Genomic DNA, 59,377 nt, shown 5'->3' with positions numbered 1-59,377 from the left:
TAATGCGTAAGCGCGGATACCTCCGCAAACTTGCACAAAATTAATTTGCTCTTAGTAAATAAATAAAGAGCACGCAGTGGAGATTGTAACATAGCAAGTGCAGAGTGCTCTGCTGCACCACAGCTGGTCCCCGAGGCAATGTGCCAGGACCCCCCCCTTAAGATGGGAAATTTTGACTCCATAGTATGTGAGCTGCCATTTATCTGCTGCCACATATGTGACCGCTATTATGAAGTAAAATCTGGCCATAACCGTTATTAGATTAGATTTAGATTGTAGACATCTAAATGGAAAATTTCATTCATGGGAACTAACAAGTAAAATATGGCAAAGGCTTTGATTAAATAGTATAAATGAGTGTCACAAGAAGGATTGGTTGGTAGTTATTTTAATGTAACAGCTGCATTAAACCACACAGAAATCCCGTTAATGGCTTAGTGAAGAGTCTGGCTGACAGTAAAATACAGAAAAAAATGTTAATGACTTTTTTCCAGTTGAAGTGGAGGCAAAGTGCCTGCTTCCTGCAAAACCTCCAAAAATACGAGCAGTTAGACAAACTGTAAACTAAACACAAATGAGTTTATGTGAATCCGGTGCTCAGTTGATGAGAAAGCTCTTTGTGAGGTTAATATGAGCTCATGGGGAGAAGCAATCATTCAAATGAATCCACCATCAGTGTGATGGGCCTTTTGTCTTTTCAGTTATAGTGATATTTCTCTTAGAAGGATTATAAAAACTTCTATTTATAGCAATTTTCAGACCCTTAAAAAGAAGTGAGCAACAGAGTCATTTTCTTATTGATATAACACAAATGTGTACGAGCGTGCAACCCGAGGAGTCACCCCCTGGTGGCCATTGGAAACAATGTTGTTTGAAGGCAATTGTACTTTGGGTTCCTTTTTAGACGTGGGTGCCAGTCCAAGGCTGCTGCCTGCAGAGGCTATGAAAGGCCCCAGTCGCCCACGAAAGCAGTCAGTGACCATCTGGCAACCACCGGTCGCGAGGGAAAAAATGTATTCCTCGACTGGCTGGCAAGTGACTGATGGAAGTTGATGCCAGTCGCTGTGAAATTGATTGCTAAGGCCTCTGTCACACTGTGCTAGAGACCAGTCTGTGACCCCCTGGAAACAACAGGTTGCTAAGGAAAAATGTACAAGTGGTTGGTGAAAAGTTCCTGAAGGTTTCACAAGGTGAAACTGGTAGAGAGTTATATGGTGCTTTGTTTGCTAGCAGACTGGAAGATGGCACTTTTGCCTCACAGCAAGAAGGTCTTGGGTTTGAATCCACCCTCTGGTCGGGGCCTTTCTCTGTGGGTGGAGTTTGCATGTTCTCTCTTCCTCTCACAGTCCAATGACATGCAGTTAGTGGGGTTAGTAGGTTAAGTGTTTGGTGTAAGGTGTAGGGGTTAGGTGACTTGTCCAGCGTGTGCCCTGCCTCTTGCCTCATGGTAGCTGGGATAGGCTCCAGCCCCCTCACAACCCTGAACTGGATAAGTAGAAGTGGATGGATGGACTGCTAGCATCTGCCAGCAAACACTTGCCAATGGTTTGGGAAATGCACATTTTTCCCTAGCAACTAGAGGTCACTGACTGGTCTCTAGGCCTGCATGACCAAGGTTGATGGGTGTAATGGGTTAGACTGCAGCATTTTAGATTTCAGCATCAAAATCCAAACTGAACGAACTCTGTTATTTCTGATCAAGGGTGAACAGTTTAAACGCCACAAAGACGAAATTTATTTCAGTTAAATTATGATACATTCTTTAATATTTCTACTTTACTGATACCAAATTAAAACTGTGATTAACACATCCGAGCTCATTTAACACTTTATCTCCCCTTTTCTGTCTTTTTAGGCACACACAATCATATACACAATAATTTATCATTTCAAATTTATTTCAAATTTTTATCTTTTTTATGTTCATGACATATTTATTTTGTTTCTGTGTCTGGGTTTCTTGGTGAATTGTGAATGAAGAAAATGCTGTGTTTCAATAATTTAAAAAAGTTCTGTTTAAAGTTACCCACGCAACAATATCATTTATATTGTCGACAGAAGGTTGCGTCACATTCACGCAGCAACTATAGGAGCGCATGGACCATTATCACTGAGCTTTACATGGAATCATTGCAATGCAGGACCATGACCTAATCAACATTAGCAACTACATGGAAACATATGATGCTTATTTACGTTCCCTACACTCTTCTGTTTTGTCGATGATACTTTGGGCGCGCATTTGTTTTGGTGGTGGGAAAGTGGTGAAAAGGTTGCACGAATGTGTCGTTCTGAGGATGGGAAGTGGGGTGTAGCGATGCGGAGGAAGTACCTCACATGGATCGCGATGGGCCGCTCGTCAAGAGCCCCTTTGTTTTAGGAGGTTAATGCCTAATTGATACAAGCTTAATGAGAGTGGGCTGTGTGTGAGCCTGGGGTGGAGGGGGTTGGTGGTGGTGGTGGTGGGGGTGCTGCACGGCCCTGCCGTAATTGGAACGGACAAGCCTTGTGTGGTCGAGGGGTGTACGGGGAATGGATTTCTGGGAACGCAAGGAAAGTTGAGGAAGAGTGGGAATGAGGAAGAAAAAGTGACAATGAGTGCGAGGAATGTGGGAGAAAAATCTGGTGTGATAGTGAGAGCATCGCGAGATCATGAGAAAGAAATGTAGTGACGATGGGGGGGGGGGACGACTCGCTGTTCTCATGGATGTTTAGTTCTAATGGAACTTTATTGTTTTACGAGCTTCCCATAAATCGCTCGTGCAGTGTACGATACAACAACTGCAGACCTACCAACATCAACTGTAACCGTTCTCTGAGACACCTGTCGTTTCTGATGAGCTGTCTTTTCACCCCCTCTTTCAGTCTGACAGTCTGAGACTATTCATGCAAGAGTCCTCAGCTTCCCTCCAGACAAGCTTTCAGTATGAAGGCTGGAGAGGCATTAAGAGGGAGGAGGGAAGGGGGCAGGAGAGGGGTGCACAGAAGAGACGAGCCGTGCACTTTAGAAACCTTGAAGAATTAGGACTGAAGGCTTTGGAGAGTCTGGGTGGCTGCAAGAAAAGGGGGTTAAAAAAAATTGTAAACGGGTCCTGGTTGCATAACTATAAAGATGAGAGGGAAAGCAAGATTTCATAAATTGAGCTTAAGCTGGGTGTGCTTCAAACAGCCGTGCTAAATGATGATAGAGTGAGTGTGGAAGACTGGAGAGGAGGAACGGTTACAGTACTGGTGAGAAAGACGGGAGGGAGGCGGCTCAATGAACAGGAGTGAGTGAGAATGAGGCTGAGTGTCGGTGAGGGAAGGAGAGAAGGGCAGACCCTCTGCGTTCCCACACTCAGCAGGTTCCCACAGTAGACCCAGCTAATCCCTGTCTTAATTGGGGGAGAATTCCAGCGCACATGTTCCCCTGGAATGAGCAGGGAAACTCAGGGAGCATCTGACATATCAGACAAGCTGCAGCGGCTGAGCTGATGCACAGTGTGCCAGTGCACTCTGTTGGAATATAAACACACCGCCCGACTGTCAGCACATCTGATGCATAAATGCTTTCACAAGTTACACTTTTTTTCCCCCTCCCCACCCTTTTCACTCCGTCCAGCGCGAGAAGTGTTCTCGGCAGCCACTTAGCATCGCTTTAACCACATTCCAAGAGTTAAAATTGTGATTTTATGAATGTTAAAAGCAGGCGTTGGTACTTCAAGACTTTCACGCTTTCAAATGTTTGGGTTTCACTGAATTCCAGGAGCAATTTTTAGTCACGACAAGTTTCTGTGTTACGTCTCTGAGTTTAAGGATGTTTGGCTGCTGGTGATATTGTTGAAAGGAATACACTGAAGCTCCAGTTTGGACTCGGGAGCTAGACAATGCAATAGGTCTAGGCTGCTTCCCATGATACAGTGATGAATGTTTCTTTTTCATTCAACCGTTTTTTCTCAGCATGTGTTTATACACCACTCTGCATTTAATCGTTAGTTATTACTCATCTCTGGTTCTTCTCCACAGTGTGTCTCACCCCCAACTGGTCTCTCTGAGCCTTGTTTCTGCTGGAGGTTTCTTCCTGTTAAAATTGAGTTTTTCCTTCCTACTGTCCCCTAAAGCGCTTGCTCATAGGGGGTCTTCCCAATGTTGGGCTTTTCTCTGTATTATTGTAGGGTCTTTACCATACAGTATAAAGCACCTTGAGCCAAATAAATAAAATAGTTAAAACTGAATTGAATTATTGCTATAGCAGCAGAGGTATGAGGAAGTGATTATGTCTCAATATCAGATTTCAAATACATTTATTTGCAAATTAGTCTTCATTTTGTTACAATAAGAGAAACAGTGGTTGGAGACCGTGGAGTGACCAAAATAATGGGTGACTGACTGTATTAAGGCTAATGATTATACAGGTGGAGGCCAATACAGGCAGCTGTAAGCGATGTCTGTCTGCGATGCCTCACCTCAGCTAAACTGATAACCAGACCTCCCGACTGGGTTTGTGATGTTGGTACCTGTGGTTGGAGCATTCTTAAAGCAACTAACTGACAGGTGGTCTGACTAAATAACAATCTAAATAAATCGAAATATTTGTTCTAGTTTTGCTGAATAGTATTTTTTTGTACATTAGATTAATTACAGTAAATAAATGAGGTCTCTGCTTCTTTTTTAAAATATCACAGTAATTAACTTCTTTAAAAATCTATTGTTAGAAAGTATCATGGGTTTTTCAGCTAGCTTTCAACTAGCGAAATGCTAGAAGTGCTCATAGTAAGACTAGTATAAGATGGTAAGACTAGATTTTAGTGAAGGATTGTACGTATGAAAAAATGATCACTTGGTACTAGACTCAGTGTTTTATAATGAACCCCCACCACACACGCACACACACACGCCTTTCTGCTGAAGAACCTGTGCTTTCTGCAGGTTTAGTTTTTAAAGCATGACGTTTACATTCACACCTACCTTGCATCGTGTCTGGCTGATGGTGCAAAGGTATTAGTGTAAGGAGGCTTTGAACTTCTCTGTCAAGCTTTGATTTAATTTTTTTCCCTCATTTTAATCAATACTCAGCTGTTTCTGCTTGTGGAACACAATCGACCCCTAACATGAAAGCGTCTGAGGGTGTGCACCACTATTCTCATTTTTTGGATTATTTTGTCTACTGCCTCTCACGTGATGGCCGGCTTCACCCTTCCCTCGAGGAAGGCTGTTCTGAACAACTATAAACACCATTCAACTTAAAGAGACGACCTTCTGACTTTTAACTTTCCAAATACTAAAACATAGAAGATGTAACATTATGTATTAATATGCCCTTATGTTAAAAGCTGGCTATTTTCTGTGACATGCAGGACAGAGGTTGGAAATCAAAACCTTACACCAAAGCTAGAGAACCTCGAGAAGCAAGACAAAACGACAATTTTTCATTATTTTTTGACTGATATCGACTAAATTTCTGTGTCAAGCTACTTGTTTTTCCTCAGTGAAAATAGACAGGTTTTACAGCCCTGTGCACCAAATGTATCTGCTGACAAATCCTGCCTCGAAGCTGTGTTGGGCAAGAGAACATTGCAAGGAGATACTAGTAACACAACAAAACTGCAGTTTCGCTCCTGCCTACCTCTTTCCTTAATAAACAGTTCGAACAATAGGTATAGTGCAATACGTCTCTGAGGAGGTAACCCAAGACAGCTACTCCACAGAGCAAGATAACAGGCGAAAAAAGCCCAAAACAAAATAAAGAGCAAAAGGAGAGGCAGGCAGTGCTGCGCTGCAAGATTAGATGGGAGAAAGATAGAGTGGGTGGGCACTTTGTGAGAGAAGAATTCAGCTAATCTTCTGGGGAAGTTTCTCCCTTTTGTGTTGACAATCAGAGAGGTTTTTGTCAGAAAACCATAATCCTGTTGGTTAATTGGGAGCGTTTAAAGGCCCGGCTGAAAACAGGTGTATTTGTCTTTGGTGGGTCGACCCTCTGTCTGGAGTTTGTTATGAAGAAGGCTGACGTCAGCTGCACGAGGAGGAGAGACAAAGACATCAGTCGTCCTCGCCTAACACCGAATTCTGCTGCTATGTGAGGTTATTCCAGGAAACAACTGTGCAGAAATGCAAGTCACACCTCAAGCATGATCGCATCATAGTGAGAATATTTCAAAAAAGGACACTGTGATGTCATCTGCTGCTTGGCGCGCTCTTGGTTTGAAGCTGTAAGGCTGTCTTCCTGTATAGACTTCGTGCCATAGGACACCAGTCTCAGAATAAGCCTCAAGTGGCCATTTGAGGAACTGCAGCTATTAGCTCCGGCGCTATAGTGATTTGAATTCAGATGTGAATTTTGTTCAAGTGCAGCAGAGGATAAATCCTAATCAGTCCATCTGCCATGTTTCTCGTCTTCCTTGAGCACTGAGTGACCCTAAGTGGCATTATTAAGGTGTGATGTCAGTGTGTGGAGGTTTTTGTGGTTGTACCCCCTGCCGGCGATGTCAGCCCCAGCTGTGTTCAGCTCGACGCGGTGCTAGCGAGCCTTCGCTGGAGGGGGTTGCAATTCATTCCCTCTGTCTTTTCTTACAATACTTTCTTTTTTGGCGGGAAAGCACCAAAGACGCTTCTTTGACCCAACTTGTGTTTCTTTGCGGCAGGGCCCGCCTCCAACCTCATACACCATGTCCACCCTGTCTTGATTGATTTTCAGTGCACATTTTGGAAGGGATTAAAGCCATCTGCAGCCTCTCGAGGAACAAAGGGTGCTACTCGCTCTCCACCCTTTAGCACTTCAGAGGGATAACATGGGCAGAAAAACATGCTCTTGCACTGCTATACACTTGTTCTCTATTTTGCTTTGACCTCTCAACCCACCCAAACTGCCTACTCTACGTTTTGTCTCCCAAATGTCGCTCCGCTCTGTGGACTTACCAGTTTTTCCAAAGTGCTCAGTGCAGAAAGATCGTGATTTAAAAAACACTGTTGCATGTTGCTGTAGAGGTTTTTCCATGCGTATATCAGCATGGCATGAAGTGAAGTTTCCTTTTGGAAATCACCTCTTCCAGCTGTTACGGGGTGTTATGGGAACAAGAAATTGTCAGCTGGGAATCTGGGAAGCCAAAATGTGGTCATAGAAGTCTACAAGGACTCATCCTCAGCTGGTGCCGAGCTGATGGAGAGGCAGCAGGAATCACAACCACCGAGTCAAACAAAGAGGTGGATGGACCAAGTTTTGTACGAGCTAATGTTCAGTTACCGTGAACTATGGAACAACCATTTGCATCTGTGGGAAAATAAAGCACATTGAAATCCCTGGCTGTGTCTTCATCACTTCTTTGACCACCTAACGTGTGCAACAGTGTAACTCATCACCTCAGCTTATACACCAGATAAAAAATGTAACAGCCTTTGGGATAGAGGCCGAAGAGCTTCAGAGGTCATTTAAGAGCCTTCAGCGCCGTTTGGCACAAAGAGACTGAGGTTTGAGATCGCTGTCAAGTGTGTGTCAGAGCATCGCAACCACTGTTTTAGATCTACGACAGCACAACAACCAGCAGCTGTGGACCCAAGTTATGGAAAAGATTAGATGACGAACCCGTGAAAAGACAGCTCCAGCGAGGGAAAAAGGATCCAGATGAAGGATTAGTGTGAGAAGCCGCACTTAGAGATCTGGCAGCGAGCGTACCGAAAGTTTGTGTAAGAAACGCAGCTGATGATCTGGCAGTTACACAACCACAGAGAGAGAAGCAAAGCTGGTTTCAGCTCTAATAAATAGCCAAAAACAAAACAAAGAAACAAGAAAAAACTACGTTATAACGCCGAAAGCAGTGCTGTTGCATATATTTAGGCCTTATGTTGCGATTGTGTCAAAAATCCCCAGAATCATTTCACATTAGGAAAACTGCAAAACTACCTCCGGGTTTATTATTAAGTTTGATTCATCCTCAGATTTTTTTTTTAAAGCTGGATAACAGGAAGAGCTTGTGCTGAGCCTCAGCAGTGGGTGGGGTGTTCTGCTGTGCCGTGTTTGGGCGCACCTTTCCCCCCGTCTGCACTCTCATCTCTGGAGCTTTGTCTCCGGCCACTTCCCTCTAAAGTCCGCACCCTGGAACACTCTCCCACTGCTTTGGATTCTCCTTTCTTGAGTGCTTCCTGCTTTGCTAAGCTGAGCATTGAAGGAGTCGCTGCCATCAAAAGAGGATATTTGACGACAATCCCCAAAGTCTTATTGGGATTTTTTTTCTGTTTGTGTGCATTTAAACTGAGCAGTGTAACTGTGTTGTGTAACTGTGTCCTTTTAAGGGGTTCAACCTGGGGTCACAGACAAGTGACAACAATGCAGGAAATTGAGCTTTGTCAAAATGTCACATGATGTATAGGTAGGGAATATAATTTGAGTGCTCTTTGTTTTGGCTTATCAGCTCTGCAGCAGTAAGCTCAGATGGACTGAAGGGGAGGGGGCTGAGTATTTTTATGTGTGTGTGTGTGAAGAGCCTGGCAGCTCGAGGCCACCCAGCCAAAGGATGTTATAAAGGGGCACTGAGGCAGTAAATGGTCGGGGAGGCTGGAGGTTCACCCACATCAGCTCCTGAGACAGTGGCGCCAAACCTGTGCCTTTCTACGGGAGTGCAGCCAGACGTGGGAAGCATTCTTTTCAATTAAACTTAAGCACCAGGTTAATTCCCCCAGCTGCTCTTTTCCACATGGCTTTACAGTTCACAGTAAATCTGAGAGTTTTCTGGAGGTGTTTATGCAGCAGTGATCACAGTGATTCCTCATCTATCCATGTTCCAAGCAACTCGACCTCTGAGCAGAGTGGAAAACACATTGATTCGACTGTCTCCTCGTGCACACGCGGTCAGGATAAAGCAGGCGACTGTGTGGCACCTCAGCTCAGCCGGGCCTGCCGTGCCACTCCCTTAATGGCAATTTATTGCTTCCTGTCCTAAAAACGGGAGGCCGAAGACAACAGAATTCTTCTCGCTGTTTTTCGACCTTCCCTTCCCTTCCCTGTCCAAATACCCTCAGGGTCCCAAACAGTCCCTAAATCTCTCCACCCTTTCAGGCCCTCTCGCTCTCTTCGGCCACGCCATTTGTTCTGCGCTTTCAGGAATCTGATTCATGAGCACTTGGAGTGACTTATGTTCTGAGAAAAGGTAGCCACGGAAGAAGCCTTACATGCTCTAATGGAGGCTGACCAGTTTTAATGATTTGGTTCTAAGAGGATTAGGGAGCACGAAAAGCTCAGTAGAGTAAGAAAACCTTAAAAAGTTAAAGAAAAACACTCAAACACACACATCTGAAATCTGTTTTTTTAACAGAATATTTTAATAACACAGACAAACATAAAAATAATCCACAATACTGAGACAATACTTTTTTCATGCTTTTGTTTCTAGACTTTCTTATGAACATATTTACAATCACATTATATTCACATTTACACACAAAAATGGCAGTGTACGCATTAAAGGCATACCGTGTCAGCAGATTATGGTCATTTGGTACTAACCCCTCCTCCTTGGTGATATAGTGCACATCAGATCATTCTTTACAGAACTCATTTCACACATTAAATGCATATTTTATTGTTTTCTTGAGCTAACCTCGTCCAACCAGAGTAATGTCCTTCCAATGAGAGGTTTTTTACTTTTATCATCAGTGTATGAAGTTTGCTGATTATAAAGAGTCGAGTAGCATTTACTTTCCATCAGTATGTGAGAGCAGAAAGCAGAACGCGATAGGACAACAGTCAGATTTACATCTGCTTTGGCAAGACTCAAGCAGCTTTGCTCTTTACGTTTAAATACTCTTCAAAATCAAAGGCAGTCCAGTCAGCTGTAGTTTTGCAGAAATATTGCATGCAAATTAAACACGTCTTATCTTACATGACTTATAAAGTTTGCGTCTCCTCACGGAAGCAGAAACGAATCTCAGACAGGCTACAATAGGAAGGTGCTCTCAGCACTATATCGAGCTGTGAAACCTGCTTGGGTAGCCATAGCTTTGTTACTGTTGTACGTGCTCGCATTTATCTGAACATATATTAAATTCTCAGTTGTTTCACTATGCTACATATAGTTGCTTTTTTTTTAAACATTTATTTGGTTTTCAGTGCTTGCAGCATCACACTTTCTAGATCATTCCCTTTCATTCAGTGCAAGTTGTTTTTAATGTTTCTCTTAGCGTGGACTTATATAATCTCCTTCATAAAACTAACACTGAAGACAAGTATCACATTGTCCTGTTATTATCTGATAAAAGACATTATGAATAGACCGCAGCAACACCTGTGTGGCGTACGCTCCACAGGATGTCAGCTGATAGCCTTGAGCTTTTTATAGAGCTTTTCTTTTTTTCCCTAAGTTTCAATGCGATGACTCTCAGTAGGCCTGAATTAATGGAAAGCTTTTTCATCATTACATCATTTTACTTTGACCATCTTTATGGCATCACTGCTTAAGCTTCGTTTCAGCCGTGTCCCCCCTCAGTGTCACGAAAACCACTGGGCTCTTTGCAACAAGTGACCGCGTATTGCACTGAAATGGTGTCTGAAAAGTCCATTTCACTCCTCAGGCCTTTGGGAAGGCTACGCGAGCCGACAGTCGCCCGTCTCGGCTTCTTCCCGAACGTGGAACAGGGCTGAGTTTGGCCTGGCGCTCAGCACAGCTTCCAATTTTGCGTAGCAGACGAGCTGAGTTTTTGTCTCAGTCTACGGGCAGCTCGCATGGTATCTGCTGGGCTGCTTTGGCTATGGTGTAAGCCCTCTGGAAGTCCTTGTAGCGCGGAGCGCAGCCCAGCCAGGCCTCGCCGAAGTGGACTCGGCCGGTGAAAAGGAAGCTCCCGGGTCCGGGTTTGACGCCACACTGGAGCAGAGTCCTGATCTCGCCCCGGCTGCTCAGGCGGCTGTTCCCGGTGAACAGTGTGTACTTCTGGCGAAACACGCGGGTGGCGCTGACCTTGATCACGGCCGCTCTTAAGTTCTCGTCCTCCTCCACTGACTTGATGTTGCCTCGCACCACTGCAAATTAGGAGGATATTCAGGTTAACATTAAAGCTCATTTCCAGAATAATTATCCAATGCATGTTTTAAGCCTTGGTTCAGAGTCTGCGAGCTACCAACAGATAAAAATCCTTAAGAAGTCCCTGACCTGCGTACTAATCAATGAACTTTTGTTCAGTCAGCTCTACTTCTCCTCATCCCTTTACAGCTCAATCAGAGGCCTGCAGATTAGTCCACTACTCCTTCTCTAGGGGGGTGATGCTGGGGTTAGTCCACTATGGTGCCTGTGGGGGGGGGGGGATTTGCTATTTCACCTTTAACCTTTCCTTTTTTTAAGGGAACATTTGGAGGCAACGTCTTTGAGCCAATCTCACGTCATTAAGATGCAGAGGTCTGGTTTGATGTATATGTAGTGACTTACCAAAATCACTGGTGCAAACAGCCATCAGAATCTCAGTGTTGTTGCAGGGTCTGCAGGCGTCTGGAGGGACAAAATAAAGAAAAGAAAGCTGGAGTCATTTGGTGACCTTAGACAAGACTCTCAACTCCTGAAAGAAACCTGTAGGCTAATGTGCTTGAAATCAGGCAGTGCATTTGCAGATCACATGCAGAGGAATGTGATCCAAACCATTAACTGTGCAAAAAAAAAAACCAAAAAAACCCCCAGCAACAAAGGGGAGAAAAACCTGTAACAAACAGCTGCTACTTTTCCAGTTGGCAGCGGAGGTCCAGAGGAGCTGTAAGGTGTGAGGCTCTCCTACCCCAGGCCAAATGAAACTTCCCCCCGTAAAGCCTTTCAGGGTGTCTGCAGTCACATCTCATCAAAGCCTAGACAGAGGCCAGGGAGAGGGGGGAGGACTTCAAAGAAGCCCGATCCAACTTCTTAGAAAATCCTGTACTTTTCTGTGGAGGCTTGACAGCTTTTATTGAGAACTAAAAAATACTTTAAAAAATAGTTTGGCGCCTTACTAAGACACTAAGATTCATAGCGGGATTTACTGATCAGGCCCAGAAAAGCTTCAGACCAAAACTGTTTGCACTGATTCAACTGTGGAAAAAAAAAAAGTTCTGGCATTTTTTTAAAAGTTCTCCTTGTGGTTCTTTGGAAAACCTCTTGATAAATGAGATTCCTTCCTCTCCAGTCCACAGCACCCCCCACTTCCAAACCTAATCAGTGTGTGCCCGTGTGAGTGTGTGTGTGGAGGAGGGGGGGGGGGGGGGTAAACTCCTACAGACAAGAGGCAACTCAACAAAAGAGGGGAGCATCTCAGCTGGGCAGAGGCCTCCCTGTTGCCTAGACAATGGCAGTAATCCCAGAATACTCATGCGCCAGCCATTCAAAGGGCTCTGGACTCTGGAGAAAGCCCCACATACTGGGCTTTTGTACCCCTCCTCCCCACTTCACCGCTCCCCTTCTCCTACTTCAAACCCTTTGGGGGAAAAGTTTGGCCACTTCCTTCTCTCTGCACGGCCGTGGAAAGTCCATGCAGACCGCAGAGGCCTGTTCCCAGTTATGAATCATCCTCAAAGAGGATTTTATGGGGTAATAATATCGTCAGTGGTGAATCACAAACTCGCATCTGCCAATTTTACAGAAAGGAAACAAAAGACCTTTTACAGATTTAAGAACTGCATGCAGCTAAAGTACTATTTTGGACAAACCTGTGAACTTTAAGGTGTTACGCAGCCACTCATGGAGGAAATGTTGATTCATAAACACAAATAATATGAAGAAAGGTTCAAGCTTAAGCAAGACCCTCTTCAGCACCAACACGGCAGACCTCGTGCAACCTGCTCTCACCTACTCACCTTCAGTGCTAATAGGGTGGGAGTCCAGGGACAGGCGAGCTGTCCAGTCCCCTCTCAGCTCGTAGCGAAATGAGGCGATCCTCCTGCTGATGTCCTGATGCGGTGTAGCCTGCAGGAAGAGGGCCACCCTCTCCCCAGGCAGGCGGCTGAAGCAGCGCACCCTCGGCGGGGGGGAGGATTCCAGGCGGTCTCCTACCAGGAGCTCGAGGACCCCATCTCTCTCCAGGTAGAGCTGGGCTCCGTGGAACTCCTCAGAGGGCTTGACGCAGGCAGTGATGAGCCCAGAGCTGCTGCCGCTGGGGCCCACCACCATGGAGGGCAGGCGCGGAGACAGGGTGAGGCGCAGGGCTCCTTTGGGATAAAGCCAGTCCAGTGTGCCCTCGGAGCAGTGGAGAGAGATCTGCTCCACGCTGCCCTGCTGCTGGGACAAACCGCTGTGAGCAGGAGGAAAAGGGAGAGGAGACAAGGTTAAATAAAGTTTTTTTATGAAGTTTGTTCAGGCCAAACTTTCCTGAAACATCTGCACACAGCTGCAGGATGGAGGGAGAGGGGATTAAATGTGATCACTGCACATCAGCAATAAAAGTTTGATGTCTGGTGAATAAATGTCATTAAAAGTCAACTTTAGTTTCAGACAAGGCGCTGCCTACTGGCAGATCTGCAGAGATGATGACCCTGAGTGGCATCTACACTCAACTGTAGTGTTTAGAATTTATAAATATATGTAAAAAAATTATATATATATATTGAATACTGAAAACATGTCTGTAGTAAAGAGCAGCCTCCAACAGCTGCACATGTGTATATTTTCTCCATGCATGTGATTTAATCTTTCAGTCTCCTGCCCGTCTGACCCTGCGTGCCTCCCGCAGACACCCCAGAGGCGCAATCGCAGCAGAGCCCCGCAAACATTTAAACTGCACCGCAGTGACAAGTCTCGACTTGTCGCATTCACTCAAACACCGACCACACGAACAGGAGGCACCTGTAAGCGTCTCTGAGCGGTCATTTTTAAATCCTCTTTTCCATCATGCCCAGTGAACACACACTCACACACACCACAGATCAAATGTGAAATACTTGCCTGCCTCTCCAGCTGCATTGGTCTTCGGAATAGTTTGAAAGGCTCACGTGGAAAAGGCAAAAAAGTAAAATCCACACTGCGTAAATCCAAACCCCAAAGCCGGGCATGTTGGATGGATGATGCAAAGTAAGGTGGAGGGGGAAAAAAGGATTATTCCAAACTGCCGATGTCCTAAATCTCAGTGAGTAAAAAAAAAAGTCTATAAAACAAATAATAATCTACCTCTGATAACCTCCATAACTTTGTACCCTCTTATCCTGATGCGTATGATAAGAGAATACAGCTTCTGCACTCTCCGGGGCCGATGTGAGCGTGGAGGTGCGGAGCTCTGAACTTATCCCCCCTCAGGAAAACTTCACGGACCAATCAGAATGCAGCGACAGAAACTTTAAACCACTCGCCCAGCAGAGGGGGCAGGGAGGGAGGTCTGACCCTGAGAGTGAGTAACTGTATGCAAGGATGGAACCGAGTAACAATTCACTATTGTGTCTGCATACAAGATACAAACGAACTGGCCTGAGTGAGGAGTGAGTGTACAGAAAGTACTGCAGTTTAAAAACACCCCACCCCTCCTCCTCCACACACGACTGAGAAGTTTTATGACCTCCATTAGTTTCACTTCATCCTACATCGTCACTTCTGCTTGTACTTCATTTAATATTTAATATTCTAAATATATATATATACATATGAATAAAGTAAGTTTTTAGTGTATGTGTAGCTCAGAACAATGCTCTTACTTTTAAAGAAAGCTCTGCAGTTTTATTTCTCGGCCGAAGAACAGACACAACTCATGCGAAGTAAAAGTCGGCGGATGGATACAAATATCGATCATACCAAAGCTGGTTTTGTGTTAAATTTTCTTTTTTGGAAAAGAAAAACTATACCTCAAACATGCACCATTAACCTTTTGTGTTGACTGCAGTGCCTATTTTATTTATAGCTTATAGCACATTTAAACAGCAGAAGAAGAAGTGACCCCAAATCTTTAGCGACATGCGTATTTACACAAAACCCAGTTTCAAACTGCACGGAAAGCTGAAAGGTGTGTTTTGTTGTGTTAACTAATTATTGTAAATTTAAAAAAATCACAGGGGTCATTAAAATGTGTTTGAATTTGAAAATTAATGATGATTTATAGATTAGAAGTATCGGTATACTGGCCCTGTTTTTACTTGGCACAGCACTGACTTTAAGGTCAAATATTTAAACGAGGCGGGATAAAAACTTGGCTAAAAGAAACATAGAAATAACGACTACTTTGTGAACGAGTTGAAAAGCTTGGTTTTGTGCAAAAAAAAAGAAAGAAAAATCCCACTTTGTGGTGAAGCCATGGTTGTAAGATTTAAGCAAACACAGAACATGTTTATTCAAAGTTATAATTAAGTATATTTGTCTACTAAAAGCTTTTCAGTGCTCTGATTTATATTGTAGTTCAACCCTGCCCTGGCCCACTTCAAAGACCTCTAAATGTGCAGCCAATATGTAACACCTACTATTATAGAAGTAAATATCAGTTCAAACAGGGCAAAAGGGCAGACGTGCAGAGTAGTTCAATAACGCTGCCCCCATTTTCACACATATATGATGGTGATGAAGATCTAGCCACCTCTGCTGGTTGTGCCCTCTGCCCTCACCGCCCCCCCGCCGTGCTTCTCTTTCATGTCGCGGTACTTATAACCAAATCAAATATTCTTTTGTGCCAGTGCTGCCATCCATCTCCCTGAGCGAGTAGCTTTCTGTGGAAGTGCATGCATTCTTGCGCCCCTGTGTGTGTCTGTGTGCGTGTGTGCGCGTGTGATAAATGTCTAGACCCCTCCGATGGAGTTATGACAAGGCCTCAGAGCAACACAAAGGCACATGTGCAGAAATCCAGCTGCTTTATTGTCTGTGGCAGGACGGAGCTTTGCTGTCTGTCGGGCATTTCAAAGGAGCAGAGTTTAAAGCACAAAGCGATGGTGGTGGTGGTGAGCTGGTGAAAGACACATGAATATATTTAGTACCTAAACTTCAAACTTCAAAGACGTGCCACTGCATCCACGTGTGCACAGTCAGGTTTGCACACTTCCACATGTACATGTCTGTTAAAACAAAAGCTACACACACGCCTCGTGACCTTGTTATGACCTCAGCTGGAGTTACATCCAGCCTGGATCACATTCAGCGCTTTTATGTGATGTGGCTATATGTGGTTTTCTTTTTTTCTTTTTTGATGTGCAGCACTAAAATAAAACCAACAGCGTGAAATAACTCGAGCTGTGTCCAAAGCTAAGATTTTGGCCTTTTGATTTTCATTCTGTCTCCATCACATATTTTTAAAGTAAGCACTTAACCTGTGTGGCAAAGATGTGGCATTACTCGGCACGCCGATTTCACAGGACCCTTGTGTTTGACGCACACAGCGAAAGAACAACAAATTACATAAGCTGCAATCAAACCGTGTGAGCGAGTTACGATTAAAGGTCACGTTGTGTACGTGAACCGACCGACCTGGTTGCTTCCGTCCTGCATCCAGAACAATGCCATCTTTGACTGTAATGAAACACTGCCTGTTTGTCCTCATACTTTAACCACTGAACCAGATTCCCGCAATGGTTCCTCTCCCTTCTCTCCCTCTCTCTGTGCTTCTGCTGCTGCGTTCTCACCAGCATGCCAATGTGAATGTCTTCAAACAGTGCTGTTGTATAGATACGAGACTTTGCGTGCATGTGTTAGTCCTGTGTCTGTTTGCTTGGTAATCCTGTACTCCTCTGTAAGGGGGGACTTCCCAAACACAGAGAGGATGTAGTGGCAGTGTGGTGTTAGTGGTATTTACGGGGCCTTGACATTCTGTAACTTTCTCTCACTGTCTCTTCTCGCTGCTACGGACATAATGACAGGGGTTTAAAAAAGAAGAAGTGAGCAAGAACCACGTAGATGATGTCATATTGGGATTCTAGTGTGAAAAAAGGGGCCTACAGATTTACAATAGGAGGAAAGTGAGTGTAAAGTATGGATAAAGCCTGTATAAAAGCAGAAAGACACACAGCTTAATCGACATCTTACAAATTTATACAGCTTTATCACCACTTTCAACTCGTTTTGATGACTTTGATCATATTGGAGCACCACAAGAACCCTGAGCTTTGGACGTTGGTGGTAAAAGAGAGTGATCACAATAACGTTGTTCAAGTTTGGCGTAGCGGCAGTAGTCTCTGAAAAAGACTTGATATGAGTCGAAAAGTTAAAGCGTCCTTGTTCCCAGACTATTCTGCAGCTTCCCATGGCACCTTGGTTCTAATCTGGTTGATCTGAAATCATTGCTGTTTGTTTTCCTGCACAGCGCCTGCTGGTAATGAGATCTAAGACCTTGTCAGGATGCTCTGATAATAAGCCTACGCTAAGGGAGGCAGTACAAATATGCCCCTCTCTCCACAGGATTGTGCTGTGTGCTGTGTTTTGCCTGGAAAATTTGTTAGGTTAGTCATGGGAAACGGTTTTAACATAACTTATAGTCTGGGACACACGCTGAGAAAAACCTTGAGACGCCAAATGTCCAAATGGATGGTGGATGGAAACGTCAAGGTTACATTGTAATGAGGGAAAAGGAGAAGGAAGAGGTGAAGAGCAGCTAAAAAAAAAAGTGGGGTCATGGTAGCCAAAGAGTACAAGAATCAATTTATAATAAAGCGAGCTTGTCCCGAGCTAGTCCCACTGATATATTATAAGCACAGTATTGAAATAGATGCTCTAGCACCAACCATCACAGAAATCACTCTTTTCACTGGTTGTGTCTCGCTGAGGAACTCCTCCACCATATTTGACACCAGTCCCACGGACAAGTCCAGGTCCAATCTCTTTGGTATCTGTCTATCTTCTCCATCCTGGTGCTTGCAACACTTGTGTACATGTTCTGTGACTCCTCTTCCATGACTGCCCACACCTCCCGTCTTTATGCAGTGTGAGCAGGTGTGGAGATTTTCTTTGATTAAGGTGTGGGTAGGAAGCCAAAAAACCCCCAAAAAACCAAATCTATGGAGCTTGAATGTCAATATTTAGTATGAACACCTTTACTTTTCTTTACAGCCTCAATTTGCTTCTTTTCTTGTAGTTCTACAGTCTTTTTGAAGGACATTTAAAGCTCTTCTTAGGATGTTTGCTGCCTTTTGATCTGCTTTCTGTCAAGATGATTGTGAGGGACCAAGCAGCCAAAGCAAAGAGGACACAAGCAAAAAATATCTTCAAAAAGGGTTTTCTTTATTTTAACCCTCAAAAAATCCAAAATTAACAAAATTCAAAACCATACTTAGCAGGCCCATAAAACAGGTCAACTAAATATAACTCTACAAAAAGTAATTTCCAAAAACTTAAACAACAAAGTGAGACACAACTTAACTCACAAACTGACCTAATTAAAAAGACACATGAGGGTAGCTTTTATAATGATTTGGCCAAACCATTTGAACACAATAGGGGGGAAAACAAAAACACACACTAATATTAACTAAGCACAGAATAACCCAACTAAACCTAAAACACCCCTGCTCCTGGTAAGCCCATGGTTGGTCCTGCTGAGCAGGCATTTTGTCCCCAGAGTCCTCAGCCACGCCTTTTGCCCAGACAGGAAACAGCCACCGCCCAAACCCAGGTAACTCAAAGAAAGAGAAACATAATTAATATAACAAAACATTTTAGAAAAACCATACAATGCTACTATGTGCGCGCCTCATAATACCAGTGTTAGGTTTAACCAAATGATTAATGAATTATATTAATGAAGAATACTGCAAAGCAAAATAATAAAGTGAAAAATGGACTAATTTACCCCTGTGTGGCTGCTGCCATCACAATGATCCCACACAGTTCTGGAATCTGGGGATGCCAATCCATGACTGATAGTGCTCCACTGTGTGTTTTTCTATCCATCACTGTCATGCTGAAAAATGAAGCTGTTACTAATCAAACACAAAATCTGACCGAACGTTTCTGCAATGATGTTTCCATCAGGACGTGACATGACTCAGTGAGAGGACTCATTATAGTGGCGTTTCCCCACTTCTCTATGCAGGTGACGGGCTCCTGTTCTGGAGTCGGAGTCGAATTGCGGCCCGAGGCTGTGAGAAAAGCCGTCGCTCGGAGCTCAGAAAAAACTCGTGCTGATTTTTTAACCGTCCGGGCCCTCATGAGAGCCGCATGTGAAAACTGACACCTGCTCTCTCATTGCACTTTCTCAGGGTCCTGATTGTGTGTGTGTTTGTTTGTATGACAGTAAATTTCTCATTGTGCCTCTCATGTTGGTTGCATAGTGTGTGTGCGTGCTTGTGTGTTAGTGTAAAGCCCAGTGGGAAACAGAATACAAGAGGATCCTACACCACATAAACAAAGTCAGGCAGGGCTGATAGCAAACGCAGCTGGAAACGCACAGAGGCGCCCTGAGAACGCTCTCTAATGCTTCCCTAAACATGTAATAGATCACTTAGCTCCACTGTCACAATCCTCTCGTACTCTGTGTGCTTTAACGTTCTCTGTTGGGATCTCACATAACGTTTACATTAAGATAAGTATTGATATCATAATGTTTCAGAAATATGATTTTCCCTCTCCGCAGAAAGCTCTCACCTAAGAACTCCTTTTGATTCCCTCTTTCTTTTGTGACCAACGCACCTGACCCCCATGCTTTTATTTTAGCTTAAATACGCTTTTTAAAAAATCAGATGTATCACTGTCATCCATGTTTGTGTCTCTTTAAGGCACTTTCTGCAAATTCATTTTTTAAGTGCTTTTAAGATGTTTCCTTTTTTTCAGCAACTCCAAATATAACCTAATTATAGTGTCTGAGGTCAAAGGTCACAGCTGGGGCCCCTGGGGGACATTTCATTAGCAAAATGGAGGGAAGAAGCTGCTGCTGTCTCAAAGGGACGTCTCCCTCTATTGTGCCGAAATTTGAATTTTAGCTTTTGTTTCCTTTTTTTCAAATGAGTATTTTTTTAAGCAATGAGTAAACACTTACAAATAAATGCATTTAAATGGGTTCTTTTTTTTTTTTTCTTTTTTTTTCTTTTATTAATTTTTGATGCCAAATTTGCTAGTCATTATTACAGGTTTCTGAACATCCCGCTTTATATGTACCTTAAAATTATCTATAAGTAGAAATAATCTGAGTATCATGAGCTGGAACGTCAAGGGCCTCAATAATCCCATTAAGAAAAACAAAATATTGTCCTTTATAAAATCTAAGAAGTGTGACATTGCATTTGTTCAAGAGACCCACCTGTTGCCTCAAGATTCTCAGACGCTATGCATGGGTTGGGTGGGATATGTAGGGGCAGCCAGTGGTACTAGTAAAAGCAGAGGAGTGGCCACTTTGATTGGTAAACATTTACAGTTTAAATGTATCCAAAAGAGTAAGGATGACGCTGGGAGAAGGATGTTAATGTTGTGTGAAGTTCAAGGGAAGGCGGTCATCTTAGCTAATGTATATGCTCCTAATGTAGATGATCCATCCTTTTTTGGACAATTAGAGAAAAAAATATCTGACATGGGGGATTACCCTATTATTATGGGAGGGGATTTTAATGAGGTTATGGACCCAGTACTGGATCGGAGTTCCAGATCAGTCTATGCTTCTAGGGCTCATAGGGCCCTAAAAGGGCTGACTGAAGCGTGTGGCCTCATAGATGTGTGGAGGTTACAAAACCCCTCTGGAAGGGACTATACTTTTTTCTCCCCCCCTCACCACTCCTTCTCAAGGATAGATTTTTTTTTGGTATCCCAATCACTAATGCCTGCTGTTGTATCGAGTAATATTGGTACCATAATCCTCTCAGATCATAGCCCTGTTTATCTCCTCATGCTACTATCTAATGATACAGCTAGGACGCCTAGATGGAGACTTAATTCGACCCTTCTATTAGATGCAGCATTCAGAGAGTCTCTTCGATTACAAATCAATCTGTATATAGAGACGAATGTCCCTACTGCCCCTTCAGCAGGAGTAGCATGGGAAGCACTAAAAGCTTTCCTGAGAGGCTATATAATACAGCATGCCTCATTTAAAAAGAGGGAAAATATTACTAAACTTCAAAATCTAGAACGTCAAATTAAACTTGCTGATTTAAAATTTAAAAATGATCGTTCTTCATTGAATTTGAATGAATTGACCAAGTTAAAATATGAATTTAATGCAATACTGTCACAAAAAGCTGAATTTTCTCTATTTCGTGCTAGACAAAAACACTTCGAGGAAGGGGATAAGGCCGGAAGGCTCTTAGCGAGATATATTAAACAGAGAGAGACTATGGCTATGATCTCAGCTGTTAAAGATAATAATGGACGTCTTTTCTTTAAACCTAAAGAAATTAATACAATATTTAGTAACTTTTATAAAGATCTTTATAGCTCGGAATCAAGCATTTCAGAGAGTGATATAAAGAAATTTTTGTTATCTTTAAATCTTCCTAGGGTGACAATGGATCAACTGAAATATTTGGACGTTCCTATTACCGTTGAAGAAATAGTGGGAGTTATTAAACACTTGCCCTCTTGATAAAGCACCAGGCCTGGATGGATATACGGCTGAATTTTATAAATCCTTTCCAGAAGATCTTGCGCCACTGCTTTTAAACACTTATAACGAATCTTTTCAAGAGGGTAGGCTCCCACCTTCACTATCTGAAGCCATCATTACACTTATCCTAAAGAAGGATAAGGACCCCACTGACTGTAAAAGCTACAGACCGATAAGTCTGACCTCCTATGATAGTAAGATTTTATCTAAAATTCTGGCTAATCGATTAAACTGGGTAATAACCTGTCTCGTACATGTAGATCAAGTTGGTTTCATAAGCTCACGCTCTTCAGCTGATAATATTAGGAGGTTAATTGATATTATGTGGGCGGTTCAGGACAGCCATTCTCCCATAGCTGCGATTTCGCTGGATGCCGAAAAGGCATTCGACAGAGTCGAATGGAGATATTTATTCGCTACTTTAGAGTGTTTCGGTTTCACCAAAAGCTTTATTAATTGGATTCAGCTTATATATGTACACCCCAAGGCATCAGTACTCACAAATGGAATAATAGGGCCTTCTTTTGAACTAGATAGAGGAACCAGGCAGGGGGATCCCCTCTCTCCACTTCTTTTTGCTCTGGCCCTTGAGCTGTTGGCAGTGGCTATTCGTAGAGAGCCCAATTTTCCAGGTGTCAGTATAGGGAGAGACTGTCATAAACTGATGTTGTACGCCGATGACATTTTGCTTTTTATATCAGACCCAGAAAAGTCTTTAAACTCCTTGCAGGCAATAATAAATACGTTTTCAGCTATTTCTGGTTATAAGGTGAATTGGACCAAATCAAAGGCCCTTCCGTTAACTAGTTATTGTCCTAGGTCACTTTTTCAAACTGGTATGTTTTCCTGGCCACAGAAGGGCATTAAGTATTTAGGCATCACCTTCCCGCCTCATTTGTCAGACCTGATAAAGATAAATTTTGAACCTTTACTCAGCGATATGAAAATTAATATTGATCGTTGGTCTCAGATGTATCTCTCAATGTGGGGAAAGGTAAACGTAATCAAAATGGTATGTACACCTAAGTTCAATTATTTGTTGCAGGCTCTACCAATCCATGTTCCTTTGAAATACACCAAACAGTTTGACCAGCTCTGTAAGTCATTTATATGGAATAATAAAAAGCCTAGATTGAATCTGAGAAAACTGCAGAAACCAGTGGACAGAGGTGGGTTAGGGATGCCTAATCTACTTTTATATCATTATGCTTTTTCTCTTCGGCATTTGGCACATTGGTTCTTACCCCCTGAGAAAGCGCCTCCTTGGTTTTCCATTGAAAGTACTGCTTCCTCGCCATTTACACCATTATATAGCTTTTTTTTTTGGGGGGGGGGGGTGGAAATATGCATTGATGCTCAATTTGTTCTGTTGTTGTTACTGGGAATGTCCATTCTGCTATTTTTTGGGTGTTTTTTTTTTTTTTGGGGGGGGGTCTGGGTTTTTTTTGTGTATATTAAAATCTAATAAAGTTTGAGTCATAAAAAAATAAATGGGTTCTTTGCTATAATTTTATAGTACTTGAATTACATGTTACCATTTTTTGCTACTTAATCCTTCTCATCTCTTACATTTCTAGAGGAAATATTCTTCTTTGTGCTACACTGGACATCTAAAGTTACTACTGTTGCGACCTGTGGGCTTTAAATTGTGTGAGATGGTCATTATGGGAATTTTTCCGCCTCCACCTGTATTTCCATGTTCTTAAATGGATCCAGATACTGGTCTAGAGTGCTGATTAAAGCAGTAAAGGCTTCATAATGATACCAGTACCATCCGGTGTTATCTAATAATAACTTTGTTTTCCATAACCATCATAAATGTTTCCAGACATTCGGTTTCACTGCTATTAGATAGCCTTTGTGCACCGCTGGGACAAAACCACCAGCCTATCATTAATTTATTTTATTCATTTAAATGAAATGACACGTGTAGTGGCTCCATGGTGTAGCAGTTTGCAGATTTGCCTGGTTTCATTTCAAGGGGATGGAAACAACATATGCCAGCTATAAATATGTGGACCTGCTGTGGTGAGTTATTGTGAATGAGGGAATAGCTGAAAGTGGTTTTTAGTGTCTTGTCCCTCCCAGCTCCTTCAAAGTGTTAACCTGTAAAAGTGTCAGGGTGATAAAGAGTGATTATCCTTAAAGCCTGATAAAGATTCCACCTCTATCCTTCCAAGCAGGTCAGATCCAGCTGCTTATCTTAGTGTAAATACATGACGATAGTGTCATTGGACTGAGAGTGATTTAAACAGGCAGAGCGTCACTGCTGCGGCCAGCCTCGATGGCCTTTGTGTAGATTCTCACATTCTTTAGTGCTCAAACGAACACGAGGGAATAGCTGAGCTTGGGGGTAAACAGATTCCTCTTTAAAGTGGTTTTTAACACAACGTCGCCGCTGTTAACTCTTTTCTTCTTTCTTTTTACTCTTTTGATTGTAAGCAGCAGGGAGGGAAGAAAAAGGGCCAAATAAAAACACATCGTAGCCACCGAGGAATCCAACAGGAAGTTTCCTGTGGTACGTGAGGTTTGGTGGTAATTTTAGACTACAAAGCTTTTGGAGACAGCGCCACAGCTTTTGATTGTAGCCAGATTAAAGCGAACTCCTTTACAAATACTACATTCCTTCATTAGATCACAGTGTGTGGGTGGGTGAGCTCGTCTTGATTGTTTGGCATTTATTGGCCAAATCAGGTCTGCAAATGGTTTGCTTTGCCTGTTTTTTGGAGGGAAACCCACGTTAGTTGTTAGCTTTTAGAGCACAGCATCTTCAGCCTCTTTCACTTTACGTTTATGACTCTCATTAGCTGCAATTACCAGTGCATCTCCCAATCCCATTCTTTGTAGTCCAGATGACAGTATTGTTATCAGCGGCCCAGTGGCGCTATAATAGCGCATCAGGCCAGGATGTGTTTGATGGGCAGTGTGTTTGCTGGAGCCCAGCTGGGGGTCAGACAGGGCAACCCCGCTGTCGGTGTTAGCGTGCCGATTCTCTACCCCCCACACTTCTTCTAATTGGCCGAATAAGTTTGGAGGGAAAACTTAGGAAGAAGCAGGATCCCTCCAAAATTCACAATACGTGTAGTGTTTTACATATGTCCACGGGAAAGACAGATGTTGTCCCACTTGGCCACATCCACATTTGAATACCTTTATTTGGATACAATGGGGGGAATATACAAAGGGGCTATGTTTTGGCGGTCAAGGCAGATGCATAGCAGTCGAGAAGAGTCCACGCTCCGAGTGGTGGGGATTGCTTTCACAGGAAATATGCACTTTTAGATTTTCAGATTTTTTGCACCACCAGGTATTACATAGATACAACGTTGTCAGTAGATCGCAGGACAAGTTCCTAATTTTGAAAATGGGCTATATTCCAACATAAGACATGTATTTTTGTGTCCTTACATTAAGGAAAGTCATGGAAATACACTTTATAAACTACTTTAATATTAATATTAATATTTAATATTAAGGAAATAATATGTTTTAAAGTTTCTATAAGTAGTTAGCTCAGTAGTTAAGTAGTTAGTTAGCTTACCTTAGTTAGCCTAGCATAAATTCCAGAAAAAAAAGGAAAGTCTACTCTTTTTAAAGACATGAAACTAACACTCAGTACCTCTGAATCTTTTTAAACCTACCATAATCTGTATAAAGATCAAAGTATAAAAAATGATTAATTCAGCAGGAGTTTCTAGACTGTAGGCTAAGCTAAGCTAATTGGCTGCTGGCTCCAGTATAATTAGGGGAGGGTCATTCTTCTTTTCAAACTCTTGCCTCTGAAGCAATTAAGCATAGTCGAACTGTTCCTTTAATGGAACTCACAGACTATATGTGTGTCACCAACAAAGAAATGGCAACAAATATTGTCTTTACACCCCAGAATATCTCACTCTGCTTCAGTTTTATGCGATATTACGCATCAAAAGTCCCCGCTGTATCACTCTCAGCTCACTTTTACACAATCACAAGGTCTCAGGATATTTGAGCAGATCAGAAACACGTGTAAAAGGCTGAAAACGTCTAAACAAAAGAACTGAATGGTCAGGTTTTTTTTCTTTCTGCTGCTTGGCTGTACTTCAGCACCTCCTCCTCCTCTTCCTCCTCCCCTGCACTCCGTCCACTTCTGAATTGAGTTCGGTCAGCCCGGGTCATCCTTGGCTGGGCAGATTATAATTAGTCTGCCTGCACGCATACAGAGACACATACAGACTTTAAACTTTAAACCCCCTCTTACAATGGCCCTCTCAGACAATAGACACATGCCAGTACCACAACCCCCTCGGCTATCTCTCCGTGCACAAAAACGCCACGGTTACCCTAAAAAACCCTCCACCATCAGTGCTCGGCAGAAAAAGGCAAAGAGATGTGACAAGATTACATTTTCGTCTATCACATTTGACCTTGTAGCACTAAAAATAATGAAGAATTTAACAGGTGCTAAATCTCAGCTGTGAAATGTTGCCATCACCTCGATGTCTTGAGTTTCAAGTGATAAAGTTGATTAGGTGTCACGGTTTCAAAGCTGGGATGCTGTGAAGTTTGCACCCAAAGATTGTTTATTGAGCTTTACGTTCAATCAGCACTGATTATAATGATCTGAGGTCGCTGCTGTCTGCTTTTCCCCAGTGTTATCGAAATCCCGCTGCACGCACTGTGACATGCTGTGGTTTTATTGTGCATTAAAATGTGATTATTCACTCTGAGAAAAACATCAGAGGATGGCAGGTGACAGTAAAAGTGACCGCATCAAGTAACCGCAATTCTAAAAGAATGAAATTAAGTGATTTACGGATCAGTCGTCCAGCCTTAGAAGTAACTTGAGAATCTTCGCATTTCAGCCCCCAGGTGACAATTAAAATCTCTGAAAAGAGCCTCAGTAGGGGCATAACTGTGCACCGAATCAGCATCCAGAGTTTCCTTTATCTCTCACCATCTTTCATCAACTCCATTCAGACTCCTCGGTGACCTGCAGCTCGTCCCCCGAGTCCCTTTTGATCTAATTTTTTAAAAATGCCATTGCACATGGCCCTGCCCTCCCCTTTGCTCTCTCAGCACCTGCGCTACAGTGTCCTCCAACTCATCAATGAACCTGCCTTTCAACGATGTATACATCTGTTGCAAATGAGCTTGCCTTTGTTGAGGGGAGGAAGCCCTTGAGGGAACTGCCAAAAACAAAGTTTGGTGTCTCCCCGGCTCCAGTAAACCCCGACATCCCCCCTCCACGTCTCTCTCACATACACGCACACCTCTTACTTCAGGGGTATCATATCACCAGCCCCTCGGGGTATAGCTGTGCGCAGGCCTCGGATGTTCTCGTGGTAACAGGTGTATTTGAATGTATACAACAGGTGGCAGAAGGGTTCAGTTTTTTAGCTTTAACACAGTTTTTTCTTGGTTTTATTTTTTTAAAAAGTCTATTTTTATGTCAGATATTGGACATAATGAACAATATGTTTACACTTCATACAAGAAGATGGGATCTTTGCAGGATATTATGAATTCCACAAAGCATAGCTAAGGCGATAAATATTTATCTCACAGCTCCAAGTGGTTATTTGCCTGACCCGCCACTGATGAACAGTGGAAGCTGATGGAGGGGAGGGGAACGACCGAAGACAAAACTGAGTCTGTCTTCTCACTGAGTGACTCCTCAATAGACATGGTTTCTTTCTGCAGTCAACTGTGCAGGGCAGATAAGTGAGAAAGCAAAGAAGGGATCGAGAAGAGGAAGCGGGAACTTGCTGAATAATTAGAAGCGTGAAGTATGGTCCTGAACTGCCTGACACATTCATGCGTGCACGCATATGCATGAGCTCACACACTCACTCATACTATTCCTCTTTATGCCACGAACGCACCCACACACACAAACACGCACACTTATATACGCACTAAAACACACATTCATACTTGGTCCCAACTGAAGGATTTGGGCCCTATCTGCACATGTATGCGGGTTAATCAGGGGCTCTTAACAGACAGAAAGCAAAGGGTCACTCGGGGTGAGGTGTTTGTGATGGAAATTTGGACGGCAGGCGTAGGAAAACAAAGCTAGAGACAAGACGCCCCAGAGACGACATACTTTACACATGAGATAACACACAGTGAGAAGTTACAAAAAAAAACCAAATCTTCCCTTAAAATACGATCACAAAGGCTTTTTCATTCATTCTACTGATAAGCATCGCTGCAGTGGCGCTTATCAGTCAATCATTGACTGCAAAGCATCTCATCGGGTTATAAATATCTTACATTGGAATCCACACGGACAATTTTGGTGTGGCCTCCACGGCTCAATATATGACTATGAAACCAGGTTAGTTGCTCCCCAGGTTGCCACAGTAATTGCCACAAACTTTGCTGACTCCAGGATCTGTGCCGAAGCTACGATGTTGGCCTGCTCATTCCTTCACATACAGGCCACGTCTCGCCTTCGCTCGGTATAGATGGTGCATTGATTGGGGACGACCAGTCCAAGGCTGAGAAATTTCACAAAGATGGGATTTAATGGCCCTTCGATTGAGCAGTTCTGAAAAGGTAACCTCTGACCCTACCCAGCCTTAACCCCCAGCATCTCCGCCCATCCTCCAGGGTCCAGTGCTTGTCATCGGTCATTTGTCAAACTCCTCGCACTGATCTGATTACCGTCCAATTTAGGATCTGCCGACTACACACTTCTAGGATCAAGACAAGCTGCTTTTCAGCAACTTTACATGACAACAAATAGCTGGATTGTTATGGGAAGACTAAAGAGACGAGTATTTGTTCTATTCACACAGAAAACTTTAGATAGAGGCCAAACTCGGTGTCTGCTAATGGCCATGCATTCTTCATCTAATGAAGAACTGATAGGCAGTTTGTATTAACCTGGTTAAGAATGGAAAGTATTGTTACCACAGGTTAACAGAGAAAAGATGGATTATGTAAAAGATAGAGGGGGAAAACAAATCAGCCACTTAAAGAATAATCCAGAGTTTCTCACACTGATTCCATCCAAATCTAATGATTAACAGCTGACACAGGAACATGTTGTGTGTTCATCATTCAGCTATGCTGGTGTTTATATTAGTCCACACCAGCATAGTTAATTTTACACTCGAGCAGTTCTGAAATGACTCCCAGCATTTCCTGAGTGTCTGAAATGTATTTATTTTATGGTGTCATCCAAACTTTCCTCTATCACAGCAACATTCCTTTCTTTGTGATATCCACTTTCGGTTAAAAGCTGGCTAATTATTGTTGAATTCTTTTTTACTCAATCTTTATTTAAGTATGTAACTCTCATGGTGGTTGGTTATTTTGCAAGGGAGACTTGGTACGACTGTGGTATGTTTCAGGGCAGGAAAACAAATCATCAGGTGCATGAAAAAAACAATAATGAAAGCCTGGGGACAATGTGTAATGGCTGAAAGAATACATCATTAAACGTGTGTTTTTAAGGTGTGTCACTGAGGCTAAAGCCAATCACTGTAAACCATACTTTGGCTTCAAAATTTTTCTCTGTGACTCATTGTGGTTACAATCCTAAACTCTGAGCTTCCTCCCAAGTGTGTTGGTGTTCATTTTGGACATCATTTCTCTAACAATCAGATATGTTGGCTTGGGTTGCTGCATTGTTTGGCTCCTCAACCACTTTGTCTCAGATGTCCATTTAAAGAAACAGATTTTTTTTCAGGCCTCTTATTCTAATGTGCAAGTCTCTCACAGGATACCAACACTAAATAGTTTCATTTTTGTACCCAGTAAGCATTATGTAGCTTGCCACTAATAAGCTGATAGGCTTCAGTCTAAAGATGAGGTGTTTTTTTCTGTAGTGGTGAAAATGCACAATGAAAAACACAGCATGATCATAAGCTGCATTTCTGAGGTTCAAATGGGCAGCAATGCAAACCAGTAAGTAATGCGAGTAATGCTCCCTTTTACCATTTTTAGTTATAGTGTGTGACTTCAGTGTGTTCATATGATTTAAATCAAAAACATTAAAATATACTTATATACTTTCCAAATTTTTTCAACATGTATATATCAGTTTTCCATAGGAGAAACTAATTTATCCATCTTAATGCCTACAACAGCATAAAAGCAATCGTGTATACTTTCAGGGTGAGCTAATATTATGTTGCTAACAAGCTAATAACTAACATGCTAGCTAAAAATAAACACTAGTCAGTCAAGTTCTTGTTCTTGGCTCTGGCTGTTTATGGCTGTTTATATCATTTAATTTCAGGAACAGTTTCATTACACGAGAAAGAAATATTCAGTCTAATTTTGTCCTTTCTTTATTTAATTTAATCTAGTAAAAGTTATTGAAGAGTAATCTTAGCTAACAACGTTAGCTGTTAGCTCCTAACTATTCTCTCACATTCACTTGTAGCTTTGCAGAGGTCAGTGGGTTAAATCTAGTTTGTGAAATTTCTTAATCAAATCCACAGAAAAGAAAAAATGAAACTGGAGCTTTTTAAAAGCTGCTTAAGAGCTATGTATAAATAAACAAATATGATTCTCCGTGCATGTACTTGTCTTTGTATATAGTTCCAGAATAAACAAATGTAAAGCAATGGTTTCCATTTCTGTGTCTGAATTTCTGTGTCTGACTCCTCTGAAAGGCATCTCCATTTCTATCTTTATTGTCACTTTACGTATATACAATGCGTTTTCCAGCCCCCTACTATAAGACTATCATAACTAAATGTATAACCCTGATTTTAACACAATTCTAACCCCAGTGAGTGCCCAGTTTGGGACCCCACTCATATACTAAAACAAGCCCGAACACACACACATGCAGCACATGCGTAGCCCCTGGCTCATTATGGCTGCTTTAGCTCCTTTGGATTGTTTTGGATAGGGCTGTGGGGGTGGGGACAGGGTGGAGACCAGTGACCCCGGAGTGCCTGACCTGAGGGGATATTTGAAGAGTTAAGGGAGAAGCTGCACAAAGGCAGAGACAACCACCACACAGGGAGGGAAAGTCACTTTTTGGGTACCCCTGCTGGGTCCTTCTCTCCTGTGGAGATCCCCATTGGTTTTCAAAGTTAGAAAATACAGTGATTAGTCATCACTGGTAACCTGCACAAGCTTTACCAGAACAACTGCTTTTCAGTTGATAATGTAATGAATTAGCCTACAACTGTGAAAAGTTAATTATAATTAAAACAAAGTCAGTCTGTCCCTGTACAGCCTGTAATCAGAAAAGAGAAAATAAAATGTTATTCCTAATTAGATGCCAGCAATGCTGATAGTTAACGCGGTGCTAAATTAAGAGTGGATGAATTTCCCAGTGCATCCCCGCAGTAGTCTGAGACAGCAGGTTTGATTTCCCTCCAAAATCTCGGTCCTATTATACAGACCACTGAGCAGCTGCCTCCATCCCCAGCCATCACACATCAATCCACGGTAGTGTGTGTGTGTTTTTTTGTTGTTTTTTTAAGTGAGGGTATTTCAGCTAGTCAGCTGTTAACCCCCCAGGGTGTGAAAGATTGTTGGACTAACACTGCAGATTTCCAAAACAAACTCTTTGATTTCAGCGTAGTTGAGTAAAATGATGAGAAAAACGTTGAATATATGGAGATAGTTGCAACTAGTCTGACAACATGAAAAACATGTGCTATTTAGAGTTTTAGTATTTGGTTTATTAAGAGTTTAAAAGAGTTTTTTGGTTATTTTTTTAAACTTTGCAATGATTGATTCAATGCTCGTTAATAACGCACATTCTGTTCCCTGTTTGTGTTTGTGCAGGACCCGGATCCAGACACAGGATCCATCTTTTTAGGAGGTAAAGTTGATGAGCTGTTTCACCCCCCCCCCCCCCTTTGTCAGAAAGTTTAATCAGGGCTGCAGAGGTGTGTGGATGACCTTTGACTCCTCTGGTATCTCTGGCTTTTCTCTTACTTGCCTGTGGGGCAGCAGTAGGATATCCCTCATTTAACTCTTAACCTGAGGAGGCAAATTTAGCAACTTTAGCATGTTTAGAGTTAAGATGCATTAAAGGCACGTTTACAAAGCCAGCTGGTCTTTTTTTTTTTTTTTTAATGATTACAAAACTATTGACAAGGCCAGAGGAAAATACCAGAGGAAACCCAATGCAACCCACATTTAATCCTATTCAAATAACATAAAAAAATATGGTGCTTCACTGGTATCAAAAATAATTTTGGTGGCAAGCGCTAATGCAGCTCATTTTATTTTGTATTTTGTTATTAGGATCACACTCAACAATGACCCTATTTTATAAGTTATTGGCACATATAACTAATCTATATTTTTTGGTTGTTACAGTATCAGTAACGCCTAAATTACTTTTCACTAAAATACGTGTGGGACTATGCAAGAATTATGATGATCAGGATTAACTGAGCTGAAGGCCATAGACCATATGGGAGTATATGCACGCTGTATATCCAACACATGCAGGTGGAAGACCATTTAAGGCTTTAAACACAAACAGTGCACTTGGATTCTGTAATCCACAGGGAGCCGGTGCAAGCTTGCTAACAGTGGAGTAATGTGATCTCTCTTTTTTTGTCCCAGTCTAAGGAAGAATCTGATCTTAACCACTTCATTTAATTGTTTGTCAAATGAAGATACGTCCTGCACACAGAGGGCCACTCGTACCAAATTTGTGAAAAAAGGCAAAAAATAAAAATCATCTGTGTTATTGTGGGAATATAAACTTCTTACAAATTGATCAAATGTGTCTCAGGTCAGAAAGATCCAGCTGGGTGAAACAGGAAGTGACGTTAAATACCTGATGGATCTTCAAGTTTATGCATTTGACCAAAGGAGCAGGCTAATTCAATGGACATGAAGAGGAAAATTCTAACAGAGAGCTTGATGTGTGTTCATTTATGCATGAATAAGCAGTCAGATTGCAGCGTGTTTGCAAACATTTTTAGACATATATCTGAGAACATGAATAATTTACTCTTTTCCTGTGTTGATCTTCTTATAGAAAACAAAGTAGAACTACTTTTTGTGCATTTATTTCTCTACTGTTTTGTACACGTTGCATTCAGACCCACTTGAAGAAACTGCCATAAGTCTATAAAACGTTTGTCTGTTCAAAATGAGCAAATCCACCTAAGAGCCACCACTGTGGATAAATGCTGCTTTTGTGTCTCCCGTTTTGAACCTGGGGTTTCGCTCAGTCCTAAGGAGAGTGTGTTCACCCCCCTTTTTTTTCTTCTTTTTGTCTTTTCAGGCTTTTTGGCGCTAAATAGTGGAGACCACTGCCAAATGGGAAAACGACTACACACAGAGAAAGAAAGACCAGACTCAATCAGGAAGTGGCAGCTTTTCAGCTGTGCCAGAGGAGCCGGGCAACTTCCTGGTCTCGTTGCCAAGGTGACTGGAAGCGCGGCCAGCTGGTGCAGTGGGCAGCCGTTGGGTTTGATGGGGGGGTTGACGACGGTTGGTATATTGGATGGGAGGAGTTGGTGAAAAGCTGTGATGGAGGGAGTTTAAATGTAAGCAATGAATACTTTAAACACAGCGGACCATTTTAATTGATAAGCACCAAATCTATTCACTTTCTCCCACCTTTTTAGCATGCAACTTTGTTTACATAGATTTTTACACCTGGGAAATGCACAGAAAACTGATCGAGTACTTTCTTACGGCCAATCCCTTTCAAATTTCCTTAATAAAATTGTCTGAAGAGGGTGTGTTTATGTTTATTCTTGCAAAAACTCAACAATGACCAAAGCATTTGCAAATCAAATGCACTTACATTTCTGGGAATGCAGTCCCAGATATGATTTATTTGCAGTGTAGGCCTAATTTTCCAATGTTTATTTTTGCTTATTTGATAAGTATGCTGGTAAGGACAATTAATAAAAAGACAACTGAACAATAAAACATCCATCATGCACATCAACACAATGAATATAAAAATAGAGATGTAAAAAGGGAAGATTATGGCCTGTGCCATATTGGGCTCTAATATGGGCCGTATTAGAAAGTGTTACTGTCCCTCATCATTTTGCTCCAGGGTAAAGTAACGAGCCATCCCTGCTGTACAGACAAACACTACAGATATATTATAAGAGTATAATTATCATCTTTTCTTAAAAGACAGAATTCTGATGTGCATTGAGAAAACTGGACTGGGTGCAAATAAAGAAGGAATCTAAGTAAATAAGAAAATACATGTGAAAGAAGGTAATACTGATTCCTCACAAACCTGTAACAGTGCATACAACAGATTTTCTTACATAAAATTATTGCTGACATGTAACACCTATTTTATTGTGGAAAAATCACACAGTTAAGATGTAAGTGCAATTCATTAACATTTTAAATAGACTCTCACTTGTTAAAAAAACAAACAAAAAAACTATTACGTTGAGTTTATTAAAGTTTTTTTCCCGCAGTAAACTGTGAAAGTTTTTCTGATATTGTGTCCATTTCAATTAAAATCAGGAGGGAAGACTTTTGTGTTCTTGTGACCTACAGATTAGTTAGATAGGTGGGTGTTCTGAAGGATCGGGGGACCAGGCCGGTGGAGATAGGTAAACACAGCTGGGGGACACACAGGGCTTGGTGGTCCTGTGTTGTAGAGGCCCCCTTCACACATTTATCAGTGTGTTTGCTCAGGAGATGTGGCTTAATCTTCACACACTGATCTCTGTGTGGAGTCTTTACAGAGGCCCAGCAGGCTAGGATGAAAGTGACCCTGTCCTCAATCGCATCTTGCTAATTCCTCCACTGCTAAACTTGAATGTTGTGCATATGATAAAGGCCCATAAAGGTCATCTATAGCCCTCTCTGTGGGTGGGATGTCAACTCGCATATATGCCGAATTTATTTCCCTAATCGGACCCCTCCTTGAGCATATTAAACCACAACTGTGATGAAAGGTTTTGAATATTTTTGCACATCACGTATTACTTTAATGTTAGTACAATTTTACTTCGTTCACTTTTATTTTAATTTTCTCCAATACCAAAGAAACTTTTTTAACCATTAAAAAGAAAAGATGTTTGGAAGAAGTTTTATCATCCAGCGCCTCCTGCTGGTGATTTGAGGTTGTGCTTCTCTTCTTCAGCCACATGATGCATGTAGGCTGTACAGTAGGCAGAGAAGAGTAGTGCAGTAAAGAGTGCAAAAATAATAGGGGGAAAAAACTGAGGGATCATTGAGGAATTAAATTATATATATTTTAATAATAACCAGAAAAGAATGAGTGGAAAGTACGTCTGAGATTGAGATGATATTTTGATGCACTGATATCTCATTAGCCAATCACATGACAGCATCTCAATGCATTTAGGGATGTAGACGTGGTCAAGACGCCCTGCTGAAGTTTAAACTGAGCGTCTGAATGGGGAGGAAAAGTGATTTTGCCACACAACCATTTCTACATTTTACAGAGAATGGTCTGAAAAAGAGAGACTATCCAATCAGCTGCAGTTCTCTGGGTGATGTCAGAGGAGAATGGACAGACTGCTTTGAGTCTAATTTAACTAGTTGTTACAGCAGATGAATGCAGAAGAGCATCTCTGAATGTATAACATGTCAAACCTCTAAGCAGATGATCTACAGCAGCAGAAGACCACACCAGGTCAACAGAAGATTGGAGAAATGTTGCCTGGTCTGATGAGTCTCGGGTTCTGTGGCAACATCCAGATGGTAGGGTCACAGATGGAAACATGGTTCCAGATCTCAAACCCACACAGCACCTTTGGGATGTTGTGGAACAGGAGATTGCCATCATGGATATGCAGCTGGCAAATCTGCATGAAATGTGCGATGCGTTCATCTCAGTATGCACTAATGTTTCCAGGAATGTTTCCAGCACCTTGTTGAATCTGTGCCATGAAGAATTAAGGCAGTTCTGAAGGCAAAATAGGGGTCAGTGAGTGTAGGTGCCTTCCTGAAGTTTATGGAAAAACATAATCTTAACAGTTCTCTGTTGAATTGATATGATATGCTTGCAGGATTTCTTCAGGATAATGATCTAACTCTTACAGAGGCTGGAGCAGCTGACTAGGAAATAATAGACTTCCTTTTTCTGTGTCTGTTTCTTGCTGGCTCACTGATTCACAACATGTTCAGTTTATATGAACCAAACTGTACACTGTATCTGTATGTGCATCCCAGGGAGAACACACATAAAGATGAGGAGAACTCAACTCCAAGTACAAACACTCACAGGTGGAGGTGCGGGGAGGAGATTTTTTGAGAGAGAGAGAGAGGTAAAGAAACAGCACAGGAATAACAGGAGAAAGATAGAGTGGTGAAATACAGAAAAACAGAGGGGGTAAAAGCGTGAAAGAAGGAGGAAAGAGAAAGAAAGACGAATAACATAATGTGAAAGAAGTGGGTAGGAAGATAGGGCGAGGGAGTGATAGAAAGAGAAAAGGTGGACCGGCAATAAAAACAGATAGAAAGTGACAAGGTAATGGAGCGAGACTAGAGAGGAGGTGGAGGAGGGATCTGGAAAAGGCTGGACACAGAGGAAGCTGCTGATGTCCATGCTGGGCCACACAAACAGCATCCTTCTCCACCCTCCAGTCCCCGGAGCACTTCTTATTCCTGTGCCAGCTCCATAAGTCTTTCATCTTTTCTGTTTCTTTCATAAGCACACACAGGTCTTATGTATTTGCCTGCTGAGGTGCATGCACACAGTTTGACTCTATAGGGAGACAGAAACTGTGCAGCCGGTTGAACCTCCAGCTTTCAGGTCTGCAAAGCCTCTACACTGCAGATTTAATATAATACATATTTTATCAAGGATGGGTTAGTCTTCATCAGCCCTCCTCTCAGTGTCAGCTGACTCGGAGAAGCGCTTTTATTCTTGTATTTGAAGTTGAACTAAACCAATTTCTTTGGCATTTAAGTGCAAAATGTTTCATGGTTTTGTTTTCTGGAAAAGAACTTGTGACCTTATCACTGTGACAGCGTTGATTTTTATGTAAGAACTTTATGAATTAATATAAGTCATCCAAGATAATCAGTGTGAAATTTCTACTTTTTAATCTTTAATTTGCTCTGCGCAAAAGCAGTCATTCTTCTCTTCTCAGTTATTAGCTTTCTTTATTTTTCCCACAGTGGAAGTTCAGAAGGCTGTAGCAGTCATTTAAGAGCACACTGGAGACAGAATGGGTGGATATATTACCTCTTTCATATCATCACAGATGCAATTTTGAGATGCTCAAAGGTTTGGTCCCTTTTTGTTAACTGTAGATTTTGATGATTAATTTTCACATATAATATTTTTTAAAAGGAAATGTATTCAAATGAATGTAGATTGTTAAAATTAAGCGTGTCTCCTCTGAAGTAGGCTAGTTAAGAAGTGAAAGAGACAGGAACCAACAATAGGAACTAGAATAGCACAAGAGATGGTCAGATTTCCATTAGGAGCCTAAAGGGAGCAAGCGGAAGAAGAAGAAGAATGCACACCTTAGAAGACCGATTGCATGTATGCAGCTCGTAATTATGCTTATAGAAACTGTTTATACAGTTAGATGGTCGTATTTAATTGTCTATTTAATCGGAAGTTCATATTGATGTGGTGTGAACTGGGTGAACTTAAGGGTATGCGCTGTATAGACATGAAGCTGGACTGGTCATACTCCCGGCTTCCGTCGAGTTCGCGTCAAAGCGCTTGACGTCAGCATAACAACAACCTGTCATGACAGCTCGTATGGGGGAAAAATTAATCGATTAAAGATTTGATCTTGAGTTACATAAAACTGGTTTCTCTTGGATGTGGGATTCCTGCTGAAAGGTAAGAGTTGAAAACCGTATAACCGCGAAACAAACCCTGTACGGGACAGAAGGTAAACTAAACCTCAGTGAGCTGTGTGGAAAATAAGCTAACGTAGCGTTAGCTGGTTTTTCTTTTCTGTGGTTAACAAATGTCGAGACGACTCTTTCAGTCCCACAATTGTTACAGAACTAACCTACTAACTAGCTGCTGGTTATATCGAGTGAGTGAGCTTTACTGTCTTCAAACTAGCCAGCCACCCGGCATTAAGCGACAACATCGCTTACTGAGCTAGCTTAGCCATGCTAGCATAGCAGCGATCTCTTGTCTGCTGGTGACCAGAGTTAGCAGCATTGTCCGTGTGTGTGCTTGTGTAACGGCTGTATTTCAGTTTTAGTGAGTAAAACAATAGCGAGGTTAACAGTATTAACAAACAATAGTTTGTTAATACTGTTCGTCTACAGCTTTCAGTGTAACACTGCGCTTAAATGCAATGCTAAGGACCGTGGCTATGTGATGTTTGGTGATAGCCAGCTGTGCTGCTCATTGACTCGCCTCTGATATCCGTCACATGAATAGTTAACTCGCCGGCGGTGCAGCCACCTCGCTGTAGTTTTCAGCTGTGAGCGCAGTCAGCAAATTAAACGGATGCCTTTTGGGTGGCATCAACCCACTGCACCTAATTCGCTCAAGACGCGCATTGCAGGTGCATTGCAGTGAATGTTCACTGAAACTGTGTCTCTGTTCTTGTTGTTGTGTGTGTGTGTGTGTGTGACCTCAGGAAGGACGGGGCATTCTTAAACCTGTCGTTTAGCCAGCCGAAGAGACGGGGAACAGGATAGGGAAGCAGGGCGAGGCGGGCCCCGCGGAGCCGGTGGAGAAGATGGCCGGCAGCCCGGAGAAGAGTTCCACCGCGCAGGAGCTGAAGGAGCAGGGAAACCGGCTGTTCCTCTGCCGCAAGTACCAGGAGGCTGCTACGTGTTACAGTAAAGCTATTGTGAGTAATTTCTGACACAAATGCTGCAGTGATGTCTTTGTTTTCTTCTTCTTTTATTAAAGCTAAGTGAAACGAAGTGGATGCAGATTCCCTCTGGATGAAAAATGAGGTTACAATGCACGTTTATTGTCCTCTGATTCTCTACAGAACCGTAATCCATCCGTGGCAGTATACTACACCAACCGAGCTCTCTGCTATGTGAAGCTGCAGCAGCATGACAAAGCCCTGGCAGATTGTAAGCATGCGCTGGAGCTGGACAGTCAATCAGTTAAGGCACACTTCTTCTTGGGTCAGTGTCACCTGGAGCTGGAGAACTACGATGAGGCCATCGGGAACCTACAGAAAGGTCAGAAAAAACTCCAGAATGATGGTGAAAATGCTGCTGGTGCATTGCACAAATTTACTCGTGCAGTTCCTCATTCATGTGAAAGTTAATTGTTAAGATCAGTGAGGCCTCACAGGGTTGGGAGCTCTTCTCTGAGGCACAGCATATGTTTGCATGAGCTGTTGTCAGTGTAATGATATGTTAGAAGGAAGGAAAGCTGGAATTTTGTCTCCACTCAGTGTTATGGTTGCTTCTCTTGGATGAAGCTTCACTATATGAAATGATGTATGAATGTATGGTTATGAGACTTTACAGAAAGTAATTCAGTGATAATTGAAACGCCAATCTAACGCTAACCATGATTTGTGACTACTAGTTTCGCTTAGTTTATAAAAAACTGGAAGCCCGCCTATTACTCAGTCGTGAAAAATGGACCAAAGTAATTCCACAACTTAATGAGAAATAAATCACTTTTCAAAAGTGGAATAACTCACAGTATAGGAGAGCCTTTCACCAGTTTAGCAAACTTGTTTTGGGATGCTCCTCCCTGCATGGAGAGCCTGTATCTTTGGCAAGTTTGGCTTGCAGATATTTCTACAGGTCGAACTCTCTGCAGACTCCCTGAGCGCTTTATCGCAGTGCTTCGTGCAGCTGCTGACTTCCAAGTCAGCCCATGGCTTTGTTGTGGGCTGCAGCTGATCGATTAAGAAGAAAAGTACACAAAATATGTTAGATAAGTGCAGGTCATGATTACTCACTGTTAATGCAAACACTGATAGTGAATCTTAGGTGGCTACAGTTTAATCATGAACAAAAGAGAAACTCAGTTTGTTCTTTGGAGGAACTTTTTTTTTTAATATCAGCTTTTAGCAAACTGGCATTCTTTAATGGTTACACATGGCTAATTACATTATTATTACACATGGCTATTGCCAGTGCTATTTCCCATATGTATTTACATACCTGCTCTTTACAATAACATGATACGTCTGGCCTGTCTGTAACATCAGTACGCTGATTAGTAATAGAGCTGCAAGTCAGAGGGTTAGTGGGAACACTGCTGGATGTTTGTATTGTGGATTCAGAACTGTCGCACTCCTAATTAACATCTTTGAATCTACCTTGTTTAGATATTTTGAAGGCAGCATTTTAACTGTAAAGCCACGTTGCTGTAGCTGTGTTTTTCTTTTACAGCTTATAACTTGGCAAAAGAACAAAGGCTGAATTTCGGAGATGACATCCCCAGTGCTTTGCGCATTGCCAAGAAAAAACGCTGGAACAGTATTGAGGAGAAGCGCATCAACCAGGAGAACGAGTTACACGCCTATCTGACCAAACTTATACTGGCTGAGAAGGAAAGGTGAGGCTTTGAAGCACCACAATCTCATTTTTATTTTGATAATTTGGCATGTAGGTGTCATTTTGTCTTGCATGGATAAATTTAAATTAGCTCCTTATTTTTGCAGAGAACTAGAAGAATACAAAGAAAAACAAGATGACAATCAAAATGGAGGCGACGCTGCCAAGATCTCCTCAAAACATGTATGTTTTTGCATTTTGTTTACTCTTTGTAATTAGTGTCACTCTAATGAACAAATATTAAACTGGTGTGTTTTTTAAAATGAAATTGAATATTCATTCATATGTCCGGTTGTTCTGAAACCCTGACGTGGAAAGGACAAGTATCTAATGGATATGGATGAGCTCTTCTCTCAAGTGGACGAGAAAAGAAAAGTGAGTACGATTTTTAACTAATGCTTCGTACTCGTGCAACGCTGACAAATCCGTGATTAGCCTACAGCTTGGCTAACACAGACAGATGCTAACAGTACACGCATACCTACTGTAAATACACACATTTGTTTCTGTCTGCAGTCAGGCTACATGTTGACATAAGGCTTGTGATCTCTTTAAAAATCCACTTGGACTTCAGATAAACAGCTACTTTTTGTTTTCGACTGCTGCTGTTCCTATGGTAACGGTCACTGCTTGTGTGCCAAGGCTCTCGCTATAGATAGTTGTCGGCTGTGGCAATTGTCATGTAATTGAAACGACACCGTCGCGTCTGCCGAGTGTTTCTCTCCCGTCTGGCTCAGAAGGTGTTCTGCTTAGAGAAAAGTTGACTCAAAGAGTTTCAACTTCAGTAGCTTCGGGTTTGTGGCACTTCTGTCGACAGTCTTTAATATATAATTGGTATAGAAAAAAGCTGAAAAGGGTGAGAAAGGAAAACGGATTACTGTGGCTATAATTTGTTACCATTTTATAGCAAGAAAAAATTAACAGTTTAAGCTGTGACTCTAGGCTCTATGAGAGTTTACACCGTGGGCCACATAAACCCACTTTCATATTAAGTGGGCCCAACCATACGAACTCTCTCTCCATCAGTCTAAGAAGTTAAACTGAAAATTACAAAAAAATCCCAGAAATTTCTATTGTAGAAAGTGAAAAAACTGGAACTTTTTTTCTCATCTAATTGCTTATTTCTTACTCAGTTACTTTAGTGTAATATGAATGGCCATGTTTAGGAAATGTTATAAATGTTATAAAACTTGTGATAATACAGTTAAAAGTCCAATATTTACATTTTCTGATGCCATCCATTGGACGGCTCAGAGTCTTTGCCGGGCCAATTCTGGCCCCCGGGGCTTGTGTTTGACACCCCTGATTTTAGGGGATGGAGCCATGAACAGGATCTCTCAGTATTAGGTCAGAGTGATGCTTCTTTGTATTTTGTTTGTTCCCGTCAGAAGCGAGAGATTCCTGATTATCTTTGTGGGAAGATCAGTTTTGAGCTGATGAGGGAGCCCTGCATCACACCCAGTGGGATCACCTATGATCGCAAGGACATTGAAGAGCACCTACAGGTGAAATGATTGTTGCTTACAGTGCTGTGCAAAAGTCTTGAGCCCCGCTTCTTGACTTTTTTATTTTTTAAGCCGTCTTAAGCAATAGTTCTTTAGGCTTCCTGAAGCTCTTTCAACTTTTGTCTATGGGGACCTGCTGCTTCTTCACTCAGTATTCATATGAATGCCTTTTTTGTTTTGTTTTCTTTTTTTGTTTAAGCAACATAAAGCATAGAAAAAGCACCTAACTCAAAGGACGAACCAGTGCTGTGTCTAAATGGTAAATGGCCTGTATTTGTATAGCGCTTTACTAGTCCCTAAGGACCCCAAAGCGCTTTACACAACCAGTCATCCACCCATTCACACACACAGTGCGCCCCACCCTGGGAAAAAACACTATTTAAATTGTATCTTTAAGCTCTTTTTCACTAGCAGCCTGTCTCATAAACACATCATTTGTTCAAATTCCTGTGGTTGAACCTATGAAACATGGTGAATTAATCCATCCATCCATCCATCCATTCGCTTCCGCTTATCCTTTTCAGGGTCGCGGGGGGCGCTGGAGCCTATCCCAGCTGTCATAGGGCGAAAGGCGGGGTACACCCTGGACAGGTCGCCAGTCTGTCGCAGGGCTAACACACAGGGACAGACAACCATTCACACTCACATTCATACCTAGTGGCAATTTGGATTATCCAATTAACCTATCCCCACAAGTTAATCCAAATTTCCAAATTTTTCTGGTTCAGATTGTCATCAGTGCGTCTTGACGGCTACTTAAAGAAACGACAAAAGCTGAGACTGTGTTCAGACTGTGCTGAAAAATAAAGATGGTCATGCCAAATATTGAAGTTCGAGCTCCCTAGAATTGTACAAACTCTCTTTGGCCTTCTGTCCTGTATTTCAACGTATGCTGCACATTTATAATTAATGTATAATGTCCAGCAGCACGTTTTCATTCTGCCAGAGTAGCATTTCATAGCGCAGGTGTGCTTCTTTTTTTCTTATTTTCATAAAATCATCCATTGACGCTAACACTGTGTCTTAACGTGTTCCCTGTGCAGCGAGTTGGTCATTTTGACCCAGTCACCAGGAGTCCCCTGACCCAGGATCAGCTGATCCCCAACCTGGCTATGAAGGAAGTGATAGACGCCTTTATCCAGGAGAACGGCTGGGTGGAGGACTACTGAGGAGAGAGCTCCCATTTCTCCTTCATGCCCCCAAACCCAACTCAAAGCCTGGATAACACAAGACTATAGAGAACAGATCACCCCTTGCCTGGATATGTGCTTTACACAAGCAGGAAAAGCCACACTAAGGACTACCAAACGGGAGCCACGTATCTTGGTCTGCCTCCTCTCTCTCCCATTTTCTCCTCCCTTATCTTCACCGTCTGAGGCATCCATGGCCTGCCGCTCCCTTTAAAACCTCCTTTCATTCTGCTCCTTCTAGTCTTTCTCTCTGACTTCCTCTCTGTCACGATGTTTCTGGTCTTTTCAAGCCCGACTCCTTTCTTTACTCAAATATGGGCCTCTCTCTCAGGTCCTCCCTCTTCTTCTCTCTTTCTCTGAGTGCCACAGTCGTCGGAAAGCATCACCATTGCACTCCAGTGTTTCACACAAACCATCAATTATTTTAAAAAAAGAAGAAGAAAAAAAAAATCCACACTTTTGGTGGCAGAATTGATGAAAACATTGGCTTATTTGATGTTTACTCTAGTATTTTCTAGTCATCTTTTTCCATTAAGTAATTTAGCATTCATCCACTTCTTAATGTACATTTATCGAAGTGGTAACTAAAATGCCAAAAACCTGTCGCGAACGAGGGTTGTTTGTATGCAAGTTTTAAAATAATCGATAATCGGAAAGGGAAACGAGTCCCTTTCTCATACGGCCACCTCACCACAGTGTACGTTTTTATTAGTTTGTTTAGTTTTATTCACATATCAATCACACCCCATTACAGACAATTGAGATGAACTGAATGTATTCATTATATATTCCTTAGGTTTGGACTTAACCTTCAGTAATTCAAGATGCTTTTTTTAAGTATCAGGACAATGTTAAGGTTTTCATGACGAGCCTTGAACTGAAAGGCCTTTAAACTGGAAGCAGAAAACAAAATGCTGTATTACAAAAAAAACCCAATAAATGTGTTCTTTTTGCTGGATAATAATTTAAAACCGTTAAATGTTTGGATTGGACCGATTACATCAGCTGCTTTGAGGACTGGTCCGTGCTGTCTGTGTCTCGTGCTGTTTACCTGGTATGACAGTGGACGCTCGCATCAAGCATGAAGTGAATTTTGTTCTCCTTTGTATCAAAATACAAAGATAAGCTGTGTTTCTGGGTTTTTTTTGTTTTTCCACCTTCTCGCTGTTGATTTTTATGCACCTTCTCCTCACAGTTTCGAAGAAATCGGCCGCAGAAGCTTGCGGAAACCAATCGCCTGTGTGAACCTAACTTTAAAGTTTAAGAAAGTTAAAGTTCCCCAGCATCGTGGCCCCCCGACCCGTTTCACAGAAATGCTGGAAGAGTTACAAAACCGTATCTCATCTGTACCTCAGTCTCTCTCTGTAAACTGCATTTTTAGTCGAGTGCTGTTAGTTTACAGGCTTTTTCAGCTGAATGTGTCTGTGTTGAATTAGGCCTGCTAGTGGATTGTATTGGGCTGCAGGTGGTGTACATAATTTGTTGGTGTATTTCAGGTTTTGTTTCTTGATATTCATTTTTTTTGTCATGTTCTTTTTTTTTTTCTTGAACTCTTAGAGCTTGAGAAACTGTATTAAATGTAGATATGTTGATAACATAAACACCTGATTCAGTTTTTGTTTGTCCCCATTAAACCGTGAACTACGAGGTCGTTTGTTCTGGTGTTTCTGTTTATTTAAACAAACAAAATTCATTAAATAACACCACACAAACTTCAGCTTTACAGCTCGTGATTTTAATCCTGCAATAAATGCTGATTTGGTGAATCTTATATTTGGTTTTTATTCTTTAAGGCATCACTGTGCGTTTGCGTCTGTAGTAGGCTGTAGTTTGATTCGATAGTGGTGGTTTTTTGGGGGGTTTTTTTGTTTTGTTTTTTTTTTACATGAGAATGAAAGATGTTTAGATTTTCTTCCTGCTGCATTGCGCAATTTCCCTGTTTTTGAATTTCAGATAGCAGCTTTCAGTGTCTCTTTAAAATTGTGAAATCTGCATTAAAACCTTCATAGTTTTAAAGCTGAGGCTGATAATTTATCCATTTTCTACTGCTTATCTTGGTCCAGATCACATGGGTAAAGTATTTATTTAAAGTACTTTGTTAGTTACTTTTGGAAACTTGTGTGTGCTACTGAAAACTTTTTTTGTGCCATTTTTAACTCAAGTCTACTCATACAAAGTGTCATGCGCATTAACATCTATGTGCTGTTGACTTGTACTTCCAGCAGGTTTGTGCCACGCAACGAGTGTACTGCCAGGAGGCTGAGGGGCAGTAACTAACATCCACTGCTCTGTCACAGTTCTTGAAAAACCTGTTTATCCATCTTTTTTCTTCCAGTCAAAGGGAAAACTATTCCAGCTGTCGTAAGAGGAGAGGTGGGGTGCATCCTGGAAGAAACTAAATTGCAGTGTTGCAACACACCGGCAACCTATCCAGGGGTGCCCAACTGCAACCCCGACCTGGTGAGGGAGGAAAGGAAGGAGTTACAAATTGTTATGAAAAATCAACAAATAACCAAGTATTTCACAGTCTAAAGCCCGTGTAACAACGAATGGACCACCAGCTGAAAACCTTTAAGGTTTGTCTGATGCAAGAGCTGCTGTAATTTTCATGCGTTCATGCTAGAGGCTCTGATGTAAACACTTCATGCTGGTTGATGGTGATGCAGACAGAAATAGATGAAACGATGTGAGCGTGGCTCAGTCACATGTACAGACGGTGTCACTCAGCCCTCACACACCAGGCCTATTGTCAGAGCATCGTTGAAAGAGCTGACGTCAGGGGCTGTGCAAGGAGGGAAGAGGACCAGGCACGGGTCACTGTTGAGTGGGAAAGAGTTGGCAGCAGAGAACATCAACAACACAACATTAAAATGGTAAGAAAATCAGTTTTTCTCGGTAATTTTGCACATACTTACATTTTTTTTAATATAGTTCAGTAATTGATATCAGTCCGGAGCTGCTGTCAGATGCTTGTTCGTGTGTTTCAGAGCGACAACGCTGTGAAGTTTGGTGAGGCTCTGCTGGGGTTTTTATTGCTTGTGACTTTCTCCTCATCCACACAAGGTATGGATTTAAAAACGACGTTTTATAGGCAAAAAAAAAAAAGTCATTTTACCAAAGTTTGTGAACAAAACCCATCGCTAGAGATTGATCAAGCTATTTATTCCTTTTAATCATACCTAAATTTTCCATAAACAAAGTCAGTTTTGAATAAAATAAACAAAGGTTTTTGGTAGTTTCTCATAAGCTTCCAATATTCCCAGCTCGTTTCTTATACTTCAAACTGAAGGAATAAGAACAGGATTACTGATTTGCTGGAAAGCGTAGTGATGACCGAGCTTTGGTGTGCAGGCCTTAACATAAGAAATGCTGTGAGTCCAGACAGTCACAGACTGGTTTTGTCTTTCCATACAACTGACTGCCAGATGTCCACAGACATATCTCGTTTCACGTTGCATCTTTAAATTAATGTCTGTGCTCTAAAATTAAAGTGAGTTTTTTCTTCCTTCAAATCTCCAACAGTAGAACATTTTGTTTCAGTCGTTTTCAGCCTTTAATGATCAAATTTGTTTGAATCGGGTACACCTGCTATCTTTTAAAAACTATTGCTCATTTAGTCCAGGTTTACAAAAAAAAGTTTTTTGATGAACTCACTTGCCACTTTATTAGGTACATCCTGTTAGTTCCAGGTCGGACTCACTTTCATCCTTACTGCTTTAAGCTGAAAACGTTTTGGTCCTTACAGACATGACAGCATCATGCTGCAGATCCATGATGCTAATCTTCAGTTCCACCACATCCCAAAGGCACAGTTTTGGACTGAGATCTGACTGTATTTAGTCAACTTGTGGTCATGTTCAAAAAACCAGTTGCAGATGATTTGTGCTTTGTGACATAGAGCGTATTCTTGCTGGAAGCAGCCATCAGAAGACGCGTACACTGTGGACATAAAGGGATGGATTTAGTCAGGAACAATACTTAGGTAGGCTGTGGTGTTTAAATGATGCTCAGTCAATACTAAGAGGCCCAAAATGTGCCAAGAAAATGCGCCCTCTGCTTTAAGATTCAACATGTTGGTCATTAAGATGCTCTTCTGCATACTTTAGTTATGACAAGTGGTTATTTGACTCTCTTCTTATCAGCTCTAAGCTGTTTGGACATTCTGATCTGATGCCTGACAACAACAAGGCATTGTCACCCAGAGAATCGCCGCTTGCTGCATATTCTCTCTCACTCTCGGGCATAAAATCAGACCACTCTCTATAAACCCTGGAGATGGTTTTGTGGGAAAATCCCAGCAGCTCAGCAGTTTGTATAAACACTTAGACCAACAAACACGTTCAAAGTCACCTTTCTTATCCTTTCCAATGCTCAGTTTGAAATTCACCATGACCATGTGCACATACCTAAATGAAATGAGTTGCAACTTTGTGGTTGGTTGATGTATTTGCATCAAGTAGCAGGTAACAGGTGAACCTAATGAAGTGGCCGATGAGTGTATATGTTGCATTTATTTGAACTAATTTGCGGTTGTTTTAAAGCTTGAGAATCTGGTAGCCTTGTGTACTGATAGGCAATTTAAAAACAGCAATAGATTAAAAACAGCTTAAAAAATTACTTTTATTATCTCACCTTCATTGGAACAATTAGAAAAGCTTTGCATAATCGTACCTGTATGTCATAATAAACTCACAGATTTATCGTCTTGTTAACCGCAGTGGGTCTGAGCGACAAAGTCCTGGTCTTCCCCTATGAGACGGACTTCAGCTACGTGGCCTTGATCCCGCAGAAGGAGATGGGGCTGAAGGCCTTCACCCTCTGCATGCGTGTGGCCACCGAGCTGCCGGAGGAGCGCCAGATCATCCTGTTCGCCTACCGCACAGCCGACTACGATGAACTCAACGTGTGGCGCGAGAAGGACGGCCGCATCTCCTTTTACCTGAGCGGCGACGGCGTCTTCTTTCACCTGCCCCCACTCACCACCTTCCGCACCAGCCTCTGCCTCACCTGGGAGTCGCGCACCGGCCTCGCCGCCTTTTGGGTGGACGGGAAGCGTAGCACCTACCAGGTCTACAAACCCGGCCACACCATCCGTCCGAAGGGCACCGTCCTCCTGGGGCAAGATCCAGACAAACACCTGGGAGGCTTGGAGGCCACGCAGAGCTTTGTGGGGGAAATGACGGACCTGAATATGTGGGACTATGTGCTCTCCAGGAGCATGATCCAGGGCTGGCACTACGGACACAAAGTCCCCAAAGGGAATATCTTCGACTGGGCCACCATGGAGTACGAGGTGACCGGGAACGTGATGGTGGTGGATGATGACTGACTCAATTTGAAGTCCAGAGCAGAGACGGATGAGGCTTTGGAGGTCGGTGTGGGACTTGCGTGTCTTCTTTTCCTTCTTAGATTTAGTGTTTTATTTTGTGACCATTTAACTATTCTGACGTGAAGTTCTTCACATTAACATTACATTAAAAACAAGGTAAATCTCAAACTCAAGAGTTGATGTTGCCAGATATGTCCATAAGGGGGCACTCTATGCCAGTTCACACCATTACAGCAAGCTGTCTAAAATTAAGCATCAGCTATATATCATCATTTTTTTTAATTAATAAAATCCAGATTTATTTAAATGTGTCAATCTTAGTTTTGTTTGCATATTTCAAAGAGAAGTGCCAAATGACCAAGACAACGCCTTACACCATAATGCTTTCAGCAGCCGTTAATAATATAGAATTTAAACTCAAAGCTGCAATGCAACTTCAAGTTAAGACAATTATTTACAAATAAAGATATGTATCTGCAGAATTAAACACGCCGTAAGAAAAACACATTTGTCAGTCTGTAACGTTGAGGTTAAAACTGTGGAGGAGATACTGGAACAGCGAGCAGAGGCAGGTATTATTTCTGCAGGAGACCAAATGATTTAAAGCACACCGAGAGACAAACAGCAATCACTGTGTTTGAAATCCGTTACGTTGCCTTTGGTTAGCGCACTCACTCATGAATTTTCCATGTTTCAGCTGATGTAAGAGCGCTTTTGGGTCTGAAATAAAAGGCGTGCCGTGTGCATAACTAATAATGTTTGTTATTAAAGAGAGTGCTCCATCTTTGAACTCTGGCAGCTTCCTCTTCATAATCGTCTGCTTCTTTTTCCACACAAAGAGTTTTTGCTCAGCTCATATATGACGATATGGTTCAGCTCCTGATAGTAGGGCAAAAAGAATCACATTTTTATAGAAATGACATATGTGCCTCTCAAATCAGTGTGTTACCATTCTCCTGTACCCCAGGAGTAAAATCTCACTTTTAAGCTTAAGTGACAGCTTCTCACGTGGCGTTTAAAGTTGACATTTTTAACAATGGAAATTTTCAGCACGGCGAACAAACCTAAGTGTTACTTGCAAAAATCGAGTCGTATGGAGTTGCTTCACTCACAAAGACGCCTCAGAATGAGCTCGGGGTCAGATCTCCTCCATCCAAGTGTAACACAGTAACCCTGAGTTCCAGCGCGTGCTGGCCCTGCCTGCCTACACCACCGCCCTGACCTCCTTGCAGAGACGGCGGAGAAGTTTCCAGCACTCAAGCCCATGCAGGCTTCCTTGAGGGTGGGAAAGTGCTGCGTTCTTGTGTGTGTGTGTGTGTGTGTGTGTGTGTGTGTGTGTGTGTGTGTGTGTGTGTGTGTGTGTGTTTATTTTGACCAAACCAGCCGTCGGCTCTCTCGCAGCAGCTAAATAAGGAGAAGGCAGGGCCAATGAGTTCTGACTGCGGGTCAGCAGCCAAATGTTCCACCTTCTTGGATGTTGCAATGCATCAATCGCAGTGCCCACTCACTGTGTGGTAACACCTTTGTAGACCATCTGCCCATGCCTGGCTTCTTAGCCCTCTGGTACGTGTACACACACACACACACACACACACACACACACACACACACACACACACACACACACACACACACACACACACACACATAAAAAGAGCCTGATTTTTCCTTCTTTTTGCATCTCTACCCAAGAGGGATACTTCTTCTTTTATAGATACTTATAAATTTCTACTAATATAGTTTATATTGATAGAAATTCCAGTTTCAAAACTTACAAGAGGTTACATAGTGGCAGTGATATGACCCCTAACAAAGACAGACAAACAGGTCTTCAGTTAGTAAGTGTTCATTTCTCCTAATTTATCTCCAATTCAGCACATTTGTTTGCTTTGCAGATGAGATGACACGTAGGGACCGCACCCTCGCATTTCTGCAGCAAAGGAGGACTTGACATGAGGACAAAATCAGTGGCCTCCCCACAGAGAGGATAATTATTCCCTGTGTCCCCGTGCGTTGCATGTATAATCCAACTGTACAAACAGTTGAGGGGCCCCTCGTCCCGCTTGCGGACAGCGCTGCCAGCTCGGGCCCACGAGATCTGCATATTGGCCCACGGTGCTGGGGAAGCTGTCGGAGGCGAGGCGATGCCACTGAGCGCATGTTTGTGTGCACGGAGCTGGTGAAGATGTTTTCCACGCGAGAGGAGATAGACGGCAAGAGGGAGCCCCGTGCGAGCCGGCGAGGGGGAGACAGAAGGAGGGCCGTTCTGGTTTCCTTCAAGCAACTCCAAATAGATTTCCAGGCAAAACATATCTGCATACGCAAGACAGTGCTACGAGCTATCCGAGTGAGCTGTGGCATGTGTGCACTGAACAGATGGGTAATTTTTTTAGAGCTTTCTTGCAGAAATTTCAGCCCATTAAATTGAGGATCTTGGGCATTATTCAGCCTGCTTTTTTTTCTCTTCCTTTTCATAAGGCGCAGAAAGAATTATCCCGCTTTGTTTGACAGATTTAGTGCATGACGTATGAATCAAAAATATAACATGAAATCTACAGATTCTCAACATAAGCTTGGGAATTCATTCACTGACAAAAGCATATGACATATATGAAAGTCTAGCAGAGGGCGGAGAAAACTGTCACTTCTGCAAAGACGTCTGTCACTACAAACTTTACAAAACTGAAAAAAAAGCTTGGGGGAAAAAGTGCACTTGGCCACAATAAACCAAATAAGCATGTGCACAACCGGGTTTTTATACAATCGTATGATTTTCACATCTATGACCAAAATCCTGATGTGGGGGCTGAAGATGTGACCTGATTGTCAGGTCGCTCTTTCTTTCTCTCTCCCTCTCTCTCTTAGAGGTTGTGATCTGCCAGAATGGGCGTTAAGTCCTCACCCTCTGGGCTGTATGAAAAATTCACCAGGCCTTCCCATTAGAGTCAGTCTGAATCAGGGAGCAGGCGTTACAGCGGCCACTCGCATGACACTTTTATCACTCGGCATTTAGCGACGCAGATGTTACGTTTATAAAAACACAAAACCACAGCAGAGGTCGTTTCTTCAGTTGAGCCGAGCGTCTTCTGTGTGATCAGCGGTGGAGTGATGCGTTAGAGTCCCGGTGCAGGATTTTCACACTGATGGTGCAAGACCTGACCTTTTCCAGGAGTGAGTGTGTGAGAGCAGTTGGTGTCCGCTGTGATACCTCCAGGCGGGACACCTAACACCGTACCGTCTACCTCTGAGTGCAGCTCGTGTCCTATGTCGCTGTGTTTAAGGTGGAGGTGGGGGTGAATAGGGGTGGGGGCGTACCTGACAATAGCCCTTTAATATATATAATATATAATATGTTCCGACACTGTTTCAGAGGGGTCGGTCCCCTGCAAAGGCCATAAGTATCAGTGTCACTGTGTTACATTTAGGGGTAAACCTTTTAGAATTAAAGGGAAATTGCACTAAATTTAAATGTAAAGTCTGTTTTACACACTAATGGGGACTAGAGTATGTGATATATTCTGGAGGGGTTTTTTAAGTCTTTCTTCTATAAACAAAAATTAACTGTCAAATGCAGAAAAAGACGAACATTCATGCTCATTATAGTTTCAATAAATACACAGTTTTGATCTGAAAGAGGCTCAGATCAGCTGCTCCTCTGGGCTCAGCTTACCTTTGTGTTATCTGTATTATGTGACGCATTTGGGAATCTTTGGAGGGTCACTCATAGCCACAGCTTATGTATTTGAACATAAGCCGGTTGTTAAATATGCTTTTATTAGAAGCCAATTCAGTGAAGTCCCCCTTAAATTTTGTCCTTTTTAAAAAAAAAAAAAAAAAAAACAACCCTTAAACTATTTATTGGATTTATTGCAAAAATAGCCAAATATTCACTGATTTCAGTTTCTGAAATGTGAGAATTTGTCTACCTGTGTTAAATTCATAAGAGAGCAGCACAGTTATCAGTCATATGACAGGGATGTTACTGTTCTCAATGCCACTAAATAGCCCACTTTATCAATATATTTAACAAAACAAGCAATATTCGGCCAGACATTTAAAGCATTCCTCTGAATCCATCCACCACAACATATTTAACTGTTCCTGTCTGCTCCACCCCAAAGGAAAGCAGCATCAGAGGAGGAGAGGAGGTCGAGAGGAGCGCGAGAGGCTCTGCGGTTGAATGCGTTGCGGCTTTTAGCTGTGAATTCCCCTCCGTCGCCTCTGGGCTGGCCTCTGCTGTGAACATATGAGCCATGCCACAGCGTGTGGTGCTGGGAGATGGTCCAGAGCCTCCTGATTAAATATTACAGCCGTCTAAATGGATGGAGATTAGCCTCTGTGGGAATGTTAGGGCTTAATTTACCCCCGGGCCAGTTGTGTGTGTGTGCCTTTGTAGATGTAAAAGGCAGAGAGGATACGGGCTGTTGTTCGTGTGCCCCAGTGTAACGTGTCGGTAGGTCACTGGAGGATGTTCTGTGGTTTCACAGTGAGCAGCTTAACAGGATAAACAAGTTTAATCAACTTTAAGGTTTTATGTAATTTGCAGTTCTGCTTTTTAAGCTATGAAAATATATATTTTTTCCTCCCTTCTAGTCATGAGAGAAGCGTACCACCACACAGGATCTGGTTAAATGGGACAGTTCTCATATAGTGTTATACTCATCCACTTAAAGTGCCACATACAGCACGTCTCATTCACACAAGCACTTTTTTCTACAGCCAAGCCCTTGAAGAAATTTGGGGTTCAGTATCTTCCCTGAGACTTGAGCAGCCAGGGACCAAACCACCAAACTATTAGTAGACAACGTGCTCGACAACTTCCTGAGCCACAACCACACATCCGCCAAAGGCAGAAATTATTGGGTTTTTTTTTTAATTAATTAAAAAATAAATAGATACATTTTGTCTCATGAGGCTGAGGCTGCACAACTATAAAACAAGATAATAAACCTGGGCAAAAAACATACATTAAGAAAAATATTATGTTTGTTACTCTAATTTGTTTAGCTGATGTAATTTGAATAAGATTCCAATAGCTTTATGTCCGAAATGTATGAAACTTGGTGAGAAACACACATAGATGAAAGAAAGAAAAAAACCATCATATGTTTGTCTGATTCTTTCTGGTTTTCACAACAAATGCAGCCGATACTAAAGATATGACACCCCTAATCTGGCCTTAGAGGGCCTTTTATGACGAGTCTTCTACCCTGCATGTTTTTACTTATTTATTCCATGTACTGACGCATTTTGCAGCCTGGCTTCACATTAGGACATGTAGTGTAAAAAACACGCTTTCAGTTATACCATAGTCCATTTCTAACAGAATAGCCAACACGGGCTCAGGGTTTTGGCAGTCGTGTCCTCCCTCCACAAAAGAGTTCACACCCCGGCATCCACAGTCACTCTGTTTGAGTGCAGATATCAGTCAGAGCAATTTATTCACACGTATGGAATAAATTACTGTCATCTTAATTGCGGTCTGTTCTCTGTGATCTGTTATGCCATCTCAACATTCGCTGTGAATTATTGATCACTTGGTTTTGTAGTTCACCGTGTTCAAAGTGCTTTTAAGGATGTGAGTACATGTTTTGAGGTCTTTGCATGTAAACCCGGAATTGTATTATTTATAAATGCGCATGTATGCTTTATGGAAAAAGCCGTCAGCCCGGTCTTGTCGCCTTTATTGTGCGTGCTCTCACAAACACTGTCAGATAAACATATGTTCTTCCCAGTTTTCTTCTGCAGAAGTGTGCATCAGATGTATCACTCCAAGGCCTTAATTCTCTCTTAATTTTCCTCTCGTATTGGGCAAACACATTCATCAGACTCCACATATGTGTACAGCATCCACAGACAATGACTGTTGGATGTAAACACTCCACATGTGCACACGCACACAGAAACACCATGTCACACGCGCACAAACCCACACACACATGCGCGAGCACCCTGCGCCACTGGGCAGGGACTAGCCTGAAAGATTGAAAGCAATTAAAACTATCATCTGCAGTGGCTCTGGGCAGGCCTGTGGCTGCGAGGGGGGAGCTGCCACTGTGCATCAGCCTCTCAGTCTCAGCAACGCACAGCGACATGAGAGGAAGAGTCGCAGCCCTCTTCCAAACACACTGCCACAGCTCCTCTGGTAACATACGTGCATGCATGCTCACACGGGGCTTTGTCAAACTGCCACAAAGACCTGATCGAGCTGCTGATCTTCCGCCTGCTCCCTACTCTTGCTGTCCTCTTCTGAAGCCATCCTATATAACACAGTCAAGTTGGATATCCGAGAGGGATACCTCCACGTTTAGTGGCTGGACCGAGTTGTTTTGTAACACTCTGACATTTTGAGGATTTAGTGCAGGTACACTGTAATGGCCTGGCCTGAAGCAGGAGGAATCGACGTGTCTCTAGAGGTGAAGTCACACACAGTGGAGAGACGAAAAAGTTTAAGCGATATGAAACGATGGTGCAACGTGCCTTTGGTACCCAGATAAATGCTTGGGTTTTTTTTTTTCATGTGCATACCAGCAGGAAAAGTCAGCAGAGCCTTGGGTACACGAGTTAGAAAACAGAGGAAATATCTATTGTTGCAGTAAGTACTCTTGTGCTTTGGGATTGTTGCATACAGGCGCGCACACACCTGCGCACACCTGAACACGGGGCTCATCAGTCTGATCTCATTAAGTGGGAGTACTGTAACTCCCAGCTGTTTAGGTCAAACTTGGAGCGGTTTACCTGCGTTCACACAGGAGCGGTGGCTGTCTGGTTCAGTCTGGACTGACCCTTAACAAGTCTCCTCAGGACAACCAAACCGCCATTATCAACTACCGCTACTGCTTCTCTCCCTCTTCTTCTCTCTCTCCATCCTTTCCCTCCGATCGGCTCGCAACCTGTCACTCTCACTTAGCGTCGACATTAGCACCGGTGCTTTCCTCATCCTTCACCCCTCCCCGCCACCATCTCCCCTTGGTGCGTTTGAATACATATCTCCGATACTCAGCCCCTACTTAATTTGACAGGCCCCTGTTTTGTCAGTCTGACAGGCCCATAGCAAGACACTAATAGGCCACAGAGACCACCAGCAAAGGCACCAGCCAGGGCGGCCCCTGCGGTGCCAGTCCCCATCACCCTCTATGTCTCTCGGGGCGATCCAGGCAGGAGGGAGGAAGGGGACGAGGGGGTCATGGCTGGGATGGTCAAGCAGCGGTGCTGTCACACAAGTCCACAGCAGACTGGTCTAGGCACGAGTACTGACACCCATCACTGCTCCTCTGTAGCCCCCACCACCGTGCACACACATAAGAGGGTAAAAAGAGCAGCCAGTGGGGGTATCCAGGGATCTAATGATTGCACCTGCCACTCACAGCCATGGCTGCAGTCGTCACAGAGATGGTTGCTCTGCTTGTTTTAGTGATGGACCCACTGAGGAGCAGCTGCGACAGAGATGTTTGTGTGTGTTTCCCTTTAGGCCACCTGTCTGACTGATTGTAACCTGCTGAACTCTGATCACAGTTAATTGGTGGCCAGTAGTGCTGAGAGGTAGTACCCTAAATTTGAGACCGTGGCTATTGTTTGTCTTTTGTTCTCTTCCCATACAGGTGCCACTGAAGGTATGACTTGATACTGACCTAATTCTCTTTAGTCGTCAGATATGCACGAGGCTTTCTGCTCCCATTAGGCTCAAAATGGATTTTTTTTTAGCCAAACTAATCTCGAAGAGGAATTATGAGAATTCCACAGAGATTTTTGGCCTGTTTTTGTATCAGTCTGCTCTGTTTATGTAACAGCTACGTATACAGCCATACGTTTGTATACAGCAGATATGTTTCCACAAAAAAGAGGAAGAATTTCTTGATGATACTATCACTTGGTAATTCCCTGACTTTTCTCCAGTGAAAATTTTAGATGAACTCAATAATTAATGCCTTTTGGTTTGATAGTGACAGCTTCAAATGTTCACACCTAGTTTTATGGCTCAGTACTTGTTTTGTCCATAGACCGTATACAAAAGATGGACATGTTACCCACAATGCCCTCCGCGACATTGTTTTGTTAAGTCCCATTTTGCCGTCTCAGATTCTTAAAGCCAGAAATGATATGGACGAGAAGGTTGAGCGCTAAGTAATCAGCTAATTATCACCTCGATTGTTAAAGTGGAAACATGAACATGAATAGAAACTTTTTGACAGTCTATCAGTTCAGCCAACCAGCCGAGCATATTAATTACCAAGTAATATCAACAGAGAAATCCAGTTCTGTGAGCCTACGATTCAAACTGACCATGCCAATTTTAAACTCTTTTGGAGCCAGTGGCATTCAACATTAAAATAACTGCAGTGTTTTGCTTTTCCATGTTGGCTTCATATTTCATCCCTGAAGCTGATGCTTTGTTTAGCCCTCATTAGTAAATATCTCCATGCTAACTCTAAGACATGGATCATTTTCATCGTTGTGCTCGTTTAACATTAGTATGTGAGTGTTGTTATAGTAAATGTGACATCTAAGCACCTACAATTATAGTAAAAAAGAAGTTACAGTGGCTTACCAGGACATAATCAAAATAATTTAGTTCTTAGTAGGTCTCAAAATGAGGTAAGTACAAATACCTCAATCAAATCAACAACAACGTATGACATATCACAGCATGTCACTATTTATCTAACCAAAATTAAGCCAAAATGCAGAAGCAGTGTGTGAAAAAACTAAGTACATCCTTACTGCTTTCATAGGAATTAAAAGAGGAAGTATTAAGAAGGTGTGAGCATCTCTATAAAGGCAGAAGGTTTAGCAGTTTGCAGGTCTGGAGCATTCAGGCGAGGAGGTAAGACATCAGTAATGATCTTACAGAAGTAATCGCTACTGCTCATCAATCTGGGAAGAGTTATTTCACATTTACGCGTTCAAGACAGTTGCCAGTCTTACCAAGAGTGGACATCCCAGCAAATTCTCCCCAAGGTCAGACCTTGCAACGCTCAGATAAACTGCAAAAAAACCCAAAAAACAAAAAACAAAACAAGAGCTACAGGCCTCAGTTAGCAGTGTGGCTCATTTGGAACGAATGCCAGGAAACCATTACAACACAGAAAGGGTGTAGCGTCTATTTCGCACATCTGTATGGACCTCTGTATTCATCTACTTATGAGCGAATGAATTCTTGTAGTATGGCATGTTGATAACATAATCTTTACATATATAACAGAATGATATGGTTGATCATGTGATTTCAGAATCACTTGTGTAGTGTTTAATATTTTAAAGGTTTGTCATTGGTGTCAACATTTTTAAAAAATAAATAAAATGATTTCTTCAGTCACTTCAGTCAGATCTCTTTGAATTCTCCTTGTCCTTGATTTTATCTGGTAACATCCTGTGATAGAGAGAGATCCAGAGGATGTCATGGCTGGGATGAGAGCCAGAGTCATGGGGTCGGTTGGGGGGGGACTCCTGGGGTCTTTCGTTTAGTAAATTATTAAGGTTTACTAATACTTCATAAATCCCCTCTTTGTCCTGTCCATTACCGGCCTGTCACATCCTCTCGCCGCTGCTAGACTGACTCACTTGCTTCATCTAAATGACAGAAGTTAAACTGTGTTCCAGAGGAGATGGGGGTGAGGGTGGTGATGGGGGGGGCGGGGGTTGGAGGTGGGGAAGCAAGGAGGGGGCAACAGCACTCTGCAAGGAAGCCCCAGGGCTGGATGGCTTGGTGAGGGTGCGCGTGGGCTCGGATTGTGTGCTTGTGTGTGCTGCTGCTTGTATATTTGGTGTTGCTTTGTGCGTCTCTCCTCTTAAAATATGGGTAAATGTGTGAAAGTGGACCTAAGGACAGCCGAGCGACTGGGTGGATCAATAGAACGAGTCGGTGTGTATCACTTCACAGGTCCACGCATCTACACCACCAGTTCATTCCCTCCCCTCCTCCATCTCTTCCTCCTCCTCCTCCTCCTCCCAAAACAGCAAACCTTGCCTTAGTGCGTGCCTGGCGGACTCTCTCCGCAGTCTCGACAGCCGAGCTGGTCGTTGCCCCGAGCACTGAGGAGCTGTCGCCTCTCGTTAGTGTCGCTGTGCCGACCCAGAGTCCTGCCTGCCTGCTCCTTGATTAGAGAGTGAGGTGGATGGAGTGAGTTTGTGTGTGTGTGTGTGTATTCAGTGCTACTCGACCCCCTCCTTCCTACCCACAGAGCTGCTTTTAAAGATCAGTGATTTTGGTCAATTGGCCTGGCAACTCCAATCCCACGTAAGGTCAGTGATGACTCAATGGACCAGTCAGTGAAGCAGGCTGTCATGTCACTAACAGTGTATCCATATTTGTGTGTGTGTGTGTGTGTGTGTGTGCGTATACACATGTGTATTTGTGTGTTTACAAGGGTTGTCAAGGCCCTCGACAAAATCAATGGCCAAAAAGAAAAATGGAAATCTATAACGCCGTGATCACAGTGCTGAAAATCCCTCAGGGTTCTTCTAACACAAAATCACACACTTGAAATCCTGCATTAGATCAGGTGGGATCAGAGATTATGTGTAACTTCACATAGAAAGATCACAGCGCTGTGACCAACATTAAACTGTACTCATTTTTTGCTGCTTTTATTTCTGGTCACTTTTTTCTCCCATCTGTCATCTTTCCCACTCCTGTACACTCGTCTGTTTGAATGTTTTATGACCCTGTAAAGCACTCTGAGCTACATTTGAATGAAATTTTGCTATACGTATATCTCAATAGACATGTTGACCCGAGAGCCTCAAATCTCTTTTTAAAGCAAACTCTCCAAAAATAAAAATAAATAATGAACCTCAACTATTACAGGTATCAACATGAATCAATAGAAAATGAGGAAAGAGAAGTAAAGTTCGGACAAACTCATCCTTTAACCTCACTGAACTAACTGTGATGGATGGTGGCTGACCTTGTGAAAAACTTTGGACTGCCAACTGTCTGCCTGTCTGCTGCTGGATACCCAGGTCAGTGAGTCCCCAGACCCTGAGGGGGCCATAAATACTGTGTGTGATTTCACTTCCTGTATGCCCTGCCCTGGGCACAGCTGTCCATCTCTGGACAATTTCTCTGCCCAAAGGGGCAGCCGACTGGCTCAGTGGACCTTGTATACACATGCTGCCCGTCTGTTTGGGGCTTTCAGAGTCAGACAACTTTGGTTGATTTTGAATTATACATGCTGATTTAGCCTGTGAAGATTTATTGAATGGAGAGAGTAATGATACACTTCTTAAATCAGCAGATTTTTTTTAACTGGAAGTTTAAAAAAGGGGTAATGTAGTATAGCGTCACATGTACAGAGGTTACATTACATTACATTGGTTATATTTATTTGTACATATATTCCAGTGCAGAGAGGATAAGTGCAAATTACTTTAATTAATACGTTAAAGGCGGTGGAGACGAGAACTCGTAGGCATTCACGTGCTGCACCTTCAGACTCAAGATAAAGAAGAACTGTATCAAAGATTTAAAGAGAAAACGTGACCAGTATCTGTATAAAACCTCCCCCTTTCCGTCTTACCTCAACTCTCATATCCTGAACTCAAGTCTAGGACAC

At 42.5% G+C, this 59,377-nt stretch overlaps 3 protein-coding genes and 1 long non-coding RNA gene across 4 annotated transcripts; 3 read left to right on the top strand and 1 right to left on the bottom strand.

Moving 5' to 3' along the window:
* Positions 1 to 9,261: 9,261 nt before the first annotated feature.
* Positions 9,262 to 14,157, bottom strand: metrn (meteorin, glial cell differentiation regulator). The gene is made up of 4 exons (XM_004562503.4): positions 13,860 to 14,157; positions 12,776 to 13,209; positions 11,388 to 11,447; positions 9,262 to 10,984 (listed from the first exon to the last, which is right to left on the bottom strand). The coding sequence occupies exons 1-4, from the start codon at positions 13,964 to 13,966 to the stop codon at positions 10,671 to 10,673; spliced, it is 915 nt and encodes a 304-aa protein (XP_004562560.1). The 5' UTR covers positions 13,967 to 14,157; the 3' UTR covers positions 9,262 to 10,670.
* A 15,017-nt stretch (positions 14,158 to 29,174) lies between these two features.
* LOC143419961 (uncharacterized) lies at positions 29,175 to 33,063 on the top strand. Its single transcript, XR_013099984.1, has 3 exons — positions 29,175 to 29,301; positions 31,147 to 31,183; positions 32,609 to 33,063. It is a non-coding gene; the product is annotated as an uncharacterized LOC143419961 (long non-coding RNA).
* Positions 33,064 to 37,000: 3,937 nt separating this feature from the next.
* Positions 37,001 to 44,140, top strand: stub1 (STIP1 homology and U-Box containing protein 1). Its single transcript, XM_004562501.2, has 8 exons — positions 37,001 to 37,138; positions 37,899 to 38,114; positions 38,262 to 38,460; positions 39,634 to 39,799; positions 39,906 to 39,981; positions 40,117 to 40,173; positions 41,187 to 41,303; positions 42,347 to 44,140. Exons 2-8 carry the CDS (start codon positions 38,001 to 38,003, stop codon positions 42,470 to 42,472), a joined length of 855 nt encoding a protein of 284 aa, XP_004562558.1. The 5' UTR covers positions 37,001 to 37,138; positions 37,899 to 38,000; the 3' UTR covers positions 42,473 to 44,140.
* Positions 44,141 to 45,183: 1,043 nt separating this feature from the next.
* On the top strand, positions 45,184 to 48,612 carry crp1 (C-reactive protein 1). The gene is made up of 3 exons (XM_014409762.2): positions 45,184 to 45,366; positions 45,481 to 45,556; positions 47,212 to 48,612. The coding sequence occupies exons 1-3, from the start codon at positions 45,199 to 45,201 to the stop codon at positions 47,820 to 47,822; spliced, it is 855 nt and encodes a 284-aa protein (XP_014265248.2). The 5' UTR covers positions 45,184 to 45,198; the 3' UTR covers positions 47,823 to 48,612.
* The last annotated feature ends 10,765 nt before the right edge of the window (positions 48,613 to 59,377 follow it).

The sequence above is a fragment of the Maylandia zebra genome, linkage group LG8 (genome assembly GCF_041146795.1).
Source record: "Maylandia zebra isolate NMK-2024a linkage group LG8, Mzebra_GT3a, whole genome shotgun sequence".
NCBI classification, from domain to species: Eukaryota; Metazoa; Chordata; class Actinopteri; order Cichliformes; family Cichlidae; genus Maylandia; species Maylandia zebra.
The sequence above is the reverse complement of the archived record's forward strand: the minus strand, read 5'-3'. Positions and strand labels throughout refer to the sequence as shown.

Excerpts from the sequence above, each read along its gene's own strand:
- metrn (XM_004562503.4), bottom strand. The coding sequence starts at position 13,966 with ATGCCCGGCTTTGGGGTTTGGATTTACGCAGTGTGGATTTTACTTTTT. Across the intron at positions 13,210-13,859 it reads CAATGCAGCTGGAGAGGCAG|CGGTTTGTCCCAGCAGCAGG; the intron begins GCAAGTATTTCA and ends TCCTGCTCACAG. Across the intron at positions 11,448-12,775 it reads CCACCCTATTAGCACTGAAG|ACGCCTGCAGACCCTGCAAC; the intron begins GTGAGTAGGTGA and ends TTGTCCCTCCAG.
- stub1 (XM_004562501.2), top strand. The coding sequence starts at position 38,001 with ATGGCCGGCAGCCCGGAGAAGAGTTCCACCGCGCAGGAGCTGAAGGAG. Across the intron at positions 40,174-41,186 it reads AAGTGGACGAGAAAAGAAAA|AAGCGAGAGATTCCTGATTA; the intron begins GTGAGTACGATT and ends TGTTCCCGTCAG. Across the intron at positions 41,304-42,346 it reads ACATTGAAGAGCACCTACAG|CGAGTTGGTCATTTTGACCC; the intron begins GTGAAATGATTG and ends TTCCCTGTGCAG.
- crp1 (XM_014409762.2), top strand. The coding sequence starts at position 45,199 with ATGTACAGACGGTGTCACTCAGCCCTCACACACCAGGCCTATTGTCAG. Across the intron at positions 45,367-45,480 it reads AACAACACAACATTAAAATG|AGCGACAACGCTGTGAAGTT; the intron begins GTAAGAAAATCA and ends CGTGTGTTTCAG. Across the intron at positions 45,557-47,211 it reads TTTCTCCTCATCCACACAAG|TGGGTCTGAGCGACAAAGTC; the intron begins GTATGGATTTAA and ends TGTTAACCGCAG.